At 40.1% G+C, this 72,089-nt stretch overlaps 1 protein-coding gene and 1 pseudogene across 1 annotated transcript; one reads left to right on the top strand and one right to left on the bottom strand.

Annotated features, from left to right (window-relative positions):
* Nucleotides 1-5,405: 5,405 nt before the first annotated feature.
* LOC130863387 (forkhead box protein M1-like) lies at nt 5,406-8,084 on the bottom strand (annotated as a pseudogene).
* Nucleotides 8,085-33,945: 25,861 nt separating this feature from the next.
* Nucleotides 33,946-70,223, top strand: Smarca5 (SWI/SNF related, matrix associated, actin dependent regulator of chromatin, subfamily a, member 5). Its single transcript, XM_057753755.1, has 24 exons — nt 33,946-34,552; nt 36,929-37,003; nt 38,393-38,559; nt 41,137-41,237; nt 43,070-43,170; nt 44,212-44,391; nt 45,772-45,927; nt 46,010-46,141; nt 47,807-47,875; nt 49,428-49,537; nt 52,765-52,991; nt 55,069-55,190; nt 55,842-55,994; nt 56,620-56,752; nt 58,153-58,301; nt 59,239-59,358; nt 60,250-60,360; nt 60,840-60,953; nt 61,272-61,394; nt 64,641-64,773; nt 64,907-65,025; nt 65,573-65,785; nt 68,003-68,110; nt 69,058-70,223. The coding sequence occupies exons 1-24, from the start codon at nt 34,376-34,378 to the stop codon at nt 69,121-69,123; spliced, it is 3,159 nt and encodes a 1,052-aa protein (XP_057609738.1). The 5' UTR covers nt 33,946-34,375; the 3' UTR covers nt 69,124-70,223.
* The last annotated feature ends 1,866 nt before the right edge of the window (nt 70,224-72,089 follow it).

The following is a 72,089-nucleotide window of genomic DNA, read 5'->3' as shown; positions in this document are numbered from 1 at the left end:
AGAGAAAGAGAGAGAGAGAGAGAGAGAATTACAGAAAGGAGGAGAGAAGGGGTGGGCAGAGCTTGTCTCTTATAGGGACAGGGTACTGTCTGCTATGCAGGCAGGTGTGATGCGGGGTGCAGGGTGTGTCTGGATACTAACAGTGACAATCTGGTTGAGTCATCTAAAGCCCAACATTGAGACCATTTATTCCATGCCCAGAACTACTTGGTAACTTTCATCATGGAGTACTGGACAGCTGTAAAAACAGTAAGCAGCGGGTGTGAATGAACCATCCTTGACCGAGTAAACATTTAATAGAGGGAATTTTCCTGAATTTGATTCATGCACTGCAGTTATGTAAATGACCACCCTTTCCCTGGAAGACACGTACTTTACAGCTGTATGCAAAAGACACCTAATGTTAGTCAAACACACAAATAAAAGGTTGCAATGGAGATTTACTAGACTGAGTTTTCTGGATGACTGGACTCTCTTATTTTGGGAAAAGAAAGTAAAAAAAAATTATTTTATTGTAGAATATACTCTTAATTTCAGACAAAAAAATAATCCATGTAATTGGTTCTCAGGCATATGTCATGTTAGCATCCATGTCCACCAAGGATACAAGAATTTAAATGCACCTGAGCTGGCCATCAAATTTGTTAGAAAAAATTACCATTTGGATATTTCTTCCTTTGAATTTAAAGCTCAATATTTGCTCCAGGGCACCCTTCTTTCTTCTTCAAGCTCCCTTTCCATGGCCGAGTCTGAATCCGTGCTCTGGGTGCTCACAGACAGGGCAGCTACATTGCACTGCAACCCCATACAGCACAAAGTCCCAGGCAGTCCAGAGAAGCCAGAACTGCTTCTGTGTAGCGCGTCTGCAGCAGACACTGGGGATGGTACTCCAGGCCTCCTCAGCAGCCAGCTGCAATCTGCCTTGCCTGCAGGGATTGCAATGTCACCCTTTCTTTACAAACTTCTTTCTGGAAGCACTGGGGTTTAAACATCTAAAGTGCTGTCCCAGACCTGCAGGGTGGCTAAGCGGCTGGAGATGTCATTTTCCTCACCAGCTATGTAGTCAGGGACAAACACATTGGTCTCCTGCCTGGCCTTGTGGGAGAGTCACAGCTGGAGGAAGTGCTGATTGATCCTCGGTCAGATGGGGGTTGTCTTTTGGGAGCACACAGCGAGTACTGCAGTAAGAGAAAATGCTGTCAGGACAGGGACCCTGCTTCACAGCTCCATTGCTTCTACTGAAGTGTTCCTCAGATCCTCATCCTGGCAGACAACTGTCTTGCCCAACAAGACATGTGTTTGCCACATCAAGCTTGCCTCAACTGAAGATGAAAATGTGAAGGAGCATCTTAACTCCACACTCTCAGCTAAAGACAAATGGACAGAGAGCTTCATGGAGCTGCTGCCAATCACACAGAAGTGTGTATTAGCTGCTCTGAAATGGCCAGAAGGGTTCTAGGCCAAACAAAAGCAAAATGAAAAAGAGCATTATGTGGATTTTATGAATGGGGATGAGGTGGCCTTGAATGCAGTCTATGGTGCTAGGTTCATATCCTGGGCTGCACTCTTTGCTACTGAAAACCATTCTTGACTGGGCATGGTGGTGCACACCCAAAATCTAGGTACAAGATAGAGGTTGGAAGATCAGGAGTTCAAGGTCATCCTTGGTTATATGGGCAAATTCAAGGTCAGCAAAAACCATTTTCCCTAAAACAAGTGCTTAAACTCCTGAGAAAGGGGCTGGGGGATTTGCAGTTCACTTGGTTGAATGTCTTCCTAGCACGCACAGATTACAGTGCACATAAACCAGGACTAACCAATAATCCCAGCATTTAGGAGGTAAAAGCAGGAGGAAACAAGATATTGTCTCAAACCAAACCAAAACACACACCCATACACCTTGCACACACTCATGCACCATCATCATATACACACCTCACAGTATACGCACACACACACACCCAGTCATGACAAGCTCAATAGAGGCCTGATTCTCAATAGTTTATCCTAAGACAATACCTGGTTCCAAGAAAGACCACAAACTGAGACCACCCAGGCACCATTCAGGAACAGGCCATCCAAAGGATATTCCTAAAGTTCCAACTGTTGTAGACAGGATCACCCATTGCTTTCCACCAAGACACCCTAGACAAATGTTAGCCAGTCAGGAGTCCTGAACCTTATTAGGAAACCCTCACCTGGGCTGGAGAGATGGCTCAGTGGTTAAGAGCATTGCCTCCTCTTCCAAAGGTCCTGAGTTCAATTCCTGGCAACCAGATGGTGGCTCACAACCATCTATAATGAGGTCTGGTGCCCTCTTTTGGTCTGCAGACAGAATATTGTATACATAATAAGTAAGTAAATAAATAAATATTTTTTTAAAAAAAGAAAAGAAAACCCTCACCCCTACCTTTGCTATTTAAAAAACCCAACCCCAACTGAGCTTGAGGCTCTCTGACATTGCCAATACGTTGGACACACAGAGAGTTTGTGAACCTGTGTAAGAATAAAGGCTCTTTGCTTTTACATACAGGACTTAGTTGTAATCTTGGCAAAGCAACCATAAGAGAAAGAGCTAGTCTAGGGCAGGGCAAGAGAGTTCGAAGGTCTGGAAACAACCTACTGTGTCAGAAGAGTAAGAATGAACACGAAGAGCCAGGCAGAGGTGGTGGTGCACGTCTTTAATCCCAGCACTTGGGAGGCAGAGGCAGGTGGATCTCTGAGTTTAAGGCCAGCCTGGTCTACAGGGCAAGTTCTAGGACAGTCAGGGATACACAGAGAAACCCTGTCTTGAAAAACCAAAAGATGGAGAAGAAGAAGAAGAAGAAGAAGAAGAAGAAGAAGAAGAAGAAGAAGAAGAAGAAGAAGAAGAAGAAGAAGAAGAAGAAGAAGAAGAAGAAGAAGAAGAAGAAGAGCTGAGATACACTGGAAGGAAGAGGCTTGTAAGGGCTCTCACTGGTCAAGCATAAAAATGCATGATAGTGAAACAGAGCATAGCTTATAACAGAAAATGAAAACACTTAAGAGCAACCAGGAGATGTAATGTAGGAGGGTTTTCTATCTGTTAATTTCATTGGTTAATAAAGAAACTGCCTTGGCCTTTTGATAGAACAGAAAATTAGGTAGGTGGAGTAAACAGAACAGGATGCCGGGTAGAAGGCATTGAGTCTGTTGCCATGACTCTCCTCTCTGAGATGGACGCCCATTAGACTCGTCCTGGTAAGCCACAGTCAAGTGGCAATACAGATATTAGAAACGGGTTAGATAATATGTAAGAGCTAGCCAATAAGAGGTGATAACTAATGGGCCAGGCAGTGTTTAAATGAATACAATTTGTGTGTTGTTATTTCGGGTGTAAAGCTAGGCGTGTGGGAGCTGGATGGGATGAAAAGCAGGCCTGCTTGCCTCCCCACTACAAAATGGAAAAGCAGGCCTTCTCACTCTCACTACTACAGAGGTGGTGGCACACACCTTTGATCCCAGCACTCAGGAGGCAGAGACAGACAAATCTCTTGAGTTCTGCACTAGCTTGATCTACAGAGAGAGTTCCAAGACAACCAGGGCCACACAGGGAGAGTCTGTTTATAAATAAATAAAAGAGAGCACTAGAGGAAGACACCCAATATCTGCGTCTGGTCCCTGCCTGGGTGTGTGCAACCACCTGCACAGCAAGCCCCTTCTGCTACATAACACATGTCCTGGTCTCCATTCTGAGGGCATACATTTTTAGAGTATACCAACTGATTTTTTCTACTATCCAATGTCTCTCCACAGCTGTTGTTCCTTTCTCATTAGTATTTAGAAAATTCAAAGTTAATAAAACATTATGCAATCTATTTCTGTGGGTCTTTATCATCTCTTTCTGTTTATTTAGCTTATCTTTTAGAGTTTGATATGATCTTCTTTAACTGCCTGCCCTATAGGATTGTAGGGTATGCCTGTAATATGCTTTATGTTATAATAAGCAAAAAGCTGTTTCATTTTATTAGAGACATATGCTGGAGCATTGCCTGTTTTTATTTGTACACGTATACCCATTGATGGCCATAACTTCTAGTAAGTGTGTAATTACTGAATCAGCCTGTTAAGTATTTTCCGCTGACTAAAAATCCAAATCAAATCAGATCAGATCAAATTAGAAAAGGCTCAGGTTTAATGGATACCAGCACTCCCTGGTGGCTCCCAGGAAAACATAAAGAGGGGGAAAGGAGAACTGGAAGGACCACTGGACAGGAAAAAGGGGAGACCATGTGTTTGTTCTCTGGGGGTCAGTTTAAATAGCCTGTGGGAGGGGTCACTGTTTGGCGGGCTTTCTTAGAGGTGGAGTTTGGACTGAGGCAACTCCCAGGGAGTTGGACATGGAACTTTCCACCCTACATTCCAAAATGGATGCCAGGGGGCTGGGTTGAAGCCCCTGACTAAGCATTCCAGACTCTTTGTATAAAGGAGTGTCAGGAAGCTAAGGTGACGCTTCCAACCAAATAGCCTTTTCCAAACTCAAAGCAGTCGCCCATTAAAAATCTGAATAGGTGTCCATGTTGTATTGTACATATTTTAGTTACCAAACTCTACAAAATGGAACACATCCATCTGCCAGATTCCATTCCTTTGAGTATCCTTTGGGTTACTTCCTGCAGGAAGTGGTGTTTGGTTGAATAAAGAACAAGTAGGAGATTTTGTTATAATTTTTTTTAGCAGTGCCTCCCTGGGTTTTATTCAGTAGGCAGATACAGTAGTGTTCTTCTGCTAGCTGGTGTATTGGAGCCTAGGGTGACTCTTCGCAAAGCTCAGGTGCAAGATAAGGAAGCCAGGCAGTTCAGGGGTCACATCCTCCTTCTCAGGCCTCGGTCTGAGCTTTCAGTGCTGGCTTCCTGGCATGATCAGGAACACTATCAGAGAACCACCTAACAGGACTCATGTGAGCACCCATCCCCCACACCCAAACCCAACAGGCTTTTATACCAGGACCACTGGTTTGGAAACATGGGGATGTCAGGAAAGGGCAGTAAGCGGGATCCTGGCAAGCCAACCTGCATGTCTAGATGCCTAGAGAACCCACAATTGTGGAAGAAACTGCACCGCAGGTCCTTCCCCCAAAGGCTGCAAGCAGAAGCCAAGTACAGCCCTTGTCACCCCACCGACTCTTGGCAGTCTCTAGATAATGATCTAAGGAATAATTAGAGGACAATTTGGGGGACTTACACCATTTACAAGGGTTATCCTCCCAGGAGCAGCAGGTGACTATGGGGCACTTCCTGATCGGCACTGCTTGTCACGCCCACCCTTCAGATACTAGCAGAGAGAGTTGAGGACTCAGACTCTCCAGAGACCCTACTGCATGCACAGGTCCCAGCAGTGGCTTCGATGTGACTATCATCTTGGCATAATTAGGTAAAGGGCACAGCTCAGCCCTTGCCTGCAAGGCTTGGGGTACACTGAGCCTTGTACCTCCCAGTCACACAAGTGCCAGGACAGTGAGCAGCTTGAGTAGCAAGGAAAAGGCTTTGGCTCCATCGCAGCTCCGGGATGAACTGAGACCAGTTGATGTCAGGGCCCAGAGGGTCCTCTTTCAGGCCAGGGAAGCTGACGTCTAGAAGAATCTTGCTGAGGCTCTCGTTCATTGTGTCCAAGACCAAGCCTTCTGTGAAAGAACGATTGGCTGAAAAGCTGGGGACCTGTGGCTCGGGGACCTCGAGATGTGAAAGCGGAGAGCTGCTGAAGGGGTCAGAGGCAAGGTCAAAGGGTTCTGAGTTGAGGAGCTCCCAGGGTGAGTTAAAAAGGGGAATACTTTTCAGAGGTGTGGTATTCAGCTCCATCAGCCCCAGGGAGTCAGGCAAGGGGCCAAAGGCGCCCTGGGGGGGGGGTTCATACTTGACTGAAATCTAACCCCCCAACTTTGGCTGGAGCTGTAAGCCTCCAGGACTCAGGGGTTCTGGAGAGCACAGACTTGCTAAGAGAGGAAGACATGGGCAATGTCTCCTTGACCGGGGTCTTGAAAGGTCCTCCCTCCTCCTGAGAGCAGTGGAGCTGGGATGCAGGCTCTGACGACTCTGCCAGGAGTAGGGGCTCCATGGCCGGCTGTAATGTGCTGGGGTCCTCTGAGAAGTAGTTCAGGCTCATCCAGACAGGGTGGCTGAAGGTGGTGTTTCCTCCAAGACCGGCTTGCCTCCCTCTTCTCTCTTCGCTTAGCCACCAGCATTTCTTTCTTTCTTTCTTTCTTTCTTTCTTTCTTTCTTTCTTTCTTTCTTTCTTTCTTTCTTTCTTTCTTTCTTTCTCTCTCTCTCTCTCTCTCTCTCTTTCTTTTTTTTTTTTTGTGTGTTTTTTGTTTTTTTGGATTTTCGAGACAGGGTTTCTCCGTAGCTTTTTGGTTCCTGTCCTGGAACTAGCTCTTTTTGTTTGTTTGTTTGTTTGTTTGCTTTTTGAGACAGGGTTTCTCTGTGGTTTTGGAGCCTGTCCTGGAACTAGCTCTTGTAGACCAGGCTGGCTTCGAACTCACAGAGATCCGCCTGCCTCTGCCTCCCAAGTGCTGGGATTAAAGGCGTGCGCCACCACCATCCGGCCACCAGCATTTCTGAGACACACCGGGCTGAGACTTGAGCCCACGATAGGACTTCTTGGGCTCTGGGGTGGGAGACCAGGAAGAATCTTCTCAGGAATTAGACAGTTCCTCTTTCAGTGACGCACACGGAGATGGACACTCTTCCAAGGGAGGGCTCTCCACTTTGACAGGCCTCTCTAAGTGGGTCAAGTCCTCCCCAGGCTGGATTTCTTCCTCCTTAATGGACTGAATAGGAAGCAAAGACAATACCCCTTCAAGCAGGGGTTTCTCCTCCTCCTCTGGTCCGGCAGCAGAAGTGGGCCTATCCCTTCATTGGCTAGCAGTTCCTTGGGTGCAATTCGAACTCGCTTGCTATGATGGGCAAGTTCTGAGCTCTTAAGTGAAGTTGCCAGAGGCAATGGCATCTTCACCAAGGGCTGTAACAGCAGAGACTGGTTCACTGGGAACTGTATGTGCACCAGGTATGAGCTGACCTGTGGGAGGAGTGACTTCATCTTCTGTCGTGCGCCCAACTGGAGTTCAGTTTTGAAGGTCACATTTCTACGGAGCTCAGGATTGAGTCGTTTCTGCTGCTGTGATTCCAAGTCCTCAGGCGATTGTGGAGTCCCTGGTTCCAGTTGCTTTAACACTTGGAACAACATCAAGTAGCTATTGAATGGTCCAGAAAGAGACCTTGTCATTGGTAGACCTCTCCCCCATAAGCATGTCATATAGAGAATAGTTCTTCCAGCCTGGCTTGGTGATGTGCTTAAAATAGGGTAAGTGGTCCTCAATCCAAGTATAGACATCCTTCAAGGTCACACGCTTTCTCTCAGTGCTGTTGATGGCAAATTGTATTATGGTCATGGAAGAGTAGGGTGGCCTCTCAGACAGAGTCCTGCCAAGATGTGGATGCTCCCAAGGGCTCCTCAACCTTAACCTGATTCTGCTCCAGGTGACAATTCTCCTTCTCTTCCATCTCCTGCTTGATGCTGCAGGAGCCCAGCCTGTCAGAACCCACCTTCCCAAGCCTGCAGTCGGCCACTTGTCTACTAGCACACTTTCCTGTCTTCGCCTTGGAAGGGCCCCAGGTGGCTTGGGAACAGGCACACCCTTAGCTGCTGGCTTTGGTCCCAGCATCTCAGTGATCACTTCTCCCCTTAAAATCACTGCTGGTTTGGGCTTGAGGCTAGGGACCAGGAGGGTGAGATGAGGTCCCCCCAGAGCTGATGAGGATGAACCTGTTGGGTCCACTGTTGCTTCTCTCTTTCCCTTTGGCAGTTAGTGCTATGATGATGCTGGAGGCTGGCATTGTTGGGGATGGCCACCACCTGTGTGTTGGGTGCGGTGGGGTGCTTGATAATCTTGATTCCAGCTGGAAACTTACAGGAACTAGACTCTGCCACCTCTTGGGAGGCCTGTGCTTGAGTAGGCTCCTGCTGGGCAGGGGGTCTCTTTGCTTCTTCCTCTGATATTTCTCATCTTGAACAGGAAGGGGCAGCTTCCAACTTTTGAGAATCAGTGGCCACCGGGGGCTGGTTCTCATCGTGAAGCTCTCACTCTCCATTAAGAATCACAAGCACTGACCCTCACATACCGTGGCTGCTCCATGTGGGGATGAGGCAGGCCCAGGCAGCAGGTCCAGAGGGACTGCCAGGGTGGGAGCTCCCGGGGCAGGGTCGGGGAGGGGGGGAGCCTGGGGCCTGTTACAGTTTTCTTGGCTTGTTACCAAGTGATGCAAAAGTCTCTTCTTAAACCTTTGCTATTGACATATTTTTTTTTATAAACTTCCAAGGTCTTCAGCACATTTCCAATCGATAATTGATCGCTTTCTGCATTATCTTGTGCTAGAGGCCCTGGCAGACCCATATGGGATCAGATGTGAGGATAGCGTATAATTCTAACTATTGGACAGAATCAAAAGGGCTTTGATTCACTTTCCTTAAATTTTCTAAATTATAACCTGTCTTTCCTAATTTATTTGCATCAGTATAGAATGTAGGGACTCCAGTTAATTGGTGTGTCCTGTACACTGCAAGGAAGGATCCAGTTAGTTCTCTTTATAAGTTGAATTCTCTTGTTTTTAGGATAGTTGTCAATCTCTCCCAAAAAATTATCGCAAGCTCTTTGTCAGGGTTCACTTTCTTCCCATAATTTTTCAATTTTAACATTATTAAAAGGTAATACAATTTCTGCTCTGTATAATTTTTTAAAATATTTATTTATTTATTATGTATACAATATTCTGTCTGTGTGTATGCCTGCAGGCCAGAAGAAGGCAACAGATCTCATTACAGATGGTTGTGAGCCACCATGTGGTTGCTGGGAATTGAACTCAGGACCTTTGGAAGAGCAGGCAATGCTCTTAACCTCTGAGCCATCTCTCCAGCCCTGCTCTGTATAATTTTGCTAGTTGACGAAGTCTCAGTTTTCCTTTTAGAATTAACTAAGACCTTTTCCATACGTTTTTAATTTTTTTTTACTCAGTTTATGTAGTAAAATGATCCATTCTAAACTAATATCTTCCCTCTGCATTATAATTTGTGTAAGGGAATGTTTGGAGGGTAATATGACTAGAACACAGTTAGGCTCTGGATCCACACGATCCACCTGTGCCTCCTGTAATTTCTCTCTACCAAAGCCAATTCTCTTTCAGATTTGGCTGAAAGTTCCCTGGAACTATTTAAGTCCTTGTCACAACCCAAGGTTTTGTTTAAATTAATCAGTGTATCAGGCTTTATCCCAATAGTGTATAGATGGGAGATGTCTCCTAGCAATCTTTGAAATCATCAATGGTCTGTATTGATCCACTCTGATTTGCACCTTTTGGGGTCTAGTTTGTTTTCTTTTTTTTAAAAAAGATCTATTTATTTATTATGTATACAGTGTTCTGCCTGCATGTACATATGCAAGTCAGAAGAGGGCACCAGATCTCATTACAGATGGCTGTGAGTCACCATGTGGTTGCTAGGAATTGAACACAGGACCTCTGGAAGAACAGCCAGTGCTCTTAACTGCTGAGCCATCTCTCCAGCCCTGGGGTCTAGTTTTCTGTAAACTAGCCTAAATAATTATTTATAGCCTAAATAATTAATAGAATCTCTGCTGTATTTTTTTTTCAAGAGAAATTTGTAATCCCCAACAAAGCAAAATATTCTTTACTTCTTCAAACATTTTTTTCTAAAACATCTACATTTGAATCAGATAGCAAAATGTCATCCATGTACTGATAAACTATAGATTTAGGATATTGTTTATGTATCATTCATTTCCAATGGCTGCGATACAAGATATTGGCACAGGTTGGAGCTATTTAACATTCCCTGTAGGAGAATCTCCCATTGATATCTCTTAGCAGGCTGAGAATTATTATAAGTAGGCAGTGTGAAGGCAAACTTTTTCTCTGTCTTTTTCTTGTAAAATTATAGTGAAGAAACAGTATTTTAAATCAATAACTATAAGGGGCCATCCTTTAGGCAAGAGGGAAGGCAAAGGATTTCCAGATTGTAGAGAGCCCATTGGCTGAATCACCTTATTAACAGTTCTTAGATCTGTTACCATTCTCCATTTTCCACATTTTTTTCAATAACAAATACAGGAGAATTCCAAGGGCTGGTTAATTCTTAAATACACTGAGCATTTAGTTGCTCCTGTACCAGATGCTCTAAAGCCTGCAGTTTCTCTGCTGTTAAAAGCCATCATGCAACCCATACAGGTTTGTCTGTAAACCATTTTGAAGGTAGGGCTGTTGGTGCCTTTGGAAAATCAGCAACTATTGTGCCTTGTTCTTGTACAACCTGAATGGTCCATGCCTGTTCTTTATAACAATATTTTTTTCAGAAACATACATTAGTTTATGGTTTGTTTTAAGACTAGGGGAATGTTAATCTGGGTATTCCATTGCTGTAATAAATCTTGTCTATTCATTGTCTATTCTATATCTTTGTCTATTCACAAATTCATTGCTATGTTGGCCACGTATGGTTTTAATATCCTTCTTTGTCCTTCTAGTCCTGTACATTCAACCCATCTCATGCTCTCTTTTACCTGAGATAAAGTTCTCATCCTAAAAGCTGAATATTTACCTTCTGAAGAGGCCAAATTTGGATGCCAAGATTTTGGTGAGATTACTGTTACATCTTACTTATGTCTACTGGACCTTCAGTGACAATGTCATTTAATCATATTTTTAATTTTGGTCTTTGTTCACTTATAGTTTGCCAAAATACTTGCTTTATGATTTCTCCTGAATTTTTTGCTCTCTTTTTTAAATAAATGTTCTATTATTCAGAGTAATATGATTTTTTGGGTTTTTTTTTTTTTTTTTGAGACAGGGTTTCTCTGTGGTTTTGGAGCCTGTCCTGGAACTAGCTCTTGTAGACCAGGCTGGCCTCAAACTCATAGAGATCTGCCTGCCTCTGCCTCCCAAGTGCTGGGATTAAAGGCGTGCGCCACCACCACCCGGCCATGATTTCTTATAATAATTGTAAAGCTTTAATTGTTCTGGGAAGGAGTTTCCTCTACAATGACAAGAAATGACTTTACCAGATTTGGCTTAGGAGCCTGCGAATGGCACCTCAAGGAGTTTCTCAATGGCACAGGGTTACCTTAAATATCACCTGTTGACCTGCATTCATTAGTCCAATGCCTGCCTTTGCTGCAACTTCTGCAAAATCCATAAGGGAAGGATGTTCTGAATGGATTATTCTTAGACAAAACATTGTTTCTAGGAATTCCCTGCTTACAAGCCCCTTTAAACTGACCTTGTTTGCCATAATTATAACACTTAACATTTCAATTTTTCCTAAACCTTTGGAAATCACCTCTCCTATCCAAGCAACATCATGGTCATGAGATTCAATGTAGACAGTATCTTGGATCCATTCCTTCAAGGGTGCTGGCCTTGCCTTTAAAGACTTAATTATCCTTTTGTGTTTAAAATTAACATTTTCAAAATCCAGAGATTCAATTATTATTTGCCTAGTTTCTGAATGTGGTATCCTATTATTTACTGGTGAAGTCAATCTTTGTAAGAAATCCGTGAAGGCTTCCTTTGGGCCCTGATTAACTTTATTAAATGACTCAATTTTCTTTTCTACTTCTCCAATTCTGTTCCGAGCATTCAAAGTTGCTGCATGGCATAAATTTGGGGTGTGGCCATCATATACAGATTGTCTTTCTATAGTAGCATAATCCCCTTCTCTAAGAAGTTGATCTTGGGAGATTTCCACACCTTTACCTTTATTCCATTGTTCAATAGTCTTAGCCTCTTCTCTGAACCTCATATTCCATTGTAATTGTGGACCAGGCTCTAAACAGCTTTAACCAAGTCTATCCAGCCTTTAGAGATAATTCTATTACAAACTGACCATGACTTTAACATCTACTTCACAAAAGGTGAGTGCATGCCATATGTGACTATCACTTCTTCAAATCTCCCCAAATCTAACATTTGTACCCAAGTCCAATGATCTCTTTCAGAGCATCTGTCATTTGGCAATTCCTGTAAGGTTACTGGATATACTAAGGTTAGTTGTTTGAAAACCTTAGGCTGTTCCTCACTAATCCTATAATACAATGCTGAAATTGGTTCTCCTTTAAATTCCTCTTCTAAATTTGAATATCTCTATGACATGTTATTAAAACATCTTAAATGTCATATACTGTACATCTCTGAAGTGTTTGAAGACAACATGTCTACTTAAAATAATTCTGTTTGACCTTGAAAACATAGCAAATATGACTACAAGTTTAATTCTAACAGGTGATTAATTACTAATCTGTATTTCTTTTTTTTCCTAAACAGTTGGTAATAATAACTTTCACAAACTAGAAATTTGCATTACATTGTTAAATGGACCTGAATAGGTAAAATACCTTGAACAGATTAGAAATGTAAGTGCAATTTGTTTTAACAAAATTAATCTTTTTTTTTTGGATTTTTCGAGACAGGGTTTTTCCGTAGATTTTGGTTCCTGTCCTGGAAGACCAGGCTGGCCTCGAACTCACAGAGATCAGCCTGCCTCTGCCTTCCGAGTGCTGGGATTAAAGGCGTGCGCCACCACCGCCCAGCAAAATTAATCTTAGATGTGTATCGATATTCAAAATTTATATACACTATACAAAATTCCAACCCAATGTTAAATACTTAAAACTAGTATTTGCTTTTTAAAAGCAGAACCAATCTACTTCAAAGAAGATGATGGACATTGAAGAAACTCCACATGAAGTTTACTTTCTTTGCAACAAAAGTAAGCCACTGGGCAAGAAAATGCCATTGCCTCAACTGCTGACAGCATGCTGTCCTAACTGGACAAGCAGGACACAAAAGAGAGTGATTGCCAAATGTTATCAAGACAAGGCAGGACAGTCCTTTAAATATCCTGCTTCATAAAAAAAGTCTGTCAAATATTCTAGGCCTTTAAGCTGAAGATGGATGCCCCAACATTGCAGAGAAACTTTTGGTGACTGTCTAGGCAGATAACTGTTTCTGTTATTTCTCACATTTTTTAGAAGTCGCTTGCTTGCACTTCCTGCTTACTCAGTTAATATTATTTCTTTCTCAGGTCTCTGAGGTAGTTGAAGACTAAATAGCTATAGTTTTCTGAGTTACAAGACTCAGAAAAGAAATTCACTAAAGAAGGGCAAAGTGTATAAGGTTGAGAGATATTAAAAGATAGTTTAGATGGTAATGCAAGTTATGATAGAAATTATACACACAAGACTTTTGACTCACCAAGGTAGGATAGATAATGGAGTATTTTCTCCGAATTTGTCAAATGCAAGTGGATGAGACATTGTTGATGTACATTGACTGTATATATTGTATATAGTTACTGTACTTATTGTATATCTTTTTAATATTAGTTATAACCTTCTTTATATATTAGACAAAAAGAGAAATGTAGTGATATTTTATTTATATTTTAATAAATAAAACTTGCCTGAAGATCAGATTGCAGAGCTAAGCCAGTAGAGGCCAAGAAGTGGTGGCATACACCTTTAATTCCAGGACTCAAAGCGACCCTGAGCTACATGAAATTGAATCTGTCTTAAAAGAGAAATAGAACTCGCAGAAAGGTGATCCCTGCACTCGGGAGTCACATGCCCTTAATCCAACACTAGGGAGATGGAGATAGGAGTGATATGGCTGGGCAGAGAGAGGATTATAAGGCAGGAGGAGACAGGAGCTCATTGCAGTCTGAGGTTTGGTAGAGAACTTTGCAGTCTTCAGTCACATGGAGGACAGGCTCACCCCATTGTTTGTCTGAGCCCTGGTAGAGGTAAGAGCTCTCTAGTGGCTTGGTTGCTTTGCTTTTCTGATCTTCAGCTTGAACCCCAATATCTGTCTGGATTTTTATTAGCTGTGCTACAGGGAGTGGTCAGTCAGCTGACTGTTCATCAGAGGGAACATCTCCTATGTTGCAAATATCCCCATGACTTATGCTCTTAGTTCCTTACAACAAATCTTTCAACTTAAAGACATTTTTAAAGAACTAAGAAGGCAACTAACTGTTAATACCTGCAGATCACAGAGAGAAGGCATCTAGATGTGAACCCATGCACTCTGGGTTCAGACATAAAGCAGCCGTGACAAACAGTGAATCTCCATGACTCCATCACCCAGCTTGACTCTCAGCTCACAGCCACTGTGTTTCATCTCTACCTATGACACTTGGGAGCAAATCCCAGACCTCTCTCCTTCTACACAGTCCAGTGTGTGTCATTGGAGACAAGTGACCTCTGTTCCAGAATCCACATCCTTAACTCTAGGCTCCTCGGAAATGTGTGTGCAAAGACAGGTCACTGGTAACCTGTGCCAGGGATTTCAGTGTGGTGGAGACACAGGTAGACCACAGGGAACACCGAGATGGAAGGGAAGGGTTCTCTTCTGAGGAGCCATCAGCAGGGACAGGAACAGGAAGACCCTGGGTCCAGACCCTCAGTCACGTACTTGAAGCAGCCATGAGAGCGTAAGATGTATCTCTGGGCCTCTCAGATCAGCATGCCGTTCACTGCCAGCATGGCAGCCCCATCTGAAGAAGAGCATTCTGCAATCTACAAGTTAATGAAGGACAGAAACCAACTTCCTTAACATTAACTTGTCAATAATTTTGTACACAGTTATGGAAATCTCACTTTCTCATTTAGTTTATAATCCTTGACTATGTTTGAGAACCCCTGAGAGGCCTGGCTGGGAAGATGGTGATCTGGTTACCAGGCAACTGCAAGAACAGAGCCTGGTCTCACTGGCAAATTCTCTAAACAGAGATTTTTTTTTTCCTGTTGGGGAAAATATTTTCCTTTTTGGGCCATTAAGTCCTGCTTACTTTCTCCAGAGTCCCAACCATTCCAAAGATAAATAAAAAAAATATTAACACTTAAAAAACAAAGCTGGTATGGTGTGCACCTTTGATGCCAGCACTCAGGAGGCAGAGGCAGGAGAACCTCTGAGTTCAAAGCCAGTCTGGTCTTTAGAACAAGTTCCAGGACAGCCAGGGCTACACAGAGAAACCCTGTCTCAACCTCCCCCTATGACACCGTGTATGTGCGTGTGTGTGTGTGTGTGTGTGTGTGTGTGTGTAAAACAAATATCCAGGGCCATCGAGATGACTGGTTGGGTAAGGATGCTTGCCACTAAACCTGACAACTTGAGTTTGATCCCTGGCATCCACAAGGTGAACAGAAAGAGGTGGACTCCTGCAAGTTAGCCTGACCTTCACACACACTGTGGCACATGAACATTAACACACTAAATAAGTAAATGTAATTTAAATATTTTTTTTAATTTTTAAATGTTTAGATTTTGTCTGCATGTATGCCTGCAGACCAGAAGAAGGCATCAATCAGATTGTGAACTGCCATGTGGGTGCTGAGAATTGAATTCAGGTACTCTGGAAGAGCTTCCATTGCTCTTAAAACACTGAGCCATATCTTCAGACCCTAAATAGTCTTTGTTGTTGTTGTTGTTTGAGACAGGAATTCTCTGTGTAGCTTTGGAACCTGTCCTGGAACTTGCTTTGTAGACCAGGCTGGCTTGAACTCACAGAGATCTGCCTGCCTCTGCCTCCTGAGTACCAGGATTAAAGGTGTGCGCCATTATCAACTGGCAGGGTTAGGAGTCCTTGGCATCAAAATTCTTAACAGTTGAACCCAGAGATCCCTATATGCCATTGTTATATCAGGCACCTTATTTTGCCATTTAATACGTGTGTGTGTGTGTGTGTGTGTGTGTGTGTGTGTGTACATGTGTGTTGTGAGGCTGGGTCTCTCTATGTCACCTTGGTTATTCTAGAACTCACTAGGTAGACCAGACTTGCCTTGAAGTCACAGACAACTGCCTGTCTTTGCCTCCTGAGTGGGCATTAAAGTTGTGCTTCACCACAGTCAGCACAATTCTTATGACAGACATCATTATAAGAACATTATCTCAGTGCAAAGCTGGGATAGTATGATAAGATAATGATACAGGTGAGCAAGCTGATTCAGAAAATATGAACTAACACCACCCCTATGTTCCAGAGCCTGCACTGAAAGATCTAGTTGTGTCTAATTCCTCCGTCTGTCCTATTGCCTTCACACTAACTCCTTGTTGTGAGATCAGCTCCAGAGCTAGCCGTTAGTGTAAGCCTTGGGAACAAAATACATCTAGGTGACTTAGTGACCAGGTGCTGCCTGCCTGAGAAACAGCAGAGACTGCCAGAGTTCAGGCTTTGATGGAGGAGTTAATTTCATTGGTTAAATAAAGAAACTGCCTTGGCCCCTTTAATAGGACAGAAAATTAGGTAGGCGGAGTAAACAGAACAGAATGCTGGGAGAAAGGAGCCGAGTCAGTGAGTCGCCATGATTCTCCCACTCCAGACAGACGTAGGTTAAGATCTTTCCTGGTAAGCCAGCTCATGGTGCGACACAGAATATTAGAAATGGGTTAGATCAATATGTAAGAACTAGCCAATAAGAGGCTAGAACTAATGGGCCAGGCAGTGTTTAAAAGAATACAGTTTCCGTGTAATTATTCTGATTAAAGCTAGCTGGGTGGCGGGACGCAGCCCTGCAGCCGCTCCTATTACAACAGAGTGGCACCCAGTGTGCTAATGAACTCCACGTAAAACCTGAGAGGGCTTAAAAAGGACACAGAGAGAATTTAAGACAGCTTTTTGCTGTTTGTGGGTTGCGTGCGGCAAAGAAATTGTCCTGACTCAGCAACAGGAAAAAAACTGGCTGTTTTAAAATGCCAGCTTTCTGGGCTGTGCCGCCATTGCGATCTCTGTTTGGCTCCTGCTGGAGACAGAGCTTTTGAATGGAGCATTTGGAATAAAGTGCTACGGCTTGCTTGATGGCAATGTGGACTGCTGTGTGCCTGGAACTGTATGTGGCTCAGGGGCACCAAATGGCTCTGAGGCAGGAGCTGCTCAGCTCCACCATGCTGAACTGTGCTGGTCTCAGGCAGGAACTACCGTAATTACCATAATAACAGCGCAGTTAAGGTTTAGACTGGACAGGACACAGGCAGTACCGTATTACCTGTACATGGTGCAACTTAAGTTTTTAAGAAGTGCTTAACATTTTAAGAAATGCTCCTGAATAGTAAAAAAATTACAGATTCACAATAGAACAGATTCAGACACTGTTGGATGAATGTACATAGGCTTGAGAGAGATAAAAAAAATATATAAAGAATAAAGTTAATGTCTTAAAAAAAGGGTAAAGTCTTTAAAGAGACAGAATACAGATAGTTATAGATTAAAGAAAATAAAGAAAATAAGCCACGTAAAAATGGAAAATTCACAGAGAGTCTGTATTCTTTGTATTATTGTGTTTTCTTTAAAATTTTTGACTGTAAAGGAGCTAAGTGCAGAGAGACATTTCATTATATGGGCTGCCAAGCTAAACCAAAATGGATATAAGGGTATTATGATTTCAGAATATGGGTCTAAGGATATGATGCTTTGGAGATGGTCTTCTTTTGTTTTCACAGAGAATAAGACTCTGTGGATTGCGTCTATCCCAATATGGTATGATAGGCCATGCCCTCCTGAAAGGTTGCTGTGAACACCTTCAGAAAATTACTTCACTCAACTGCCGACTGAGATGACCCTGACACACAGGTTACACCATGAAAGATCTGAATACAGCGCCCCCATTCAGCAGGAAGCAGTTTGGAGAGAAAAAACTGCGCCCATGTTCCCAAATATTATTTATAAATGTTCTTTTACATTTAAAGGGGGATATGATATAGATATGAATAATTTGCATTGGTATGGATTTTAAGGTCAATTTTGTTATATGCATATGTATTTCTGATCTTGATTAAGGTATTGTGATTGTGTAGTTCATTTAAAAAGTAATGTATAATTAGGAAATATAGGTTGCTAATGGATAATCATCAATAATAGTAAAGCTTGTAGTTATGTTAGATTTTCTAGATATATAGAGATATATTTCAATTAGATAGGTATTCTTCATATCTTTCAAAGACTGCAGAATATGACATTTAATGTTTTAATAACTTAGGGCTTTTCATGACAATGAGACATGTCTGCTCCTGGCAGCACCAATCTACTTTGAAGATGGGCATCAAAGAGGATCCTTATGGAGTTTGATAGCCATTTGAGCAAGAAACTGCTCTTGCCTGGACTGTTGCATAAACTGGACACAGAAAACCCTCAGAGAGAGGACTGCTACACTTGCCTAAAAGTGAGATGATCTTTCGGGGTTCCTGACTCATGAAAGAGTCTAAGAGACATTCTGCAGGACACAGCAGATAGTGACTGAACTGTATTTGAAATTTCCTGCTTCATGAAAATGTCTGCTGAACACTATGGGCCTGAAGGCCGAAGATGGATGCCCCAATGGTACAGAGGAACTTTGGGTGACTGTCCAGGCAATGAGATGTCTCTGTCATTTCTAGAGTTTTGGATCTCTTGTTTACTTAGGTAATATTATATCCTTCTGGAGTCTTTGATGGAGTTGAAGAATGGTTAGTTATAGTTATAGTTTTCCTTAGTTATAATAAAAGATAAAATAGATATAAATATTGTAACTGTAATTCTTGCTTGATAACTGTTTTGCTATATGTAATCTTACTATGTTAAAGTGAAAGCCTTTCTTTTTTGTTTAAACAGGAAAAGGGGAAATGATGGAGGAGTTAATTTCATTGGTTAAATAAAGAAACTGCCTTGGCCCCTTTAATAAGACAGAAAATTAGGTAGGTGGAGTAAACAGAACAGAATGCTGGGAGAAAGGAGCCGAATCAGTGAGTCGCCATGATTCTCCCACTCCAGACAGACGCAGGTTAAGATCTTCCCTGGTAAGCCAGCTCATGGTGCGACACAGAATATTAAAAATGGGTTAGGTCAATATGTAAGAGCTAGCCAATAAAAGGCTAGAACGAATGGGCCAGGCAGTGTTCAAAAGAATACAGTTTCCGTGTAATTATTTCCGGTAAAGCCATGAGGGCGGCTGGGTGCCGGGAACTTAGCCTGCCGCTCATCACTACAAGGCTTTGCTTTTTCTGTAGTTGTTTGATGTGGGATTCCCCTCTGTATGCTGTGAATACCATTAGTTAATATAGAAACTGTCTTAGGCCTGCACAAGGCAGAACTTAGGTAGGCATGGGAAAACCATTTTCTCTGCTTCTGATGGTTAATTAGTGACCTTATACATACTTTCTTTCTGGTTTATGTATCATTTTTCTGTACTTTTTTTCTATCAAGAGTCTAGTGTATCTTTCAAATGCTAATAGATTTGGGGAACTCACATATATAATGCACATGCTAAAGGAACAGTGGTTAGCTTGGAGGTAGCATTCACTTACTTGTACTTTTCCTTGCTATTTGTTATTTAACTTAGCTGTCAAACTCATGATTCTCCTTTTGCACAATTATGTATAATTCTATGGTTTCTAGACCCTAGACATCTACCTCAAACTAAAAAAAAAATGAATACCATGAATACTGAATAAATGTGCTGCCTGCCTGCTTGCCATCCCTATCTCTATGTATTTGAGAGAGGAGGGAAATTGAGACAGTTTACTAGATAACCTCAGTCTGGACTGGAATCCAAGATCTTATTGCTCAGTCTTCCAAGTGGTGAGTATGCAGTCATACAACACCATATTGGACTATGTACTTTCTAATTAACAACATGAATATTATACCACACACACACACACCACACAGATAGCTCATCAGTTAAGAGCACTGGATGCTCCTTCAGAAGGCCTGTATTTGATTGGATGTTAGCTCACAACTGTCTGTAACTCTAGCTGTAGGAGATACAACTCCCTCTTCTGGCTCTGAAGAAATCGTATGCACCTGGGACAGGCATACATGAAGGCAAAACATTCACATTCATAAAAATGAAAATAAATCTAGGAAGCTGGAAATGGCTCAATGGTTAAGAGCACTGGCTCCTCTTCCAGAGGTCATGCACTCAATTCCCAGCACCTGCATGGTAACTCACGACCATGGAATCTGATTGCCTCTTCTGGTGTGCAGAAATACATGTTGTCTTAGGGTTTCAATTGCTGTGAAGAGACATCATGAGCACAGCAGCGCTTATATTTTTATTTTTGATTTTCGAGACAGGGTTTCTCCGTAGCTTTTGGTTCCTGTCCTGGAACTAGCTTTTATAGACCAGGCTGGCCTTGAACTCACAGAGATCCGCCTGCCTCTGCCTCCTGAGTGGTGGGATTAAAGGCTTGCGCCACGCCCAGCAACAGCAGGGCTTATAAAGGAAAACATTTAACTGGGGCTGGCTTATGGTTCAGAGGTCTAGTCTATTGTCATCGTGGAAGCACAGCAGTGTGCAAGCATACATGGTGCTAGAGAAAGAGCCAAGAGTCCTACATACGGACTGGCAGGCAGTAGGAAGAGAGAGTGACACTGGACCTGGCTTGAGATTCTGAAACATTAAAGCCCACCCCTGTGACACACTTCCTAATGTCATAAACCTCCTAATAGTATCATTTCCTATAAGTCTATGGGGGCCACTTCCATTTAAACTACCACACACATAGACACAACACCTATGTACATAAATACATGAATAAATAAATCTATAAAAAAGTAACACTAAAAAAATCTAAACAAAATTTAAGACAAAATCTCACTATGCAACATTAAAAAATCTAAACAAAATTTAAGACAGGGTCTCACTGTGTAGCCCTGTTTGGTCTGGAACTTGATATGTCAACCAGGTTGGCATTGAACTCACAGAGATCTGCCTGCCTCTGCCTCATAAGTGCTAGGGTTAAAGTTATTTGTCACCAAGCCCAGGTAAATACAAGCTAGATGTATATACATATAATAGCATGTAAACACTATTCAGCAAGAGAATATGTGTCAGATATGACTCTAGACATTATCTTTTTATCCTTCCATATAAATACTTTTGGCAAAGAAATGTTTAAGATTGAAAATTATTTCTTAAAATGAAGAGATGTTGGTTAAAGCGTGTGTGATGGTTTGAATAGGAACGGCCCCCAAGGGCTCACATGTTTGTATACTTGGTCATTCGGGAGCGGCACTACACGAGAGAAATTAGAAAGTGTGGCCTTTTTGGAGGTTGTGTGCCACTCAGGAGACGGGGGTCATTGGGGTTTCAGAAGCCCACACCAGGTCAGTGACATTCTCTCTTGCAGATGCCTGTGGATCTGGGGGTAGAACTCCCAACTTTTCTAGTGCGAGTCCACCATGACGGCAATGGACTACACCTCTGAAACTGCTCGCAAGCCCCAATTAAATGCTGTCCTTTAAGCATTGGAGGTAAGCAATGAGAATTGCTGTGGACATGGTGTCTCTTCACAACAATAGAACACTGACTAAAACGGTTCAAAAGTTCAGTTATTTGGGAAGAATAAATTTTAGAAGTCTAATGTATATCATTGTTACTGTAGTTAAAAGTACTCAACTGTATATGTGAAATTTTATTATAGATTTCATTTTATTTTATTTATATTTGAGTGCTTTAGAAACCTCTCTCTATTATACAACTCTGGCTGTCCTGAAACTCATTAAGTAGACCAGGCTGACCTAGAACTCACAAAGAGCCAACTGCTCTGTCTCCTGAGTGCTGGGGATTAAAGGCTTGTGCCACTATGCCTAGCACACTTTTTAACAATCTATAACTAATTGCTTATCTTCAGTTTAAACATACCCACAGTTCTTAATGAAATAGAAGCAGCAATTAAAATTCTCCCAAGCCCCCCCCAATCAGGACGGTTAGTACAGATTTTTACTAGACTTTAAAAGAGGTAATGCCAATACTCCTCTAATTTTCTTACAAAATAGAAACAGAGGCGATGCTGCCCAACTCTTTGCCTAGGTCACAGTTACCCTGATACCTAAACCACACAAAGATCCAAAAAAGAGAGTTTACAAACAAATTTCCCTTATGAACATAGACACAAACATACTTAATAAAATACTTGTAAACCTAATCCAAGAACACTTCAAATATTCCACTATAATCAAGTAGGCTTCATCCCAGAGATACAGAAATGGTTCAACATAGGTAAATAAATAAATGTGATCCATCAGATAAACAAACTAAAAGACAAAAACCACGTGGTCATCTCATTAGATGCAGAAAAGGCCTTGGACAAAATCTGGCAAAAATATCTCCATAATAAAAGTAATGGAGAGATTAGGTGTATAGGAGACATACCTCAACACAATAAAGGAAGTTTATAGCAAGCCCATAGCCAACATCTACTTACGTAGAGATAAACTCAAAGCAATTCCACCAAAATCAGGAACAAGACCATGTTGTTCACTCTCTCCAAACCTATTCAATACAGTACTTGTCTCTCCAAACCTATTCAATACAGTACTTGAAGTCTTAGCTAAGATAACTGAAGGAAATCAAGGGGGTACAAATTGGGAAAAAAGGCAAAGTATTTTTATTTGCAGATGATATGATAGTATATTTAAGTGACTCTAAAAATTCCACCAGGAAACTCCTACAGTTGATAAACACGTTTATCAAAGTGTCTGGATACAAAGTTAACTCACAGAAATCAGTAGCCCCCTTATATGCAAATGACAAATAGACTGAGAAAGAAATCAGCAAAATAACATTTTCATCATAGCCTCAAGTAATATAAAATAGCTTGTGATTACCCTAAACAAGTACATGGGAGACCTGTATAATTAGTATAATTACAAACTTTAGGACATTGAAAAAAGAAATTGAAGAAGATATCACAAGACAGGAAGATCCTCCATGTTCATGGATCAATAGGCTTAATATAGTAAAAATGGCCATCTCACCAAAAGAAGCCTACAGATTCATGCAATCCCCATCAAAGCTCCAACACAACTTTTCACATTCTTGAAAGGACAATTTTCAGCTTCATTTAGAAACATGAAAATCCCAGAATAGTTCAAGCAATCCTGAACACTGAAAAAACTACAGGAGGCCTCACCATTCCTGATCTCAAGTTGTCCTAAAAGCAATGGTAATAAAGACCACACAGTATTGGCATAAAAACAATTTGATCAATGGAATCAATCAAAGACCAAGACATAAATGCACACACATGTGAACACCTGATTTTTACTAAAGAAGTTGGAAACACACACTGGAAAACAGACAGCATCTGTAACAAATTGTGCTGGTCAAACCAGACAGCTGCATATAGAAGAATGCAAATAGATCCACACTTACCACCCTGCACAAAACTCAATTCCAGATGGATCAAAGACTTACACATAGGACCAAATACACTGTATATGAGAGTAGAGAAAGTGGAGAGTAGTCTTGAACTTATTGGCACAGGAGACGACTTTCTGAACAGAACACCAATAGCATAGGCACTAAGATAAAATTCAAAAATGGGGCCTCATGAAACTGAAAATATCAGCCAGGTGGTGGTGGTGCACAACTTTAATCCCAGCACCAATTAGGGAGCTGACAGAGAAACCCTGTCTCAAAAAACAAAACAAAACAAAATCCTATGCAGCAAAGAACACCATCATTCAAAATGGCAACCTATATTATGGGAAAAGATTTTTTACCCACTACACATCTGCTAGATGGCTAATATCCAAAATATATAAAGAATTCGAAAACCTGGACATCAAGAAAACAAGTTTACCACTTAAAAAATGGAGTAAAGATCTAAAGAGAGAATTCTCAAGAGGAAACTCAAATGGTTGAGAAAAACTGAAAAGGAATGTTTAAGATCTTTAGTCATCAGGGAAATGTAAATCAAAATACTTGGAGATTTTATCATACATCAGTCAGAGTAGCCAAGATCAATAAAACAAATGACAGCTCATACTGGCGAGGCTGCGGAGTAAGAGGAACACTCCTCCGTTGGTGGAGGAGTACAAACATACACAGCCACTATGGAAATCAGTGTAGTGGTTCCTCAGGAAGCTGGGAACAGATCTACTTCAAGATTCAGCTATGCTATTCTTGGGCATATAAACCAAAGAACTCTTCACTCTACTACACAGACACATGTTCAGCCATGCTCATTGCTGCTCTATTCACGATGGCCAGAAATTGGAAGCAACCTATATGTTCATCAATAGGTGGATGGATAAAGAAAATGTGGTACAATTACATAATTGAATATTGCTCAGCAATTAAAAAATGAAATAATGAAATTTGCGGATAAATGGATGGAGCTAGAAAAAATGGGTCTTCAGTGAGGTAACTCAGACCCAGAAACACAAATGTGGTATGTATTCACTTATATGTGGATGTTAGCTGTTAAGTTATTGATAAGGAAGCTATACTGTAAATAATCACAGCAGTTATATATATATATATTATGTATATGCACATGTACATATACCTACATATACACATATGTATATAATCTGTATGTGTCTATCTATATATGAGTATATATAGATATACATAGATATGTGCACATATATAGGTATATATAGATTACACTATATATGTATAGAATAAGGTACTATGGGACTAGGGATGGATCCCCCCAGGAAGAGGAAATAGAATATACATTCATGAATGCATGGGGTGTGGGGAGACTGGAATGGGAGGGTAAAACAGGGAGCAGGTGGGATAAGGGGCGAGTGAGGGAACATGGGGAGGGACATCTAAAACTAAGGGCCATTGGAGAGGTTGTATAAAAACTTAATACATGGGGCTGGAGAGATGGCTCAGTGGTTGGGAGCTCTGACTGTTCTTCCAGAGGACCAGGGTTCGATTCCCAGCACCCACATGGCGGCTCACAGCTGTCTGTGACTCCAGTTCCATGGGATCCAACACCCTCACACAGACATATATGAAAGCAAAAACACCAATGCACATGAAATTAAAAAAAAAAAACTTAATACAGTAGATGCTTCCTATAATATATACATATATGTAATCAATTCCAATGAAATTGTCACGTAAGAAGGGAGACAGAGTCCCAACTGGACATCTCTCATCACCAAATGAAGTTTTCAGTACTGGGAATCAGTTACATTTAATTGAGCTGTTGGCCAAAGGGGTTGCACGGGAACTCCCAAACAACACTGGCCATTGCCAAGGCTATTGGCTGCTCTCCAAAAGGCCTTATTGTTGAAGACAACACTTACACAAGCTCACTGAACATGGAGAAGTCATGTGCCTCCCTAGTGCCTTGACTCCTGCTCACTAATGGTCATGATATGCCAGTGACCATTGTCAAAGGAGCAGCAGATAATAACTAATATTCAAGATGTCAACCTACCAGAATGAAATTCACTGATGGGAAACCTCGTCAGGCAAAGCCATAGAGCAAAGACTCCAGAATATCTTATGCTTCTGTCTCTAACTCCACATGTGTTATTTCAAACTGTATCATACATAGGTGCTTATCTCATGATTGCATTCCAATCTACCAGACATTTTTACCTGTGGGTTGTCAAGAAGATGACTCCTCCTGAATTGTATTATCTAACTGATATCAATAATGTTATCTCTTTTTTTTGCTGTTTTTTTTGTTTGTTTTTTGTTTTTTTTGTTTTGTTTTGTTTTGAGACAAGGTTTCTCTGTAGCTTTGGTGCCTGTCCTGGAATTAGCTCTTGAAGACCAGGCTGGCCTCAAACTCACAGAGATCTACCTGCCTCTAAGGCATGACCACCGCCGCCCAGCTTAATAATGTTATCTTATATAAAATTTTGATGAATAAAAATGAATACAAGGAAGTACTACATATGTCAGAGGTTATAAGTTCCCCCAAAGACCTGTTTTAGATCACAGCTCAGGCTGACGCCAAGGAAATAGTGAAATTTTCCACAGCGGTCAGGACAGCTGTGCACGATCAACTGATATAAAACTACTTCAAAGTAGCTTTAGATCAGACCAGGTACATTACTAATGGTTTTTAAGATGAACTATAGTCAGAAAAGGCAACCCAATTCACAAGGACACATAACTAGCTGTCTGATCTGTTGGACTAAGGTGAAAAGTACAAAGCAGCATAATTGTTGTGCAGTCTCTTTTGCTAGGTCTGGCTGAGAACCTAGGACCGTGATCAACTCTGCACGAATTCCTAACCTCAGTTTTATGATCTGGGTCTGTAACCTGAAGACCCAAGGTTCAGCCGACTATCTATTTTTTCATGTTGGGTCCTGAAATTTGTGCACGTGACAGGGAGCAAGCAACCAAAGTCTAGAAACAAAAACGCTTTGGTTTAGATACACTACAGGAAAAGATTTTCTATCTGGCCAGGGCCACAGAACGTAATATGACTTCATAGACCCCAGGAAGCGTTAAAAGTTTTCTCTTTTATGCTCAAGCGTTACACACAGGGCAGAAAAGCACATTTTAAGATTTAAAGCACTGTGTCTTGGGAAGTGCCGATTGAGCGGATACAAAGAAATTTATAGTACTCAGAGTTCAAGCTAAAGAATTTACAACACACCAAACAGGGTGCTCGGGAAGAAGAAAAAGACAAGGTCTCTTGAGTAAATTGGGAGCATGGGTACCTTGGGTGAGGATGAAAGGGGAGGGGAGCAGAGAAAAATGTAGAGCTCAATATATATATAAATATATCTAAAATAGCTGGGCGGTGGTGGCGCACACCTTTAATCCCAGCACTCGGGAGGCAGAGGCAGGCGGATCTCTGTGAGTTCGAGGCCAGCCTGGTCTAGAAGAGCTAGTTCCAGGACAGGAACCAAAAAAAGCTACAGAGAAACCCTTTGTCTCGAAAAAAAAAATATATATATATAAAATAAATCAATCACTTCAAAAAAAACAAACATACCAGGGTACTCATGGAGTCCCAGTAAGCCCAGCTTTTATGACTGTTAATCACAAAATGTTAGTTTAATATGTTTATTCTCTCAGAAATATAAAGTACACAATTTCCTTATTTTTATTATACCCTTTAATAGTTTAATTTTATATGTAACTTCTTTAAAATCCTTTATAAGTCTACCACTCGGGGAGCCGGAGAGATGACTCAGAAATTAAGTGTATTGGCTGCTCTCCCAGAGGTCAGTCAGTGACAACCACATGGTGTCTCACAGCCATCTCTAATAAAATCTAGTGTCCTCTTCTGGTAAAGAGGGATACATACATGCAGAACACCATATACATAATAAATAAATCTTTTTGTTGTTGATTTGTTTTTAGAGACAGGGTTTTTCTGTAGCTTTGGATCCTGTCTTAGAACTAGCTCTCTAGTAGACCAGGCTGACCTTGAATTCACAAAGATCCACCTGCCTCTGCCTCCCTAATGCTGGGATTAAAGGCGTGTGCCACCACTGCCCAGCTAATAAATAAATAAATCTTTTTTTTTAAAGAAGGACCACCTCTCTAGATAGTTAACAAAATGATTCTTTGCAGCTGCAAGTTACAAACCACCAATTAGGGAGCTGACTGAGAAAAAAAATGTTCCTTTCTTGCTATGTGACAAGTTATTTAGATTTATAGCATGTGAGCTGTCTGTTTTTAATCATTTACTTAAGAAATGAAATGCACTTTTTGTGTGACTCCTGTATTGTCTGAAAGATTTTGTGGATATTCACACTGTGAAGAACAAAGAAAGATGAGAATACCCGAGAGAAGGAGTTACAATGGCCTAGAAGGAGAACACCATGCATGAGAGAACTCAAAGGGAAACCTAAGAGGAAAGGTAGAATCAGAATGAGGGAATAGAGAACATCACGAGAAAAACATGAGAGAATCAAGAAGGAATCCCTCAGGAAAGTGTACAAGTGGTTTTTTCCCCTTAACCCCTTCAGATAAAATGTCTTAGTTTGCACCACACTGTGGACTTTCCCTTTGAGCCCTTTCTGCAGTCTGAAAGCTGGTTCTCCCAGGCAGCATTAACGGTACTCTGCAAGCTAATAGAAGAGAAAGGTAAATACCAACCCACCTATTATACCCTTTGACATATAATGTTGTCCCGCCTTCAAGATATGCTGGTACAATAGTGGTCCAAAGCTTGTGGGAGTAACCAATCAAGATCTGATTTAAGGTGCACTCCACTGGCACTCCTTGGGTGGCCAAGAACCTGAGACTAGATAGTCCATGGACCTATGGGAAAAGCAAATGCTACTGTCTGCTAAAGGAACGTAGCAATAAAATGACTCCTATTCTGCTATACATAGATCAGTGCCTTGCTCTGTCATTGTCAGAGAAGTCTCCTCTTGCAGCAGATAGGAACAAATATAGAGACTGCAATTGGACAAGTGCAAAGCATGAGAGACTTTGGAAAACTCCCTAAATACACCATAAAAGGGACGTCTCCATCAAATCTCTCCTCTCGGGGCTCAGGGAACTCCAAAGAGGAGGTGGAAAGTGTGTAAGATCCAAAGGGGATAGAGGACACCAAGAGACAAGGCCTTCTAAACCAGCAGTTTTCAGCCTGTGTATTGAGACCCCTTTAGGGCGGGGGGCCATTGGAAAACATAGATAATTATATTATGATTCATTTTGTCTTTTCCAAGAGCTGAAAACTGAACCCAGGGCCTTGTGCTTGCTAGGCCGGTGTGTTTTCTAATGAGAGACAGAAAGGATGTGGATCAGATGGGATAGGAGAAGGGGAAGAATTGCTAAAAGTCGGGGGGAGAGGAAACAATAATCAAAATATATTGTATGAAAAAAATCTATTTTCAATAAAAGAAAACATTTCCTACTATTTCATTTGAGGCATGGTCTTATGTAGCCTAGGCTGCTCTTGAATGAGATATGTAATTAAGAATGTCCTTGAACTTCTGATTGTCCCAGTTATACCTCCCAAGTACTGGCATTATAGGTGTGTGCCATCATGCGCAGTTATGTGTAGTTCTAGGAACTTAACCCAAGGCCTCTTCACACCAAACACTCCTGCCAACTGAGATGTATCCTTAGCCCCTCTATTTTTGCATTGGTGTATTATCTCACCCAGGGCCTTCTGCAGGCCAGAAGTTATGCACCACTGAACTACATCCTCACTAGACCTTAAATCTCTCTCACACACAGTAAATATAAGAGATGATGGTGAAAGGTTTGTAGTAATCATTTCACAATATTTCTGTATTTCTAAACAGCACATTATACACCTTGAATAAAAACATTTTCCTTCTTTCTGTTTCAGGGATTGAATGTGCTCAGCAAAAGAGCTTTACCACTGAGCTAAACCCCTAGTTCATCTGTCAATCATACCTCCATAAAAGTAGAAAAAGTAGATTTTTCACTACTACAACACATTTATTTTTTAAAAATGCAGGATTAGGGTCCAGTGAATGAAGGACACTCACATGCCTGCCCAGGGTCACTTGCTTGCCCTAAGTAGGGAGGAGGAACCATTGGCAGTTGGGCACCATTATGGTGGGCCAATATATATATATATTGGTGTATGAAAGAGAGAGAGGGAGAGAGAGAGGGAGGGAGGGAGGGAGAGAGAGAGAGAGAGAGAGAGAGAGAAGCAGAATGGCTCATGTCCTGTGAAGAGAGGCAGATCTGAAGAGGCAAAGGCAGTAAGGAACAAGTTGATATGGGTAACCTGCTTGCCCCTTGGACCATGTTGACGTCTGGGTCCGGGCTTCTGCCAAGGACCATGTCTTGGTCAATGGCCCTGCTACAGCTGTGGTCTGTGTTGATGTCTGTGGTTCCTGTTATAACCAAAGGAAGTGAGGATACCCTGAGTCTGGAGTGTCACACTGATGCCCAAGAGCCATGCCTCTGCAGGGGCCACCCTGAACTACCAGAGGCCATGGAGGCTTCTAGGCCTGAGCTGCAGCTGAGGGTCATGTCTAGGTTCACAGTCTTACCGCAGCCAGGGTACGTGTTGATATCCACTGTGCCTGTTGCCATTGAGGGTCTGGGCCACCACCTGGGGCCATGTTGGTGTTCAAGGGCCACCCTGCCACTGGAGCAATGCTGATCTGAGAGACCTGCACTACCATCTAGGGCCATGGTGACATCCTGGCCCAGGCTGCTGCCAGGAACCATGTTTGGGTCCATGGTCCCTGCTCCGTTGGGGTCTGTGTTGATGTCCATGACCCATGTTGCCACCAAAGGCCACAAGGATGCCTTAAGGAGCAAAACAAACTCCATTTTGAGAAAGAACTCCATTTTAGACAGGGCCTAACCAGGGGACTGAATGCAGCCCAAGAAAGCCATAAACATTCCCTAAAACTGTGTCTGCCCTGGTGAATGTGACCCACCAGGGTACATCTGTTTACATCTGCTTCCTTCAAATGTCCTTGTAGGTACCTAATTAGCCACTGTTTGCCCCTGTAGTTAGCACAGGGTCAGCAGATGTCTGGAGGACGTAACCAGGGGGCTGTTGCTATCCCCCTTAGATACTAATAGCCTATCAGTGTAGTAGAAGGGGAGTGGGCCTGCTTTTTGTCCCACCCGGCTCCCGCACGGCTCGCTTTACACCTGAAATAACAACACACAAACTATTCATTTAAACACTGCCTGGCCCATTATATCTAGCCTCTTCTTGGCTAACTCTCACATCTTGTTTTAACCCATATCTAGTAATCTGTATAGCACCATGAGGTGGTGGCTTACCGGGAAAGATTCTAGCCTAAGTCCATCTCGGGTTGGAGCTTCATGGCGACTGCCTCACGGCCTTCTTCCTCCCAGAATTTTGTTCTATCTGCTCCACCTATCTAAATCCTACCCTATCAAAAAGCCAATGCAGTTTCTTTATTAGCCAATGAAAGTAACACATAGATAGATGACCCACCTACATCATATCAGGAGCTAACAGCTCAGCTTTACCTCACCTTTAGCCAACTGTGATATAGGATAAGGAATTTTGTATTTTGCGGTTTTTGTCAATAGCAGACGGGGTGCTTCTCCCTCCATCTGCTGTGTCAGACTGTGAGGCAGAGGACTTGCGCTAGCTCGCATTTAATAAACGAAACCTTGCTTTTACATTTGGAAGTGTGGCTCCATGGTGGTCTTCTCGGGGTTCTTGGACTCAGGCACAACAATGCCAGATTTTGGGCTGCCAGCTGTGGCCATGTTGGGTTCCCAAGAATATGTAGCTGCTGGGGTCATGCCGATCTGAGTGGCCTGTGTTGCTGGGCCTGTGGTATCATCTGGGTCCCTAGCTACTGCTGAAGACCATGACTGGGTCCACGGCCCTATTGCAGCCAGGGCTTACATTGATGTCCATGGCTTCTCTTACCACTGAGAGCAGTGCAAATGCCCGGGGTCTAGGCAGACACCTGAGGCCATGGTGGTGACCAAAGGTCATGCTGCAACCAGGGCCATACAGGATGTGGGTGGCCCGAGTTTCCTACCTGATGTCATCAGGTCCTGAGTTGCTGCGGATGGCTATGTCTGTGGCTCTACCGTATCCAGGGTCTGAGATGATTTCTCCAACTTGTTGCCACCAAAGACTGTGAAGATGCCAGGGGTCTGGGTCAACACTTTGGGCCACATTGGTACCGGAGGGTCAGGCTGCCACAGGGGCCCTACAGATGGTGGGGCTGCACTGCCACTCAGGACCATAGGGCTGTCTGGGCCCATGCTGTGGCCAGGGTTCACGTCTTGGTTCGTGGCCCTACTGTGGCTCCTGTTACCATTGAAGGCTGTGTGGCTACCTGGGATCTGGGCTACTACCTGGGGCCATGTTGGAGTCCTACATTATGGGGACCCTCAAAAGACCACCACAGAGACTGAATCCTATATGTAAAAGCAAAGAGCTTTTATTCAAGTTTGAACTTGAACTCTCTGTGTGTTCAATGCATTGGTGTGATCAGAGAGCCTCGAGCTCAGTTGGGGTGTTTTTTTTTTAATAGCAGAGGTTGGGGTGAGGGATTTCAAGGATTCAGTACCCCTGATTGGCTGACATTTGTCTAGGGGTGCCCTGGTGAAAGGGGATGGGTGTGTGTTAGCCTAAGGGACTTCAGGTGATCCTATCTGTAATGGGTGAAATGTTAGGATTTCCTTTAATTAGGTACTTTTCCCTTGGATGGTCCGTTCCTGGGTGGTGCCAGGGTAGTCTCAGTTTCTGGTCTTTCCTGGAACAAGGTAATCTGAAACTCAGGTCTCTCTGGAGTTTGTTGTGGCGGGGCTCATTCTGATAAGAGGCCCGCAATACCAACCTAGGCCACGGTGACAACTGGACCCAAGCTGCTGCTACTGGCCATGTCTGGCTTTGTGGCTCAGATGCAGCTGGGGTCTGTGTTGATGTCTGTTGCCTGTGTTACCACAATGGCCCATGTAAGCCATGTGTTTAACCATGTGTTGAACTGTGTGTTAAAGTACAAGGACTGTAGGCCTGGTGGTGGTGGTTTTAATCCCAGCACCAGGGAGGCAGAAGCAGGTGGATCTCTGTGAGTTCAAGGCCGGCTAGCTTGGTCTACAGAGTGAGTTCCAGGACAGGCTTCAAAGCTTCAGAGAAACCCTGTCTCAAAAAAGAAAACAAAAAAAGTCAATGGCTGTGCTGAGCTGCTTCCAGCCCCTCACTGGCAGGGGGAGAGCTGTTTCCAAGGGAGAGCTAACCCTGCCTCCTCCCCCACCCCTCAAAGGAGATGGTTGTGTCCCCCTACTTGAGTAAGCTGCCCCCCAAAGGACATGGGAGAGCTGGCTCCGCTCCCCACCGAGGGTGACAGCCCCAGCAGCCCAGACTGATCAACTCAGCTACCACCCAGGCACACATCCAGGGCTTTGACTTGGCACTCCCCAACATCCACCCCATGGTCCTGGGGAACCATAGGCACAGGATCTCCATGATCCCGCAGCAACAGCAAGATATAGGAGAGGAGTATCCATGAGGGCCCAGTAATGACGGTGTACCAAAGCCAGAGGCCTTGAACCTGACCAACAACACACCACACAATGAACATTTGCAAGTAAAGCTGTTGGACAAACGGGCCTACTGCATGACACACAGCAGCTCCCAGTGCCACCAAGACGGGTAAGAGGTGACGGAGAGGTGGGAGAGATGGAGGATGACTCACCACTGGTAAATCAGTTTGGGCTAGGGTTCAAACCCAGGGCTCACGTATGCTCAAGCACTTCACTAACCGACCTACAACTCCAGCTTTCCGAAGTCTTTCAACGCGAGTTTTCCAGAGCGTTTTGATTGGAGAATTACTATAGTACAAACATTTGAACTTACTATATAGCTCTTCCAAGAGATTTGAAATTCGACATAATTTAGTTAACTCTTGAAGAGACTTCCGTTTTCCGATGTCGGAGGCCACTAAATCACGAACAGATTAAGATAACAAAGACCTTGTACGCCTGGGAGGAGAAGGTGAGGTGATGCAGGAGCAGAAGCAAGGCCTTACTTAGAGCCTCCATGTGTCCTAAGGCCAGATATAGAAGCAACACCAATAATTTTTCAAGAAGCGATTTATCTGCTAGCAATGCCCAACTAAGAATTTTTCTTTTTTAATTTTTGAGACAGGGTCTCACTGTGTAGCTCGAGGGCTTTCCTGGAACTCACTCTGTAGACCAGGCTGGCCTCGAACTCTCAGAGATCCGCCTCTGCCTCCCGACAAGCAGTTCTTCTTAAGGCGACAAGAATGCGCATTTTGTTTTGATGCACGCGGAAAAAACAAGTCATCATCTGTCTCCGTCGGCGGCCATTCGTACTCTCGAGGGTGGCGTGTCTACCCGCCGGCCACAAAAGCCGAACTCTGGAAGGGGCTGCGCGGAGCTGCAACCCGAGGTCACTGTTTTCCTGGACGTCCGACGTCACTTAGCGTCACGCTCCCCTTACCCCCGCCCCCCCAGCAGAGGTCAGCCCCGGCCGGGAGCCACCGGGCGGGCTGGCGGGCGGGCGCGCCGAGAGCCGCGGAGCCGTTACGGAGCCGCCCGCTCGCGTCACGCCGACGAGCCGAGACGCAAACCTACGCCGCCGCGCTGCCTCGAGGCCCCGCCCACCCTCCCTCGGCAGCTTGCCGGAGGCCTGGAGGAGGCGGGGACAAGGAGGAGCCGGCGCATGCGCCGTCGCGGGCCGGCCTGTGAGGGGAACTAGCGATCTCGCGAGGGTTGGGAGCGGCGGCGTAGGCGGCCGTCCCGGTGGTTGGAGAAGAGTCGGCTCCGGAGCGGAGAAGGCGCGGGAGGCCTCCGAGGATCTTTCGCTTTCCTTTCCCCTTCCCTCACTCAGCCCTCCGCCTCCTCAGTCAGCCCGCCCTCCCTGACCTCCGTGACCCCGCTGGCCCCGCCCACCCTGGTCGACGTGATTCCCGCCGTGAAGTAAACGCCGGGGAGCGGAGCGGAGCCGAGTGCGGCGGAAGAGGACTCCGGGACGAGCGCCGCGGCAGGGCCGGCTCGGGTCGGTGGCGGAGCCGCCGCGCGTGAGAGCTTGCGGGCGGGTCTCGCTCCTCGGGGGGCCCGGACGCCAGAGCCGCGCAGGCCCAGGCCGCTTCCCTCGGCGCCGCGCCTGCCCGTGGCCGCGGCGGGTGACGCAGCCGGAACATGTCGTCGGCGGCCGAGCCTCCGCCGCCCCCGCCTCCCGAGAGCGCGCCTTCCAAGGCCGCGCCGGCGGGCGCCGGCGGGTGCGGCAGCGGCAACAAAGGCGGCCCCGAGGGCGGCGCGGCGCCGGCGGCCCCGTCGTGTGCGGCGGGCGCGGGCCCCGCGGACGCCGAGATGGAGGTGAGCGCGGCGGGCGCGCGGGGAGGGAGATGGATGCTCGGCTGGCGCCAGGTCTCCTTCACCTCGGCGTTTTCCCTTCGTGTAGCCAGCCTCGGCGGGCCGCGGGCGCTCCTAGGAAACACATGCGCCTGATTACCGTGGCCGAGGGGACCGCTGCTCCCCAGCGCTAGACGCCCCCCTAGACTCGCTCGGTTCCTCCCGGATCTGGGTTTTAGTTTGCACGAAACTTTGGTGAAGGGCGAGGGAACTGCCCCTCCGAGTGGGATTCCCGGGGCGAGCGCGACGTCTCGTAGCGTCGCGCGCAGCTGGGGACTTGCGCCTAGAGTGCCCCATCCCGGTGCTGGCGGGGGCGGCCTCTGCCTGTTGTGGGCAGAGACAATGGCGAGAGCCGGAGGGCCGAGGGCGCAGCTGCTTCTGTGCAGCCAGGGGGAGGCCCCTCCCGGGCCCTGCTCCACCGGGAGGGGAGCGAGCGTGACAGCCGCAGCACCTGTCCTGGATCCCCATCTAATTAGGGGTTTGTGGATGGAGAGATGAATGAATGGGAACGTCGGGGGAGGGCGCTGGGCTGCTGGCCCAGCGCATTATCTCCTGCTAAGGTCCATTCAGACCTTCTGGGGTTCGAGTGGGCCAGATGATGACAATACGAAGGGGGGGGGGGTGGAAAAATGGTGGCGCTGCCAGGCAGGTCTCTTGGATATGCTCCCAGGCTTTGAGTTGCCTGGGAACAAAGTTATTGCTTCCAATTTTTATTCTTGGCCTTGGATTTGTTTTGAGGTATTCTGTAGTTCCAGGCTCAAGGCTTCTGAGAGTTTCAGTCCTTGGATTGGAAATAACACTGTAAAGATGAACCCTAGTGCAACATTTCCACCGTAAGGAAATGACGGTGCAGTCTGATTCGCTTGGGTGAAATAACGTTGTTAGTCCTGGAAGTAACTTTTAGTGGAGCGGGGGGAGGTGTTAGTGTAATGCCCCAATTTGAAGTGAATGAAGTTTCATTTTAAAGTGGATTTTATTCTGGGCGTTGGTGGCATAAGCCTTTTACCCCACCACTTCAGAGGCACTTGGTCTACACCGTGGGTTCCAGGACAGCCAGGGATATACAGAGAAACCCTGTCTCCACAAAAGCAAGCAAAATTTTGTATTTGATGTCCCTTAAGATTTTAAACGGTCTTTTGAATTTCTGGAACTGTTTAACTGGATTCTTGGGTTTTTACTCAGAGTCTGGGCACCAATGACACTGAAGGAAATTATATTTACATGTGCAGTTCTTCCAGGGAGATGCACTTAGTTTACCATAGCTTTGTAGATTCTGTTCTTATAACTTGGAGTCACATTTCCCCTATAGGTGTTATTTCTATTTATGGGTCCTAAAGATGAGAATTTAAATCCCAGATGAAATTAATTTTTGAGTCGCTAAGCGTGAATGTGATAACACCTGTGGTATAAAATAAGTGGTATTTTTGTCAGATGAGAAAACTGAGTCTTCTAGAGATAGAACCTGGGGTAGAACTGTGATCTGGTTCCAGAAAGAGCCTTTTCTATACACCTTGCTCTGTCAGGTGTTGTTTTTTTAAGTTTGACAATTTTACATATTGTAAAATATCAATAATTTCAGTTTTATTCTTCACTCATTTTCTTTTCTGTTCATGTTGTTTTTATTGTCTTTTAAGAATATTACCTTCAGTCTGCTTTTCATTGTCTTAACTGAAGTTAGAATCAGAATTACATCTGTGTCGAGTACGCTTGCCTGATGTATCTGATGACCTGAACTGTTTTGTAGTTAGAAAAAGAAGGCATTGAATTATAGAATTAATGTCTGCAGTTGGAAAGCGCATACAATTGTAGGATGTACTTTACCTCTAATATGCAACGCAGTGTAGGTTGGAGGTTTTGTCATTTGCTTGTGGCATTTGACTGTCATTATGACTGTTTTGAGTGTATTTATTACTAACTAGGAGTCAGACTAAGAATATTCAGTTGAGCTCCTTTTTTTGGTAATAATGTTCTTGATAGGGGAAATCAGTGACTAATGCTGCCTTCCATGTGTACATTTGTGTAATAGCACAGTAGATAGATGGAAGTTTATCATAAAAAGGGAACATTAATGTTATCTTTATAATTTTTTCCCCAAAAGATACAGATTTGCCCTTATGGCTTGTATAGTAAGTAATTTTGCTTTAGGGTGTTGTTGATAATATTTTAATCATGGCAGCAGTTTATAATTGGGGTAAATGATTTCCCTATAGTATTTTATTTCATCCTTATCAAGTTTCATGTCAGGTTATGTGATAGCCATTAAATACCTAGGGAATTTGGAATAAGAATATATTATTTAGTTGGCGGTTCTTAAACAACTGTATTTTTCCTTCCTACCAGGAAGTGTTTGATGATTCATCACCTGGAAAGCAAAAAGAAATTCAAGAACCAGATCCTACATATGAAGAAAAAATGGTATGTTCTAGATATGTGAATAGCATTTATGATGAACCTTTGTAAAAAAGATTTTAAGTGTATTCATTAGTTTACATATACAGGTGTCTCTAATTGTGCTGTAAAACATAACAAATTGTGGCTCTTTTTAGATGAACATAACTCTAAGGTGATAGTACAGAGCACTTTTACCCACTGTAGTTTAGATTGTGATACTAATTTATAGCTTTAGTCCTCTGACTAAAGTTTATTTCATTTCTGCTGATCTCACGTGTATGTATGAGAGACCTTTTTTAAAAAAAAATTAATGATCATAATTGATTTTCTTAAAGGTGTGTGCTACCATACCTAACTTGTTTCTCCTCATGTAAATAGATTATCATGTCTTTAAAACATCACTTAAGGACTTGAGAGTTCATTATTAGTAAACTTTGTTTTCTTTTTTTAAAAATATTTATTTATTATGGATACAATATTCTGTTTACATATATGCCTGCAGGCTAGAAGAGGACACCAGACCTCATAACAGATGGTTGTGAGCCACCACGTGGTTGCTGGGAATCGAACTCGGGTCCTTTAGAAGAGCACACAATGCTCTTAACTGCTGAGCCATCTCTCCAGCCCCCTAAACTTTGTTTTCAAATATATTCACTCTTTTGATATGACAACAGGAAATATTCAAAGGGATAGCTAACAATCCTGAGACTGAGGAGATCCATCCAGAGGGATCATTGTCAACAACTTTACAAACTGGTCTCCCTGCTGGCACATACTGTGATGTCATTTCTGGAGATAAAATTTATGGCAATTGTACCGGAATTAAAGTCTATGTTTCTCTGGTGATGGCACTGCGCAATTTTCTGTTAGTAACAGGGCTGGAGACCCATTTATTGCAATTCATGTTGAATCAAAACTATAACATTTAAAATAAATTCATACTGAGAGCATAAAAAAAAAGTATTTGATAAGTGAATTTCAGACCTGGTACCCTTTTAAAATTTGGCATTAGTTTGAGTAACCAGTATGTTTTCTTTTGAATACATTCCCTTGTACAATGTTTTTCTTGTTTATTTTATTTTTATGTTGTATTTAAAAATCTTGTTACTGTTATCTTATTAAAGGATAATGAACATAAAATGTTAGTTTTGGAAATACATGAATTCATTTAGGCGTGTCTGTGGGCATAATGTATTTTCTGTCATGCCCTTAATCCCACTCTCATCTTTAAGTCACTAACTGCACTTGATAGGTTCGTATATTCAGCCTGTGCTTATCGGTTACTTGTCTTTGGGAGTCACAGTCACCTTGTTGCGTATTTCAGTAGTTTGTTCATTTTGATTCTTCGGTTCTTCATGCAGGCATATGTAAATTATTTCTAAAGTTTAATAAAGTGTGTCTTAAATTTTGCAGCAAACTGACCGAGCAAATAGATTTGAGTATTTACTAAAGCAGACAGAGCTGTTTGCACATTTCATTCAGCCTGCTGCTCAGAAGACTCCAACCTCACCCTTAAAGATGAAACCAGGGCGCCCACGGGTAAAAAAGGATGAAAAACAGAATTTGCTCTCAGTTGGCGAGTGAGTAGTAGTTTATATTCCATAGTTTAAACAAAATTTTCTTTTTAAATTATACTTTTTAAGGTTTTTATTTTATCTTCTGTGGCTTCATGGTTGTGGCCATCAGTGTCTCAGTATCTAAAAATATATACAATGACTTACTTTTAAACCATTAAATGCTTTCTTTGCTTTTATACCATTAAATGCTTTGTGAATTGTAACAGCCATGTTGTACATGGAATTAAGATGTTAAACATTCCTTAGAGGGGTTAAAAATGCAGAGGTTAAGTGTGTTAGTCAGCGTTACATAGAAGTGCATGGTCTAGGCTTGAACGTGAAGCTGTTGTATATTTTTGTCTTCCAAAAACCATAACTACATTTGAGGGTATGTTTGTATTTTGTGTTGGTACTAGAGATTGAACGTAGGGCCTCATGCTTACTGGATAAGCATCCTACCACCAGCTTATAGAATCCACCCAATTTTTTCACTTTTTAATTTTTTTTTTTTTTTTTTTTTTGATTTTTCGAGACAGGGTTTCTCCGTAGCTTTTGGTTCCTGTCCTGGGACTAGCTCTTGTAGACCAGGCTGGCCTCGAACTCACAGAGATCTGCCTGCCTCTGCCTCCCGAGTGCTGGGATTAAAGGCGTGCGCCACCACCGCCCGGCCACTTTTTAAAATTTTGAGACAGGGTTTTTCACTGAGTTGTCAGAGTTGGCCTCAAATAGGCCTTAGGGACTGAAGGTCTTTCTCTGTCAGCTCACTAAGTAGCTGGCCTTGCAAGTGCATATTCCCAGCCTTGTTAATAAGGGCATTTGAGTTGATGTGTACACTATTTGTTTAAAATGTTTGCTGCATACTTAGCTGGCTGCTTATATGTTGAAGTGTCACATATGCCATCCTTCAGTGTTTTTTTTTGGTAATTCATTGTACGTACTGAATATACAGATTTTTCAAGACTTTTGTGCTAGTATCTTAATATTTTAAGGGTGGTCTCTACTATAATACCTGATGTGATAAATGAAGTGTGTAAATTAATTATCATATGTAAGATTATTTTAAAGAGATTATATGTTTATCAATGTGAAAATTCCTAAGTGATTAGTTTAAACAGAAAAGTATGATGTTCATCTGGAGGGAATAAGCATCATATTAGTTTCATTTGGAGTATTGTGTTGTTCCGGTGTATCTTATTATTTCCAATTATGTATGTTCAAAGTACTATTTTTATATTTAAACAAAACCTTTTCAAGCCAGGTGGCAGTGGTACAAGGCTTTAATCCCAGCACTACGGAGGCAAATCTCTGAGTTCTACAAAAGCCAGGGCTACACAGAAACTCTAAAACCAGAAAAACAAAGAAAACTTTTTAAGAGACAACTTTGTACTTTAGATATATTTAAATTGTTCCAGATGTGAAATCTTGTTAGTTATTTAAGTGTATCAATGTCCTGCAATTACTGTAATAAGCATTATTGTGTTGTGGGATAATCAATGTATGGTATGAAAAGAAATGCTTCTGCTCTTTCTGTTATTCTGTAAAATAGAGATGGTTCGCAGGAAATACGTAGTAGGTTACTGAGTTTTGTTTGTTTACTGAATTGTGTCATTGGAAAATAAGATTGAGATCTCTCTCTCTCTCTCTCTCTCTCTCTCTCTTGTAAGCATCAAACCCCAGGCCTTGGCTACGCTAGGCAGGCACTCTATCACAAACATATATATTTTAGTCCCCTTTCTCTTTTTGGAGATGGGTTTGGGTGTGTATTCCTTGAGATGTCTCAGTGCATAGTCCAGACTGGCCTCAAACTGAGTCTTTTTCTCCCTGGAATGTAGGAATTATAGCTGTGGCCAGCTAACACCAGGCATTTGCTTATCTCTGCCTCCTCAGTGCCTGGATTGCAAGCCCCAGCTGCATTTTGCTTTTATTTTGATGGGGAGATGGGTTTGAATTCATATCTTGTAAGGCAAGCTCTTTGCTGACTAGTCTCCAAAGAAATCTTTGGTCCTTATTTCTTAGCTTTTAGTCATACTTATGATTTTAAAAGTGTCATTTCTAGAATTTTCCTCTTGGCAAAAAGACATGAAAAGGAAGTTACAAAATTTTTGGCTATGTGTGTATATATATTCTTGAAATTATTATCCTGTTTATTAAATTCTTCTGTGTATGTATTTAAAATTTTTTGTTTGATTCCTTCCTCCCTTTCCCCTTGAGACAAAGTTTCTCTGTGGCCCTGGCTGTCCTGGAACTCACTATATAGACCAGGCTGGTCCCAGATTTAGAGATTAGCCTGCCTCTTAATGTATATTTTATTCATAGTTTAGCTAGCCACGTGAATATTTAAAGTTTAAATTTACTAGTAAATTTTCTACTGTTCACTTTATGGGCTCACTCTGCTTTTCAGCTTTATTTTCTTAAAATGTTTTGAGGTACACAGTCTCTAACCTAGGACTTTACTCATGCTAGACAAGCGCTCTATCGCTGTGCCACATCTGTGGCTTTGGCTTAACTTAGATGCCTGTTAAGATTGTTGTGATATCATTATTTGTCTGCTGTATTGAAATAAAACTCATTATTAGTTGATTTTTGTTTTCATTTTGACAGCTACCGACACCGTAGAACAGAGCAAGAGGAGGATGAAGAACTATTAACAGAAAGCTCTAAAGCAACTAATGTCTGTACTCGATTTGAAGATTCTCCATCATGTATGTTAAATTCATTGAATCATTTGATCCTCCCACCCCACCCCACCCCCATCCCCCACCCAGATAGTGTTTCTCTGTCAGCTCTGACTGTCCTGGAACAGTCAAATAACAACAGGCTGTCCTCCAACTCACAGAGATATACCTGCCTCTGCTTCCCAAGTGCTGGGATTAAAGGTGTGCACCACTACTGCCTGGCTGAATCATTTGATTTTTTTTTTCAAAGGGATTGATGTTTGAATTTGCTTTACCGATAATTTATAAATTCTTAGTAATCTTGGGTAGCTATAGGCTGTGAATAATTTAGAGTTGTGTGATCTGAGGTGTTAACATGTCGACAGGGCTTAGAGCTATAGAGTGCTTCGAGTGCTAATAGCGTTTGCAAAGCCTTGGCTTTGATCCCTAGCACTGAGAGAGGATAGTGTGTGCTATATTTCAGAAGTATATGAAAATGCTGTTTATTTACATGTTCTAAGGTACATATAAAATGGAATGATTTTGCCTCATATTTTTCCCAAATATGAAAACTACTTTGTATGTGGAGGATCAAGAAAAAATTTATTTGCTGATGTTTTCATATAAATTAATCATTTTTGAAATGTATTGATCTTTTTCCATAAGAAAACATTTAGCCAGGTTAGTTTTACTTGTACACATCTTGATTTCTGATAGGATTAGAGGCTTTTGCAATCTTCACTGCAGCCTAGCTTTCCTGTGGCTCCTGTTCAGATGAGTATTCAGTGTGAACAATAGCAGAATTTTGTTTGGACTCTTGCTTAGTTAGAATGTTAAGGAGTTTACTCACTCTCTTTGCTTTTCCCCTTTGTCTTATGAAGCATCCAGTTTCTTGTTTCTTTTCTTTTTTTCTTTTGAGGCAGGGTTTCTCTGTGTAGCACTGGCTACCCTGGAACTCACTGAGTAGACCAGGCTGGCCTTGAACTCACAAAGATCTGCCTTTCCAGTCCTGGGATTAAAGGCGTTACCACCACCACCTGACTTCTACTTTTCAAATCAAGCTAGAGGCTAGAGACTCTGTCTGACAAGGTGGAAAGGAAATTACAGATAACTTTTTTCACATTCATTCATTGTAACTAGTGTATCCAGTCCTGGTTGATTAGCTTTTCTTTTCTTTTTTTTAAGATTTATTTATTATGTATACAACATTCTGCCACACAATATGGCACCTCTGTGGTGCCAGAAGAGGGCACCAGATCTCAGTATAGCCGGCTGTGAGCCACCATGTGGTTGTTGGGAATTGAAATCAGGACCTCTGAAAGAGCAGCCAGTGCTCTTAACCTGAGCCTTCGCTCCAGTCCCAGCTTTTCATTCTTAAGCAGTGATTTATCCAGGGAAATAAAACAAATAATATATACTAAAAGACATAAGATCTCTCAGAAAAAGAACTTAAGAAATTAGGGAGGGTGGACTTGGAGAAAGAATTCTCTGTTTTTATTCCACCATGAGAACCTCTGTCTGATCTTTAAGAAGGACAAAAACATTTGGTTATAAACATTGCGCTAGCATTAAAAAGAGAGGTACAGAGGCCAGAGATGATCTGAAGGCCAGTGTGTTTTAACATTGGTTGAGTGATTTTGATGAGGATTCTGATACCAACAGTCATAATTCATTATTAGTTATTTGTATCCAACTACTCCTGCTTCAGTTCAGATTTAGTAGGCTACTTTTAATGATTTTAACCTTTCAGAATCCCCATAATACACGTGTCTTGAAAAAAATAAAGGTCCTAGGTAAATCTCTAGAATCAGATAAAAGGGGCCTGACCTGTTTTGTATTTTTTTGTGTTTCAATTGAACTTGTTTTGTTGTTGTTCTTAGATGTAAAATGGGGTAAACTGAGAGATTACCAGGTCCGAGGATTGAATTGGCTCATCTCTCTGTATGAAAATGGCATCAATGGTATCCTTGCAGATGAAATGGTATGCGTTTGGCTATTTTGAAGCTTGAAGGTTTTTTTGGTTGTTGTTTTGCTTTTGTAACTTAAAATAGGTTGACATTAAATTTATAGCGGTCAAGAGAATAGTTTTGTTGATTACAACTAAATTTTTTCTCGAAGTGTTATAAGCAACTTGCCTTAGCTGTATAAGTGATGTCTTCACGTGTGAAGAAATATCTTGCTGGGTGGTGGTGGTGCATGCCTTTAATCTCAGCACTCGGGAGGCAGAGGCAGGAGGGATGTTTGTGGATTCGGGGCCAGCCAGGTCTACAAGAGCTAGTTCTAGGACAGGCTTCAAAGATACCGAGAAACCCTGTCATGAACTCCTCCCCCCAAAAAAAATTACAAAAAGGATTTTAAACTCTGTAGAGTACGTTTTTAAATAATATGTTTGGAGAAGTTTTTTTTTTGCTATTTATTTATTTGTTTGTTTGCTTATTATTTATTTTGAGGCAGGGTTTCTCTGTAAAGCCTTGACTATCTGGGAACTCAGTGTGTAGACCATACTGGCCTGGAACTCACAGAGATCCACCTGCCTCTGCCTCCTGAGTGCTGGGTATAAGCTGTGCACCACCACTTGCAGCTTCTTTAGTTTTGTAGTGAAGCAATTTGACTGTTTCTCTTGAGTTTTATGAACAGTTAACAGAGCTCTATTTCATAAAACATATCTTCTGTTCACTACTTACTAGTTATGTTGTGAATATTTTTACTGTTCTCAATTGTTTAAACAATTGGTGGAGAAAGTAAGGAGTCAAAAGAGATACTCAGTTCTGCCTCTGATAGTTTGGGAATATCCCATGTTCTGAGCCTTGGAGGGGTGATGCTGATCCCTTTTACCGACTTATGTGACCTAACTCTGTTAACTGCCGTGCACATTAAGCTCTTGTCATGTTGTCCCAGATGTAGCATTTCTTTTAAATGTTCTGTGCATGATGGGGGTGGCTGTAATATGGAAAGCATTGTTTAATGGTTAATTTAATTGATGTGATTCATTGATTTAATGTTTAATTATGAATTTTCTCAGGGTTTGGGAAAGACACTTCAAACAATTTCTCTCCTTGGGTACATGAAACACTATAGAAATATTCCTGGTCCTCATATGGTTTTGGTCCCCAAGTCTACATTGCACAACTGGATGAGTGAATTCAAGAGATGGGTGCCAACACTTAGATCTGTTTGCTTGATAGGAGATAAAGAGCAACGAGTAAGTTTTTATACCATAAAGATGAAATAGCCAGAGAAGGGATAATAAAGAAAGGGAAAGGGTCTTCACAAACTATTAGTGATTTCTAACTGTAATACTGCTTTTGTGGTTAAGAATTTTATGGGAAGGCTTTAAAGACTATAGAAAGCTCTAAGAATTTATTTTCAGCTTGTTTCTCCCTTTGGAAGTGATTTTATAAAGTCAAGGGGTGTCTATTTGGAAGTATTAGTATGTTTAAAAAGATTTTGAATGTGTCAAGATTAAAAATTTGAGGAACCAGATTTCTAGATTAGGGTACAGTGGTAATAGTTATAGAATAGTAATTGTTAAATTCAAGTGGAATCAATTCTAGTAGTATGAGATGTTATGATACAAATATGAGTTAAAATATTTGGTTTCTTAGCCATACCTTTTTGGGACAAAGTCATGTGGAAATAAGGACACTATTAAGAATAAAGAACTTTGCTGGGTGGTGCGGTGCACACCTTTAATCCCAACACGTGGGGGGCAAGGCAGGTAGATCTCTATGTTTGAGGTCAGCCTGGATTACAGAGTGAGTTCTAGGACAGCTAGGGCTACACAGAGAAACCCTATCTCATAAAACAAGCAAAAAAATAAATAAATAAATAAAAGAGGGAGAGAACATAAATTTGGAAGTTAGATAATGGATTGCATTCATTGATTAAATAATTGTATTAAATGATTTTGTGCTTCACTAGATAGGTTAATTTTTTAAGATTATATTTACGAGTGCTTTGCCTGGGTATATATCTCTATACCAGGTGCATGCTTCTGAGGCCAGAAATGGGAATCACGTCCCTGAAACTAGAGATATGGATGGTTCTGAGCAACCATGTGGGTGCTGGGTTGTGAACCTGGGTCCTCTCTAAGAACAGCAAGTGCTCTTAACCACTTAACTACTGAGCTGTCTCTTCTTACTAAGTTGCTTTTTGTTTGGGGGACTCAATTACTTCTTTGATTTTTTTTTTTTTTTTTTTACTTTCATATCTATATAAAATGAGAATAATGTGTTAATACATATACAAATCAAAGGAATGAAACATTACTAACAACTGTCAGTCTTTTTGTTACAAATCCTGTTTCCTAAGAATATAGAGACCTAGCGAATTGTGGAAAGACATTTTAAAGAGTTAGGCTTCTGAGTTTTGTGATTCACTTCAGCTTTGTGAAATTAAGTTAAAACTGACGTTAAAGTGATTAATGAAGTAATTCTAGTGGTAGGAAAGCTGGCTTTAAGTGCTTATTTAATAATAGGTATATTGCTTAATAGTCTCACTCCTTTTTCTGTATTAAATTACTTGTTGGTAAGTTTAATGTATAATTGCGTTGAGTGATGTAAGTTTTTCTGTTGCTTTACAGGCTGCATTTGTCAGGGATGTTTTATTACCAGGAGAGTGGGATGTGTGTGTCACATCTTATGAAATGCTCATTAAAGAGAAGTCTGTGTTCAAAAAGTTTAACTGGAGATACTTAGTTATAGACGAAGCTCACAGGATAAAAAATGAAAAATCTAAGGTAATTTGATAGTTAATCTGAACATTTTTGTGTCTAAGGGTTTCATTCAGAATGTTCTAACAATGGGCTTTGATTCTTTCAGTTGTCAGAAATAGTGAGGGAATTCAAGACTACAAATCGACTGTTGCTAACTGGGACGCCTCTTCAGAACAACCTGCACGAGCTCTGGTCACTTCTAAATTTTCTCTTACCAGACGTGTTTAATTCAGCTGATGTAAGCATCTCTTTGTGGTTAATGATATTTTGGTTAATGCCTTATAATTTAATAATAGCACTGTTTGAGGTGGTCATTAATTTTTTTACACTGGCCTGTTACTAACCTACTAAGTTGGTCATGTATTGAGAATTGACTTTTGAGCCTTGACTTTAATCTCACTTCCCATCAGTTTCTACAATTGGAATGGCATATTCTTACTCCTGTTTGGCAATCAGGGCTGCTTAATTTTACCTCAGTTTTTAGGTTAACTGCTGTCTTAAAGGCATTCCCAAGGAGCTTTGTCTGTCCCACACATTGTGTTTCGTCTTCCAGAAATGTCCTTCGTATGTGAAGGGGTCGTTTAACCTTCTGTCCTAGTTTCTCTTCCAGTTGCTGTGATAAAATACTCTGACAGACGAGGGAGGAAGGGTTTATTCTGGCCCACAGTTCAGGGTACATACTGTTAAGGTTGAGGGTGCTGGCAGTAGCTGATCAGACATCATTCACATTCAGAAAACAGAGTGATAAATGTATCCTAGTGTTCTGCTCTCTTCTCCATTCGGAACAGTCCAGGATCCCCAGCCCAGGAATAGTCACATGGTTGGATAGAGCTTCCTGCACTAATTGACGTACTCAAGATAGTCCCCTGTAGTCATCTGGGAGGCCCATTGCTGGGCTAGTTCTGGACTGTCAAGTTGACAATGGAGAGTAAGCATCACTCATGCTTTTCGTTATGGTATAATAACTTAGTCTTTTATGTCTATCAGTTATTTACATAATGAAATGATGGTAGAAGTGGCTAACTGCTCATTGTACTAGGGAAAATAATTTATGTATCAGTCTGTGCTGTTAGTAATTACAGTTGTTAAACCAGTGTTCAATTCTGAACGATTGTTCCTATATCTGGAATGGGTGGGGAGAGCCTTTTAGACATCCATGTTAATACATTTATATAAATTATAAGCCGGGCGGTGGTGGCGCATACCTTTAATCCCAGCACTCGGGAGGCAGAGGCAGGCGGATTTCTGTGAGTTCGAGACCAGCCTGGTCTACAAGAGCTAGTTCCAGAACAGGCTCCAAAACCACAGAGAAACCCTGTCTCAAAAAACAAACAAACAAATAAATAAATAAATAAGTTATATAAAGGTTTTAATTTTGATTTATATTAAGGGTTATTTTAAAAACAAAAATTTGGATTTTTGTTTGTTTTTTGGTTTTTCGAGACAGGGTTTCTCTGTGTAGCTTTGAAGCATGTCCTGGAACTTTCTCTATAGACCAGGCTGGCCTCAGACTCACAGAGATCATCCTGCCTCTGCCTTCCAAAAGCTCTGACTAAAGGCATGTGCCACCACTGCCCGGCTCAGATTTAAAAGTTTTATTTACAAATATTTTGATGTTTCTGAGACAATATTTCTGTAAACTAGCTTTCAGACTCTTCATTGTTAGTCCGTCTGTATTTGCGGAAAAATGCTTAGGAAATAATATGACTCAGCCCCTTGTCCTGGTGCTAGTAGTAAACATGATACTTGGACAACAGTGGCTTGAACTAAATTATTAGTGTGTGTGTGGCTCAAAACTCACATACCATACTAATTCTAGAAATCATTTTACATCTCTTGCTATTGGGCATTTGGTGGTTAATACTGTTTTTGACCTTAAGATGTTTTTTGTTTGTTGATCTAGGACTTTGATTCCTGGTTTGATACAAATAATTGCCTTGGGGATCAAAAGCTTGTTGAGAGGCTTCATATGGTATGTATGGTTAGAGCATATTTCCATTGGTGAAAAAAATATGTAAATCACTTATTTTACTGCTTACAGGAGTATAATACAGAATTATTTGAATTTAAAATTTATTGTTTGAAATGACATTACGGAGATGACCTGTGATGGTTTTAGTGTTAGAGTCTACTTTTAATGTAATGTAGAAGAAAGAAATCTCTTAATCCACAGGTAAGGGCACTTTTGGCTATCAGGACCAAACAAGACATTGTGACCATAACCTACAAGTCCCTTCATGACATAATATTAGGGCTTTTCAACATCTGTTGACATTTTGGTTTGGATAATATATAAGGGATAGGAAAAGAGAAGGCTGTACTGTGTGCTGTATATCATTTAACAACATCCCTAACATTTTGTCCTTGCTGCCATTTGTGACAAGCATACCTATAAATATGAAAAAAGTTCCCCAGCAGATAAACTTACACCCTGCTCACCTCTCCCTACATCCTAATCTTTCAGAACATTCCAGCTTTAATTTTACATAAATTTTCTGGAAACATTTGACTAATTCTACTTATTCTTTCATTATTGTTTTTATTGTATTTAGAATTTCTGATATTTTTTTTTACGTGGCCTAAGACTTGTATCTACCACCTACTTTATTGACCATCTAGACTGAGGCTGAACTGGGTCCTTTGTGTGTTCATTCCATCTTTAGTCATTTGAGCATTCTAGCGTTGTAAGTGTTTACCCTGGTGGAGCGTAAGCACAAAGGCAGGAAACATGATTATATACTTTGTACAGTACCTGGTTTCAGTGGCTGTTTTTCTTCTTTCTATCTTCTTTTTCTCCTGTTCTCCTTCCCTTTTCCCTGTTCTATTGTGTCGAGACATGATTTTGTTATGCAGCCATGGCTGACTTTAAACTAGGTAATCTTCCTGCCACAGCCTCCCAAGTGTTGGGATTATAGGTGTGAGCCCTTATGCTAGGTTGACCTTTTTTTCCTTTATACATTAATTATACTTTTAAATTCTTGTGTACTGAGATTTTTTTGTTAAGTATATCTGAAAGTAGTGATAGTGTCCTTGTCACTTTTAATTCAGATAGTCCAGGAAAGGACTAGGGGAGACTTAAGGATTTGTTAACTTGCTAGAGACTGAATTGAACTGGGTATTTTATACTTGCCACATTTACTGCATCTGTAACAGTTAATTATTTAAAGCTAGCCGTATAGCTCTTAATCAGTGTCGGACAGTGTGTGCGCAAGTATCTTGTTTTTAAACTAGCATGAATTAGCAATGTTGAAAATAGTTTTAAAACCTACCATTTTCCTAGTGTTTAATGAGAATATAGCAAGTATTATATAAATGCTTACATAAAGGATAAATAATGAAATTGTATTGTTACCCTTCAAGAATGTAATAGTAATAAATTATGTAATTGGAACAGGGAAATCTTAAAAATTACTTGCTATTCAAACAAGTTTCTTTTCCATATATTTGGTACATAATTATAAGATTTTGAAGTAATACCAGTATTGCAGATAAGATTACCTTTTTCTTTTTGCCCTTTCTCTAAGGTTTTGCGTCCATTCCTCCTTCGTCGAATTAAAGCTGATGTTGAGAAGAGTTTGCCTCCAAAGAAAGAAGTAAAAATTTATGTAGGTCTTAGCAAAATGCAAAGGGAATGGTATGTATTCTGAGACACTTGGCAATACTGTGTTTCCTAGATTTTCATTTTACAGTCTTTTGTGTCTTTATGGAATTTCTGTTTGCTGGATTAAGTTTAACCTGTTGATGTAGTGCTCGTTAAAAGGTGGCAGGAGGTGGATCAGCACAGCAGCCTGGCTTGCAGGGTGGTTTCTGCTCCCCAGGGATATTCTGGTGGTGGTTATTCCTTCTCTGTTTTATTTCACACAAGTGATTAAAAACTAGAAATTTAATTTAGTTATCCTAACACTGAGCAGAATGTTTCTATAAATTTCACCCAAAGTTCACTTAAAAACTGAGTCATGGGGCTAGAGAAATATTTCAGTGATAAGAGCACTGGCTTTTCTTCTAGAGGACCCAAATTCAGTTCCCAGCACCCACGTCATGGCTCACAACTGTCTTTGACTCCAGTTCCAGAGACTTCAACACCCTCACCCAGACATACGTGAAAGCAAAACACCAATGCATGTAAAATAAAAATAAATGAAAGAAATCAAGAAACTGAGTCATAGTTTCTATACTTAAAAAGTACATTTTTCTGTCTGTTCAGAGCTAATAAACAAAATTAAGCAAGATCCATGATGTGAACAGAACAAAAAATGGCTCAGAATGTAGTTCAGATGGGAGTGTTTATCTAACATGCACAAAGTCTTGGGTTCATTCCTCATCACCACATAAACTAGATGTGATGATGAACAGCACTGGAAAGGCAGAAGTACAATGTCAGGAGTGCAGTGTCATCTGTGGCTTATGTGAGTTTGAGACTAGCCTGAGATACCCTTTCAGATATGCACATACAAAATTGTATGTATGTATACATACATATACTTAAGAATATGTAAAATTTATATTGATTGTATGAATGTTTTGCCTTGCATGTATATCTGTTTGCCATTTTTGTGCCCTATCCCTGTGGAGATAGGAAGAGAGTGTCAGATCTCCTGAAACAGGAGTTACAGATAGCTGTGAGCCTCTGTGGGTGCTGGGAATTGAATGTGGATCCTCTGTGAAAGTAACCAGTGGACTTAACGTCTGAACCACCTCTCTAGTCCCTGTAGTTGTAAACCTTAATATTTTTAGTACATAAAACTACATTTATTTAGTCTAAAATACTTTTTTCTCCTAAAATTTTAAGAAATATGAAATATTTTTATGAAATGATTGTAATGATACCTGGTAGTTTCAATGTTTTCATAGGACAAAATTAAAAAGCTCAAAATATATTAGTCTTTAGGGATTTTTTGCATTTAATTATTTGTGTGCATGTACACGAGTATGTATGTTTTCATGTTAATGGTTTGTATGTGGAGGTCAGAGGACTTGTACAATTTGGCTCCCCTTACCACGTAGGTTCTGTGGGTCTGCTCAGGTTGCTTACAAGCTTTGGTGGCAAGTGTCTTGACATTACTGAACCATCTTGCTGTCTTCACATTTTAGAAATAAGTTTTCTTTTTTAAAGCTTTACAGACAGGTGCAGTGTAAACAGCTAGAAACTTCCGACTGACTGTTAAATGCATTTATTATCATCTCACATGTATGGATGTACTTTGATCATATTCACAGCCCATTACCCTCTCACCCCAATTCCTCTCCCACTGAGCCCGTTTCCAACATGACTTTCCCTTTGGTAGAGAACATACCATGAACTCAGTGCAAGGACACTGTAGGGAAAGATGATGTAACTTTAGAATATGTACTATAAGCATAGTGCTCAAGGGGTGACATAAGTAACCTGCTATTTTACCGTTCTTACCATGTTTTAAAATTGTATTTGTGAGGAGCTAGAGTTAGAAAAGGATGGAAAGGATATAATTACAGATCTAGGCAAGTTACCTGAAAGAACTCCACTGTAGAAGATGAGCTATTTTCTATGTCCTTAGGAATTTAGAAAGGAGCATACTAGGTTTGCCGAGTGTGTGTGTGTGTGTGTGTGTGTGTGTGTGTAATAGAACTAAGTGAGTTGATGTCAGAGGTGAACAGATGCTGATAAATGTGTGGACTTCTCATCAGTCAGAATTGTTTTTTGGTTTTCTTTTTTTGTTTGTTTTTTTGAGACAGGGTTTCTCTGTAGCTTTGGAGCCTGTCCTGGAACTCCCTTTGTAGACCAGGCTGGCCTCGAACTCATAGAGATCCGCCTGCCTCTGCCTCCCGAGTGCTGGGATTAAAGGCGTGCGCCACCAAAGCCCGGCAACTCATCAGTCAGAATTGTAATAAAGTCTGCTGTCAGTGACACTTTACTAAACATTGCTTTAGGTTCATTCTAGTTTCTTTGTTTAGAACATTCGGTTTGACTACAACTTTATTTTGTTAGACATGATTGCTTATTGCTGCTATGTAATTTCTAAATTCTTATAAATCATTAATGGCTTGTTATGGTTTGACCTTAAACTATAGCTATAGTTCACGAACATTCCTTTCTCTGTGTATGTATATATGTATATGTGTAAATGATAGCAAATCATTTTAATCTCATCATCATGCCTTAACCTCAGGATCCTTTCTCCTTTCTTAGATCTTAATTTTCTTAAATACTGCATTAGCTACCCATTATATGGCACAGTCAAGTATCATTTAATGGTAGAATAAGTTCTGAGAAATGCATTGTTAGGCATTTTCCCCCCATTGTTAAATGCCTTAGAGTGTTTTTACTCTGGCATCTGTAAGTGAATAATTTCATACGACAACTGTTGTATATGCAGTCTGTTCACTGGACTATTTCATGTCAATAATTCCTGTAATTGAGTAAAATGAGTAAAGTTTTTGTTGAGAAAATACTGTATACTAAAATTATGTTTAGCACATAATGTTTTCTTTTTTTAAAGCTCAATTACATGAAAATTATCACACTAACTTTATTAAAGGGCCTGAATGTGAACATATGCTATAGGCAATAAAAACAAAAACAAAAAATTAGAGATGATAATAGGTAACCATACATTAGGAATTGATGTTGTACAACAGCTGCATAGTTTAAGTTTATCCATAGCATAATGATCCATGACATTCTGAGGGATACATTGTTCTTTGTCTCGGTACAAACATGCGAAACTTTGTAGGTCTGTGTTGTACCTATTTATTTCCTAGATCATTGGAAGCAAGTTTCATACAATTATTTTTCAAATTATACTTAAGTATTTTGTTTTGGGGCTGGCTAAGGGGATTAAGTATGCAAAGGGCTAGGCATTAAACTATTTTTCTTTTTAATAGGTATACTCGGATTTTAATGAAGGATATAGACATATTAAACTCAGCAGGGAAGATGGACAAAATGAGGTTATTGAACATTTTGATGCAGTTGAGGAAATGCTGCAATCATCCGTATCTCTTTGATGGAGCCGAACCTGGTCCACCTTACACAACAGATATGCATCTAGTTACCAACAGTGGCAAAATGGTGGTGTTAGACAAGCTGCTCCCTAAATTAAAAGAACAAGGTATCTATGTTAACTGGCATTAAATTGAAATGAAACAAAATCTTTAAAAAAATCTAATATTAAGAGGACAAAAACACAACACTTTGAAATGTCTGTTATGACAGTTTTTAAAGTTGAAGTATTGGACACCAAATCCCTTTACCCTATTTTTAGTTCTTAACTCCCATTGGTAAATACTCAAAGTAGCTACCATCCAATTTATGTAGCTTTCCTAGAAATTTAATCTTTTTATCATGAGATACCAGGAATGCTTTTCCTGCATACACATTTCCCAGATCCTTTTTTAGAAAGTTACATTGTATACTTTTTTGGGCATACATGGGGTTTTTGGACCCTTCTTTCCTCTTGCCCCATGTTGAGTGCCAGACGTCAGGGTGCTCTGTGTAGCATGGATTGGTTGAAGAAAGAAGGCACTCCAAGATGAAATTTTTTATTTTCATTTTTCGAGACAGGGTTTCTCAGTGTAGCCCTGGCTGTCCTGAAACTCTCATTATAGACCAGGCTGGCCTTGAACTCACAAAGATCTGCCTGCCTCTGCCAATGAGTGCTAGGATTAAAGGCGTATGCTACCATTGTCCTGCCCAAGATGAAATTTTAAGGCCTGTGTGGCATTAGGAAGGACCAACCTCTCTGATGTACTAAACCCGGAACAGCCATGCACAGGTGTATTTATTGATTGTTACACAAATATTTCTTCATACCAAGGTCTCTAATTTACATGTCTTACTGAAGGAGAGCATCACATGCCCCCATGTCTCTAGTCCCTTGTTATGTATTGTTTGCAATACACAATTAATATAAGAGTCTCAGATGTGCCTGAAGCATTTTGTGATCAAAGTCATGGGATGGCTACAATGCCTCTTGAGCAAAGCAATTCTCCAGATCATGGGAAACAATCGTTGTTTACCACAGGGATTCTTTAAGGTCAAAGTACTTCTAAAAAATGAGGGTTTACCTACCCTATCTATCTGTTAGGGTAGATATTAGGCTCTGCTAAATTCCTATAACATTTTCATTGTATTTTTTATGGAGTTTAGAGTATGGACTCAAAGTGTTTCTATTTACAGTATTCTGAATTTTCTAAATATGAGAATGGCTATGTCTGATATATTTCTGGATAAATTGAAACATCTCATTATAGCATTTTGTATATCAGCTTTATAAGATAATTATTACTAAATGAAATAGATTTTTGTAGTATCAAGAGTATAGTGAGCTTTCAGTTCCTTCAACTGTGCTTACAGGTATAACATTTGAAGGAAATATGGTTGTACAAATAGATGGACATTGATAATGATAGCCAAAAACATTGTGGTTGTTAGTGAACTGGTTTGCGTTTTTGTTTTTTTTTTTTTTTTTTTTTTGTAACTTTTTTATGGAAATAGCTGAGTAATTAAAGACTCACATGGTAGGTAAAAGTGGCAGGAACTTGTCAGGCTATTAAATGTTGATGAGAGTTACATTGAACTCTAAGGATGTAGAGACTGAAACGTTCTTTCGCATTAGGCTGTCAGCCTCATTTTTGAGTTAGGCTCCTATCATAATCAATTGTTCTCAAAACAACTCCTTTGTCATATATTTTGCTGAAGATGTTTTGTATCTGACTTGTGAGGAAACCAGTAGAATAATTTGAGTTGTGGCAGATAAGTGAAGGACTTGTGATACAAATGTCAGGCTCACATTTGTGTTCTATTGAGTTAAAATGTTTTCATAATTAGAAATGTATTAGGGACTTCAGGGGTGTGGGCAACTTAAGAGATCATGTTTAAAGAAAGGTTGTGGAGTGCTGTAAGACTGCTTTTAAATATATATGAGGTAATAGACTAATGATTCAGTTTCCTAAATCAGTTTACCTTAGTTTTCTGTACATGTCACTTTTTTTCTGTGCCTTGATGGAGGACAGGTGGAGAATGGCTGACCTAGGTATTTACCAGTGCCATTTTTATCTTTTTAACCAAAGGAAGTGATTTGGAATTGATTGATAATTTGTTAGTCCTACTTTCTTTAGTTTAACAAAAGTTTTTATTTTAAAAAAAATTAAGAAATCTTTTGACAATGGGCTATTTATGTCTGTCAGGTTCAAGAGTACTAATATTCAGTCAGATGACAAGGGTATTAGACATTTTGGAAGATTATTGCATGTGGAGAAATTATGAATACTGCAGATTGGATGGGCAGACACCCCATGATGAGAGACAAGTAAGTAAAGAAGTCTGGGGAGATAAAAAAAATTACAATGATTTCATGTTCTATTAGCATGTGCCAAGTCATTATATGTTTGCATTGTATTATATTACAATATGTGATTTTTTTTTTTTTAAGAATACATCTTTTTTTTAAAATTTTATTTTGTGTGTATCATTGTTTTGTCTGCATGTATCTCTGCACCTTGTGTGTGCCTGGTCCCCAAGGAGGCATGATTAGTCATTGGAGCCCTGGTACTGGAGTTACAGAAGGTTGTGAGCTGTCATGGATGCTGGAGATCAAACAAGGATCCTCTGGAAGAGCAGTCAGTGCCATCACTTCAGTCAGGGACTTACATATGCCAGGCTGGTGTAGAATTCACTGTGTAGATGTGTATGATCTTGAGCTTCTGATCTTTGTGCCTCTTCTTGAGTGCTGGTGTTATAGGTATGTGCTGCGATGCCCTGTATAAAATAATTTTCTAAGCCAATCATAATGGCATGCTGTAGGAGCAGGTGGTAGACTGTGCCTTTAATCCCAGCACCCAAGAGGTAGTCAACACAGTCTCAGACTAGCTGGGGCTACATAGTGAGATTACAAAAAGAATGTCCCATCCCACAACAATTATAATGAAAATTTCTAATGCTTGTTATTTTATTCCCATAGGACTCCATCAATGCATACAATGAACCAAATAGCACAAAGTTTGTTTTTATGCTAAGCACACGTGCTGGTGGTCTGGGTATCAATCTTGCAACTGCTGATGTAGTAATTTTATATGATTCGGATTGGAATCCCCAAGTAGATCTTCAGGCTATGGTAAGAAATAACAAGTAAATACTTGTGTGCTTAGTAGATGTCTTAGGTAGTGTCTGTTCATTCTATAAACATCCCTGGTTTAACCTAGTAGAATTCTTTCTTGCTTTCTTTTTCTTTGAGACAGGATTTCTCTGTGTAGTCCTGACTGTCCTGGAACTTTATAGTCCTGGCTGTCCTGAAACACGCTTTGTAGACCAGGCTGGCCTCGAACTCACTGAGATCCACCTACCAGGGTTACACAGTGAAATCCTGTTTCGAAACACAAAAACAAACCAAAACAGATTTCATTAACTTCGTGAAGGAAAAAGTTTTGAGATTAAGTTCAAGGAAAAATCATCATCAAACTGAAATATTAATTACAATTTTGCCTATTAGCTAGTTATTGTATTTGTGTTATTCATGTGATTAGCCTTGTCTCTTTAAACAGCTATTATTTCTTTTAGTCTTAGGAAGCTTTCCTTGTATTTGCTGGGATTAAAGATATGCTACCACTGCCTGGCGAATCCATATTATTTTATAAGTGTTATAATTTTATACATCATAAATAATTTTGCTTCTCATACATTTCTATATTATTTCACTTTTTAACTAAATTCAAAATGATATGATAATTCAATTCTCATAGGACCGAGCACATAGAATTGGACAAACGAAGACGGTCCGAGTGTTTCGCTTTATAACTGATAACACTGTAGAAGAAAGAATAGTAGAACGCGCTGAGATGAAACTCAGACTGGATTCGATAGTCATTCAACAAGGTGAGGCCTAGAACTTTCAGATAATTCCCTACGTTGCATTGACAGCAACATGTTTCTGTCTGATGGTTTCTTAGAGTCCAGCTAACAGCCAAGATGGCTTATATTCCAGATATTTTAAGCTTTAATTTTGTTATTTAAGTAGATTTTAAACTTGGGTAAGTTGATTTTAGTATTTACTAGCTAACAGTTTCTTTCTGCCTGAGCCTCAGATTTCACTTAAGTGGAAATAAAAGTAATGTTTAGAATTTTTTAAGCATTAAATAGGGTAATATATAAAGTGTATGACATTTAGCAGATTGACAAGCACCGGGTTATACTGAAGAAATGAAAGGCACAAAGTGTTTCACTTTTTTTCTTATCTAGAACGATGCCAGACATTGTCCTTACTGCTAAGACTAAAGCAACAAGTGGACCAGGCATGCTTATTTTCAAGAAACTTTAAAATTTAGTAGGAGAGACACTTTTGACTAGACACAGGACTAGAGGGAGCTGCTCGATTGAGAGGAACTTCAAGTTTTGGTATCAGATCAGCCTTTTGGATTACATACTTTGCGTGTATTTGTGAAAACACAAATTAAGGTTGACTAAATTCCTATCCCTTGAAGATCTTTATTTAATTTATTAATGTTGTATTCTTTTCTGTGATCAAACAAAATTTTCAAAAGCTTTGGGTTCATCATATCTAGATATTTTTTGGAGGTGGGGTGGAGTAGGGAGACAGAGCTTTCTGTATAGGCTTGACTAGTCTAGACTTTGCCAAATAGACTAGACTGGCCTTGAACTCATAGTTTTCCTACCTCTGCTTTCCCAGTATTGAGATTAAAGGCACCTGTTCTTATATAAAGTCAAAACACAGTGAAGATATGTATTTCTGTTTCTAAGAAAAAGCTGACTTGGAAAGATGAGCAATACTATCTTTCTGATGAGTTATTTCTTGTTTATAATGTTTACAAATACTAAAATTTGTAAGACTCCCTCTTTGATTTTCTGTTTGTTTGTTTGTCCGGGAACTCACTAGTGAACCAGGCTGGCCTTGAACTCATAGCCACGCCTGCCTCTGCCTCCCAAGTGCTAGGATTAAATACATGCTCCACTTTGCTCAGCAACTTGATTTTCAAATATCTCAAATACTATCAAAAAAACATTTTATTGAACCAATATATAGTAGATAACGTTATATAATATGTAACTTAACCAGCTTAAAAATGTGGCATTAAGTTTAACGTACTAGTGAGTTTGATCACTTGTAAATCACTAGTAAACAGAAATGGGATAAAACTGTGAGAGTGGTATTGCCTCTGACATTTAAAAATTTAACTTTATAGTAAAAAATTATCACACAATTTTTAATTAAAACTTAAAATTAATATAATACAACACAATCTCTCCCCACCCCCCAGGGAGGCTTGTAGATCAGAACCTGAACAAAATTGGGAAAGATGAAATGCTTCAAATGATTCGACATGGGGCCACACATGTGTTTGCATCAAAAGAAAGTGAAATCACTGATGAAGATATTGATGGTATTTTGGAAAGGGGTGCAAAGAAGGTAAAATGATAAATGGTAAATGTTAATGGCTTGTAACAGAAAGAGTTTACAAATAAACTGACAGCGTGCCTGTCCGTTTAACTCATTTAAGGGGAAATTTTTTGGTTGTAGATAAAGGAAGAGAACAGCCAGGGGTATCTGGAGGAATCCAGAGCAGAGAAAGTAGACTGAACATGGCCAGGGCTGGAGAAGTAGCAGAGTAGAGAACGCATAGTGAAAAATAGCAGGAACTGAAGAGGAGAGTGGTGAAAATAGCTAGGCTGTAAGAAGGGTGAGTAACTGGTAGGAAGGAAGCTGAGAAACTGGAGTTAACATAGGGGAGGGAGTGAGAAAGGCTAGGATGCTAGCAAGGTAGCATGGACTTTGAAATGTTTAATAGGTACTTGTGATACTGAGGGAACCTGGAGGCCAGCATGGACTTTGATATGCTGAAAGGTGCACAGGTAGGGAGGCTGCCAGAGGTAAGGGAAATCTCCCTTTGGTAGCTGGAACTGGCTTGACAAGTTCCTGAGGAATGCTGGCTTTTATGTCTGTAGTTCAGATTGGTCTCATTTCTGGATATTTGGATTTCTTTTGAAGTTTGGAAAATTCAAGCTTTCTTTGGACCCGAAGAGTTTAGATTAAAACTACTTGAGAAAATACTTCCTCAGTTATGATCTTTTGTTAAAAAAATATTTTATGTGCATGGGTGTGTGTGCATCACAGTGTACTTGTTACCCAAGGAGGCAAGAGGAAGCCATTGGGTCCCCTGGAACTGGAGTTAAATATAGTTGTGGGCTGTCTTGTGAATTGAACCAGGTTATCTGGAAGAGCAACAAGTGCTCTTAACTGCTTAGCCATCTCTAGCCCCCAAAGGCTAATCTGTTTTGATTAAAGGTCTTGAAATTATTTTCCTTTCAATATAATGAGTTTTTTGTTTTTATTTTTTTGTGTGTAGACTGCAGAGATGAATGAAAAGCTCTCCAAGATGGGTGAGAGCTCGCTTAGAAATTTTACAATGGATACGGAGTCTAGTGTTTATAACTTTGAAGGAGAAGACTACAGAGAAAAACAGAAGGTATTTATTTCAGAATGGAGTTTTACTGAAACCTTGGAGGCTTGTGTTAGTTGTGAAACTTTGTGAGTATTGTTTACTCACAGTGTAGGTGTTTCACTGTGTAAGTGGTGTTTAGCATGTAAACTCTGGTTTGTTTGATTGCTTGCTTGCTTATTTGGGGTCTTACCACTACCCTGAGTGCCCATCCGTGCTTTATACTTGAAGGTAGCCTTGAATTCTAATTCTCCTAATGCTGGCTTTACACGTGTATACCACTGTACTAGTTCGGAGTGTTTTTAATGTATCTGATAAGTTCGTTACATACTGTTACTGAAAGTGTTATTGTATGGGGTTAGTATAATTGGGGATAATTGAAAGTTAACTAAGTGCCAATAAAAAGGCCACAGCCTGCCGGGCGGTGGTGGTGCACGCCTTTAATCCCAGCACTTGGGAGGCAGAGGCAGGCGGATCTCTGTGAGTTCGAGGCCAGCATGGTCTACAAGAGCTAGTTCTGGGACAGGCACCAAAGCTACAGAGAAACTCTGTCTCGAAAAACCAAAAAAAAAAAAAAAGGCCACAGCCTATTTTTCGTGGAATTTGAATTGATTGGTAATTAAAATGATTTCATTTTATTAGTAATATTTGCTACTTCAGAGAAAAATTGAAAATTCGATATAGAAGAAATATTTTACTTTGTTAGCATAATCTCAAGTTTTCTAAGAAAATTTTTATTTTTTCCTACTTATTTGTGCTATAGCATATATTCTATAGTATTACAGATTTTGTTATGTGTTTTAATTATATAGTGTAAGAAATACGGTAGTCCTCACCTCTATAGAATTTATAGTCTGGCATATAAATCACTGCTGTGTATAGTGAAATGAGTGATTTGAATTATTTCCCACTTCTTAGATTGCATTCACAGAGTGGATTGAACCACCTAAACGAGAAAGGAAAGCCAATTATGCTGTTGACGCGTATTTCAGGGAGGCTCTTCGTGTTAGTGAACCTAAAGCACCCAAGGTAGAGTGACAACTTGGAAATAATGAAATATCTTATAAATTTAGTTGTTTTCTCAAATTCTTACAACAAAATGAAATAGAGAATTATGTTTTGTATGATTTTTGAATTTGTTTAAATTTTGATTAATTTTTATTAAAAGGTGAATTCTGTTCCTTGGAGAATTAGTTGTCATGGTTTAGGAAATGACTTAATATGAATGCATGTGAGTTTGTATCTGTCTATCTATCTATCTATCTATCTATCTATCTATCTATTTTTAAAGATTAATTTATTTTTATTATGTGTACAGCATTCCTTCCATGTGTTCCCACATGCCAGAAGGGGGCACCAGGTCTCATAGATGGCTATGAGCCATCATGTGGTTGCTGGGAATTGAACTCAGGACCTCTGGAAGAGCAGTCAGTGCTCTTAACCACTGAGCTATATCTCCAGCCCTGTATTTATTTTTTAATGGACAATACTGTTTTTATTTTTCTTAGGCACCCCGACCTCCAAAACAACCAAATGTTCAGGATTTCCAGTTCTTTCCTCCACGTTTATTTGAATTACTGGAAAAAGAAATTCTGTATTACAGGAAAACCATCGGGTACAAGGTGATTGAAATTCTTCTCTACATATTTTCTACTCAGAAACTCTTAAGAGCACACTACTTACTGACATTTGCTTAACTGAGTGAGCCTAGTAGGAAATACTGATATTTGCTGTGCTCCAGTTTTATGTGTTTAGTATTGCACTTCTGAGTTTTCATTGAAAAAAATTTCATGTGTAATAATTTTTAAATAGAATATTGGAAATCAGTATATGTTTAGTTTCATGGCTATGCTGAAAATATGAAGTGTTAATTTGTCAAGAATTTAGTCTGTTAAGCCCTTTAAATACACCAATTGATGACATTGGGAAACATCTGTTAGGTGCCTCGGAGTCCTGACCTACCTAACGCAGCACAGGCACAGAAAGAAGAACAACTTAAAATTGATGAAGCAGAGCCCCTTAATGATGAGGAGCTAGAGGAAAAAGAGAAGCTTCTGACACAGGTATGACCTTGGATTAACACAAAGTTATGTTGTAAAGTACTGTCTTAGGTATGTTGAGACAAGTTTCTGCTTTCAAGACAATAATTGAGACAGCACTGGACTGCTTCCCTAGCATATGTTGTATTCTGGGTCTAATCCCCAGCACTATGAAGTAAGAGGGAGGGTAATTAAACATGGGGAAAATGAACACATGCTGCATTTTGATTTTCATTACTAGTTGAGGTTAAAACTATGTACAGTAGAGTTGGTATTCTTTAGAACTTATTTTTAGTATTGCTAGCTTTCTGTGAGTTCTAAGTTTTCTCAGTTACAAATTTCTATTTGGTACTTGATTTAAAACACTTCTAAATTTTAATATTCACTGTACCTAGTACTGTGCTACATAAGGATACTTTTATACCAACTATATGTCATACGTTGAGCACGTTCTTCCCCTCTCTTCTGCATTTGTGTCAGTATACATGAATAATTTTAGGTGTCTATAAAATCTAGATGCAACAAATGAGAATATATGTATACACACACACACATACACACATTTTTTGGTGTTGGCTTCATTCACTTAGAAGATTATCTCCACCTGCATCCATGTTTTTGTAAACAGTGTAACTTCTTCATGGCTGAAAAAATTTCCACACACTGCTTGTTCTACATTGTCATTATTTCTGTAGTTGGATAGCTATGTTGGTCCTATAACTTAGCTCTTGAGAATGATTGCTGAATAAAATAAACATTGATTTACAAGTATCTCAGACATAATGACTTGGAGTCTTGGGTAAAAGAACTGCCATACAGAAGGTTGGAGAGATGACTCAGGTTACAACATTTGTTCTTGCAGAGGACCAGGGTTTGATTCATAACCCCCACATGGCAATTCACATGTCCACAACTCCAGTTCCAGGATATATACAATATAGACATACCTTTGTGCGAAAACTTAGACATACAAAATTAAGTTTTAAAAATCTGCTGTATTGGCTTCTATATTAGCAGAACTAGTTTAAAGTCCTACCAGCAGCATAGGATGGTTTCTTTTTGTTCACATCCTTGGCGGTATTGATATTTTCTTCATGATTGCCATTCTGATGTGAGACAAAATTACAATGGCATTTTAATTTTTATTTCTCTGATGACTAGCAAAGTTGGATAGTTTATATATGTTCATAATATATTTGTATTGATATATATGTTATGTTCATTAATCATTTATATTTCATTTTCTTAAGGCAGTTTATTTCCTTAGCCTTTTACATAATAGGGTTCTTTAATTTTGGGGGTTTAAGTATTTTAAATTCTTTGTATAATCGAGATATTAATCCTCTGTCACATGTATGCTACTTAACATTATTAAAGCATTCTTTGGGATTCAAACCTTTGAAAATTCAGTCTTCTAATTTTGGTTGTGAACCTAGCCTTAATGGTTGAACCATCTCTCCAGCCTGAGAATCTTGACTTTAACCTACCCATTTTTAAAAATTAAATTTATTGTTTGGCAATCATACACACACAATGCATTCCGACAGCTGTTGCCTCCAACATTTCTCTCTGATCCTTTGTGCCGCTGTCAGACCCCACCCCAGTCCCATAGTTGTCACCCGCTGACCCGTCTGTATGGGTGTGGTGGGGAACTACCCATCGGAGCATGGTGGCTTTACTGTGACTGCACAATTGGACACTTCCCCTCCGCTTGTCTTAGCATCCGTAGATAGCCAGTACCCCAAAGATGATAGAGCCCTGTGGTCTCCTCCATTACTGAATACCGACAGGGCCAGTCTTGTGCAGGTTTAGCGCAAACAGCTGCAACTGCTGTTAGTTCATGATTATAATGGCCATTTTATGCACAGAAGGTAACATTTCGCAGCTCTCCTCCTTGTCATCTGACTTTTACATCCTCGTTGTCCCCTTTTCTGTGATATTCCCTGTAGTATGATAGTACTTCTGGCACTGTGTAAGCCAGCCAGCAGGAAGGAAGCTTCCAGTTGAGTTCCAACTTGAGTTCTCTACCTTGTAACCAAATGGTGTGCTGTCTTCAGTAATCAGTTCTCATATTCTAGTTGTGGTGGGCAACCAGGAACAGTGGCAGTAGCCTGTGTTGTTCGGGATTTCTCTACCTTCTTGACCAACAGTTTATAAGGAGGTATCACACATCTGGTAATAGGAGTTTTGTTTGATCTCCATGACTTCTGGGATCAGCCACCCATGTAGAATACCTTTGTATAAATATATATTTGTATGTATATATATGTATGTATGTATTATATATGTATGTATATATATGTATGTACTCGTTTTCATGTATGTGGACAATTTGAGGGAGTCAATTCTTTTTACCATGTAGATTCTGGGGATTGAAGATTGAATTCAAGTCATCAGGCTTAGCTGCAGGGACCTTTGCATGCTATATGACCTCATTGGCTCTTTATTAAATAGAGTTTCATAGGGTGTAGCATGTAGAGTAGTAGGTTCCATTTTGTAGAAGGAGCCACCCAGCTCCCGGCCACCTGACTAGCTTATGCCCCAAAATAACGACACACAAATTGTATTCTTTTAAACACTGCTTGGCCCATTTCTATTAATGTGTGTAGCTTACCAGGAAGATTTTAGCCTACGTCCATCCTGGGTCGGAGCTTCACCCGTCTGCCTTAGAGAGCAGCGGCATGGCGTCTTCCTCTTCCTCCCAGCATTCTGTTCTGTTTACTCCACCCACCTATGTTCTAACATATCAGGGCCAAGCAGTTTCTTTATTAATTAACAATGACCTTCCTCCGTCACCATTTGACTTCTTATATCCTAGTTTTGGTTGACCCTTTCCCTCCTGTTTCTACTTTCTCCTGACCCTCTTTTTCCATTTAATCCTTGCCCCAATGTCTCCTCTCCACTTTCACTTCATGTGCTCTATCTTTTAAGCTTTATTTTTCTTGCATTTTTCTGCTTATTCATTTTTACTATCTGTTACTTACTTTTCCTCCCAAACTCCTAATAGTATTTGAAAGCTAAAAAAAAGTGTCATTGGACCTTTTCATGCAGCATTCCTTACAGTTTCCATTTAGGGTTAGTTACTCAGGCTTCCAAATAATCCATAATGTACGGGTAAAAGAGCATACATGAAAAGTAATGACTCCAAAACTCTTTGTCAAGATAAAGTAAAAGTTGTTTTCTATAATACCAAATGCATTTGTAACTATAGTAGCATTATTTTCTAAATTTAATGTGCCATGATTAAATATTTTGTTTATTGCTTTTTAGGGGTTTACTAATTGGAATAAGAGAGATTTTAACCAGTTTATCAAAGCTAATGAGAAATGGGGTCGTGATGATATTGAAAATATAGCCAGAGAAGTAGAAGGAAAAACTCCAGAAGAAGTCATTGAATACTCAGGTAATATTTTCCTATTTTAATATAGGAATGTTATCGCTTTTTGAGAGTTGAATAGAGGTTTTTTTGGAAGCTTCCTGTTTTCTTTTTTATATTTTCTCCTTTCCTCCATTTATTCTTGTTTATCTACTTACAGCTGTGTTCTGGGAAAGATGTAATGAACTTCAGGACATAGAGAAGATTATGGCTCAGATTGAGAGGGGAGAGGCAAGAATTCAAAGAAGAATAAGTATCAAGAAAGCACTAGATACAAAGGTACTTTGTATATTCAAGTATAGGAGCTAGTATAACTATTCTGAATATGATGAGATAACTATGTTAAAGAAAAAAATTACTGTAAATTTTTATAAAAAACAACAAAAACTTAACTTTTGTTAAAACATAGTTTACCCGAATATTATATTGATAACCTAGTTTAAAAGTGCTGGACTCAGCTTCTGCCTAAGTGATGTCAGAAAGCTTAGGCCTACATCATTTCTGTAAAGTACCACAGGACAAGGGGCAGAAGAGGCTTGCTACCCCCAGATGGAAAAACATTTATGGATAATAATAGTAAGGCTAGCTGGGTGGTGATGGCGGTGCCTTTAATCCCAGCACTTGGGAGGCTGAGGCAGTTGGATCTCTGAATTTGAGGTCAGCCTGGTCTACAAAGCGAGTTCCAGGACAGCCAGGGCTACACAGAGAAACCCTGTTTGGTAAAAACAAAACAAACAAAAATTATAGTAAGGATGAAGTAAGTCTGCAGAATGGGTTGCATAGGACTTGTGTTTTATATAATATCTATAAAATATAACTTTCATAGATTGGACGGTACAAAGCACCCTTTCATCAGCTAAGAATATCATATGGTACTAACAAAGGAAAAAACTATACTGAAGAAGAGGATCGTTTTCTTATTTGTATGCTGCACAAGCTTGGATTTGACAAGGAAAATGTTTATGATGAGTTACGCCAATGTATTCGAAACTCCCCTCAGTTCAGATTTGATTGGTTTCTCAAGTCCAGAACTGCAATGGTAAGTGTCCAAGGTTTATTTTTAAAATGCAGCAGAGTTCAGAATAAGTATATTCAGTGTTTTGACTTTTTAAAAATATCCTTGAAGTAGATTTTTACTTAGTTTCAGAAATTAAATAATTTCCTCTATTTTTCTCTGTCACAGTTGGAACATTTAGAGGTAATTTGAAAACATTGTTTTCTCCTCCTTTAATGTTGTATGTTTTAATGTTGCCTTATACAATAATAGGACTAGTTTCTGGTACTAGTTCTAGTGAGGTTCTAAGTGAGGAGAAATGCTGCCATCAAGTTCACCTGAACATGACGACTTCTGGACATTTCTGTAGAAAAAAGTGTTCTTCAGGCTTCCGTCTGTCCCTCAGGATGCTGACTTTGGGCTCTTAAAACAGCGGATTGGGGCCGGGCGGTGGTGGCGCACGCCTTTAATCCCAGCACTCGGGAGGCAGAGGCAGGTGGATCTCTGTGAGTTCGAGACCAGCCTGGTCTACAGAGTTAGTTCCAGGACAGGCTCCAAAAAACCACAGAGAAACCCTGTCTCGAAAAACCAAAAAAACAAAACAAAACAAACAAACAAAAAAAACCAGCGGATTGGCACAGAACAATACTCCTTATACTGATTTAAGGCAGGGTTTAGTTTGTTCTGTCTGTGTACTTCTAACATCTTCAAATTAGATTTCAAGAAGGTTTAGTTTTGGATTACTTTTCTATATTTCATCTTTGATTTGTGTTAGAGTAATGAACGTACAAAGATTGAGTATTCTTAAGTTTAGAACATACAGGAATAGGCAAAGTATGTGTATTTGAAATATCTTCCTAGTATACGTAGCCATGGATAGTTTGTGGTATTTTCACAATTGACTACTGAAAATACATTTTTTTCACTAGATATAAAGAACTGCAGTTTATATAGATATATTATTTAAATATATAGTTGGTTGAAAGATTCTGCTGATAATAAAATCTCCTATGTTTTTTATGTAAGGTACAGCTTTTACATATATAGTTATAAGGAATAATTTTATTATAACAGTAATGAGGTAGTGCCACATAACACGTTAACCAGTTCTGAAGCTGCCTTCCTAATACGCTGTTAAGGCACACAGAATAATCAGATATATATAGACTTTTGTGATAAATGGTTGAGGCATAATTCTTGTCCAGGAGTTCACAGGATTCAGTGTGAAGCAGTATGTGTGCTGTGTGCACCTGTTAAAGACATGGTACAGCGCATCAGTGGTCTGTGTGCTGCACTGTACTTTTTAAAGGGAACACAACTTTGTTTATTGTTTTTTACCTCTGTTATTAAAAATATTACTAAGTCATGCATGGAGTTTCTACTAAGTAGTTCAAAATTATTGTTTTGTTTTTTGAGATAAGGTTTCTTTGTGTAGCTTGGCTATCCTGGTTGACTGAACTGCCCTCAAACTCACAGGGATCCACCTGCCTCTGCCTCCAGAATGCTGGGATTAAATGTGTGCCATACTACCTGGCATTCAGACTCATTTTTACTGTAGTTGTCTGTGTAGAAGTTTTACTTTTAATATAAGAGATTAAATAAACAAAACACTTTTGGTTTGTAAGGAAATGTACTACTAGCAATTAGTGATGCAGATGGATTTTGCCTCACAAAGTATTACATATTGGTAGAGAAAGGAGGTAGACAAAACTCATCATGGACTTTGTAGCTCTATATATTACTGCCATAAAATACGATGATAATGCTTTTAAAGAAAAGATTATTTTTATATCTTAAGTTCTAGGTGATTTTGTTTTTGAATTCTGTATGTTAACCTTTAAATATAAGTAGTCCAGCGTTCCTAGGCAATTTATTGCATATGTTAGATGTTCATTTTCGCAGCATTAGTACCTAAATGATCAATGGAGGAATGATTTATAAAGAGTATACACTAGTATGGAGCTTTACTGTTTATCAGTATTTATCTGTCTATTGGCACACTACTACTGAGCTATTTTCTCCCAGCTATGTTTGTGCAGCTTTAAAGAATGAAGTAAGCAAATACTTAATGTTTTTTACTTTTTATATCCTCATAGTATGGTCTATAAGTAAAAATTAACTTCTTTTTGTTTGTTTTTATTAATCTTTTGGGAATATATGGGTGATTTTTCTATTTGTTAAAACATACCTTTATTTAGATATTGAAGTTCTGACAATATGTAGTTAGAAATAACAAGATTCCCATGTATATTTACAATGCAGGAGCTCCAGAGGAGATGTAATACTTTAATTACTTTGATTGAGAGAGAAAATATGGAACTAGAAGAAAAGGAGAAGGCAGAGAAAAAGAAAAGAGGACCAAAGCCTTCGGTGAGTATTTACAAATATGTAAAATATATAGATGTATGTGAGTGATGTAGTTTTGGGGGGGGGGGTGTATCTCTGTGTATTATGCATATACATGTGTGTTGAAGTACTTTGTGAGGCAGAAGTTGACAATCAGTTAAACCACCTTAATTTTTGAGAAAAAAAGTCTCAACTGAATTTGTAGCTCGCCATTCTGTCTAGACTGGTTGTCCTATGCACCTCTTCTCCCCTAGCCCCCATACCCTAATTGTTGGGGTTGTCTGGGTTTTAATGAGTTTTGTGGCTCTGAGCTCAGGTCCACGTGCTTTCATGAGAAGCAGTTTACCCACTCGCCATCTCCAGAAAACCCACCACTACTACTTACCCTTCAAAGTATGTGAACACTGCTCCATTATGTTTGGTTTTGTCTTTTTTCTTTGTAAATAATACATTTCAGTTACCTGAAAATATAAACTGATTTTGATACACTCCATATGGAAAAGCATGTCTTCTGATTACCAAGAGTGCACACTTGTTATTTTTGTTTGCTTACTTTGAGACAGAGTTTCTCTGGTAGGTCTGCCTATCCTAGAACTCGCTCAGTAGACCGTGCTGGCCTCTAACGTATAGAGACCCACCTGTCTCTACCTCCCAAATACTGGGATTAAAGGTGTGCACCATCAACTGCCAGGCTTTACTTGTTCTTATTTTTGAAATTTTAGGAGACTTCAAGGAATATTAGGAAAACAATAGCTTTACTACCTGTCTTAGAAATATGTTAGCAATTTGAATGTTATTAGTAATGGTAAATTATTTGGAGATTTGATAGTGCTTTTGAAAGATTTGTGTGTAGCCCTGGAGAAAAGTCCCGTCATGTTAGTCAACTACTAATGTGATACAGCATGTGTGAGAATATATTTAATGTTTATAGTTAGTCTTGTCATGAGAACTAATTGTTGTGTTGTTTATAGACACAGAAGCGTAAAATGGATGGCGCCCCTGATGGTCGAGGAAGAAAAAAGAAGCTGAAGCTATGAACGCATTTGTCTTCTATCACTAAACTAGTAGTTCTTTAATTTACGGGTCTTCATAAGATGTGCTGTACAGTGCTCAAAGACATCAGCTCCATCTGCTAACTGAGCTAGAAGCATAGGAAGTAGTCTCACTTTTTTAAATGCAACAGCTGTGCTAAAAATTTTTTATTAACATTTGAAGTAATAAAACAGGCTTCATTTATTAATAAATGTTTCATTTGGTTTATTTTTCTATTATTTTCATTTGTAAGGATTGTGGCTTTTTATTGGCTACAACTCTAACACTTGTATGGCTTAAAACACGCAAACAAGGAAAAATACGACAAAGAACATTTGTCCCTTCAAGACTCCACTTAGTGTGTAATTATTTTACTTTACATTCTTTGCCTTTGATTTTTTTTTTTTTTTTGTAGTACTATTGAGTCTTATCTGGAAAGATTGTGTAAATTGCATTCTTGCTTATTATAGAATGGGGGAAGGCAAGACAAGTTATAATTTCTATGTGTATTTCTGTTACACTTTCTGGTTCTGTGGTTCTGAGATGAGTGTGCCCTGTTCCATTGGATGAATGCCTTTTTAGTTGTATAGCCAAAGACATTTAGTATTTCCTGGTTCTTGAAGGTGGTGTATAATTTTGTAGCAGGAATTTTTTTTTTTTTTTTTGGTAAATATTTTGACAGACGGGCTGCAACAGCCACAACGTAGATAATGTCAGAAGTAAGGTGATTTTTTTTTTTTAATTTGAATGACCCAGCCAAAATGAGGTGTGAATCTGTCTTATTGTTACAATACTAATAGAATATACCCTCTCAGTTTATATAGTATTTTTGAGTTTTTAGAGTAAATGAAAATTTTATTTTATAATATTTTAAAATAACTTCTAAAGTCTTAGTAGCAAGATGGAGTGTAATTCCAATTTTTATTTTGTATGAAATAGACTTGCTAACTGGAGACCCTGAAGCAGGAATACCCAGAGGCCTTTATGTGCTACACATCATTTGTATAAAGTTTTATATGTGCAAATTGGGTACATAAGCAGTTCTCCATTTTTCTAAGGGAATGCAATAAATGTAGCATCGTGAATAAATATAACTTTTATAATCCTTAAAGTGGTCTTTTCTTTCCATCTCTTTGAAATTTTTTCCTTATTATTTAACTTCAACCTTTTCCCCTTAAGAGAAAGTCTGTTTTTCTGAGAGCTCTTCCTCGAAATTTAGTTTTCCTCTGCACTCGAGTCCCTGAAAAGTCTACTGTCCATGCTGCGATCACCTGGTTTCTAAATGTAAGGTTGCTGGTGTGAATATCATGCGTTGGTCTGTGGGATATTGTAGAGTAATGTGAATTCTTTTCATCTTCCCCTAAGTTGGGTAATAACATTAGATGTAGCCTCATTTTGGAAGAAATCATTGAAAAAAATTTAAGATTGAAGAAAACTCTAAAGGTCACAAAGTGAAGTTTGAAAACGAAGAGAAATTGGGAAATGTTCTGCAGTAGAAGGAGCTGAATTGAGCGTGATGTGCTTGTTGACCTGGATATTTAAATATAGAAGAACAACAAAGGGAAATCTTAAGTTAAAAAAAAATTGTGGAAGATACTAGCCAAGTTTAGCATTGTGATTTAGCCAGTGCTGGGGATTTGCTTTAGGGCCCATTTGGATAGCATGTCATGCTCCTCTGGAAGGAAGAGAGTTCTCTGATCCTGAACTATCTCTGTCTTAAAAGTGGAACTGATGAAGATAGAACGGGAAGCCACACTGCAGTGGTGGTGGTGACTGAAGCAAAACCAGAGCCCCAGCGGTCTGTTCCCCACAGTGTAAAGAGCATATGTGTCGTTGGGAAGACAACTGTGCTAACAAGATGCAATCAATATAAATGTTAATTTCAAAACGATAGTGTAAAAATTATTACTGTCCTTTTACTCGAGAGTACTTCGTAATAGATTTTAACTTTGCTTAATTTATGGTTGTCATAGTGCATACTTTTGATGTCAGCACTCAAGAATCTGGTGAATTTGAGGCCATTATGGGCTACAAAGACCCTGCTCCAAAAACAACAGTGTTTAGTTTTTATACAAAATCGGTTATTAATTTGTTAGCATATTTTAAATAACTGTTCTTTCAAATAGAACCCAATGCAGTTTCACATTCTGTGTTGACAGTATTTTAAAGTTAGTTGTATGTCAACTACTTTTCCTTTAGAGATCTGCTCATCAGCAATAAAGAGGTTTAGATACAGTAACAGTTGCGGAAACATTTGTAATTCCCATTTCTGAGAAGCCTCTAACCCTTAACAGTTTGGTGCTCAATTTTTCTCTACAACAGTAAGTTCTGTAAGTAGAACAAGGTTTAGAAAATTGAAAAAGCGTGATGTTCACAAGTAAAATAACGTACTTTCTTCAGGAATACAGTTTACTCTGACTTGAAGGAAAGAACTTGCAGCATGAATGCTGCTGTGTGTGTGGACCTACAATAGTGGTGCTGGGCAGCCAGTAGTATGGAAGAATGGTAGGCAGTCACTGAGACTTGACAGCTAAAGTGGTTGAGCCCTGCTCTCTTCATGCTTGCTTGTCTTTTCTGAAGCCACCTTTCTGGTATGGAGCCAGGCATCACTCAGCACTACAAGTTGAGTCAAAAGAAGTGTCACCCAAAGTCTGATATTTTGACAAGTCCCTTCTGGACCTAGACTGACACACTCCGAGACCTCCATCTGGGTGCTGGTAAGAAAGGCAGACTTGGAACTTGTGCTCAACAGGATCAATATTGCACCAAGATCTTCAGAGGTGTTTTGTATACAAAATTGAAAAAGCAATGCTTCAAAGTATCTTTCAAAAGGAAAATGAAACTTTAGTGGCTATGTAGCAGTAACTATTATCAATAGTAGGCATTATCAATAAAGCTTTACTTTGTTTTTTCTTCCCCTATACTGAACCACTGAGCTGTAATATTTTTTAGGAGGCCTACCAGTATTTCC

The sequence above is a fragment of the Chionomys nivalis genome, chromosome 21 (assembly GCF_950005125.1).
Source record: "Chionomys nivalis chromosome 21, mChiNiv1.1, whole genome shotgun sequence".
In the NCBI taxonomy this organism is placed as follows: Eukaryota; Metazoa; Chordata; class Mammalia; order Rodentia; family Cricetidae; genus Chionomys; species Chionomys nivalis.
This window is presented reverse-complemented; position numbering and strand designations above follow the sequence as displayed.

Coding starts and splice junctions, on each gene's coding strand:
- Smarca5 (XM_057753755.1), top strand. CDS start 34,376: ATGTCGTCGGCGGCCGAGCCTCCGCCGCCCCCGCCTCCCGAGAGCGCG. Junction 55,191..55,841: donor CACCCCATGATGAGAGACAA/GTAAGTAAAGAA, acceptor TTATTCCCATAG/GACTCCATCAATGCATACAA. Junction 65,026..65,572: donor AGAAAGCACTAGATACAAAG/GTACTTTGTATA, acceptor TAACTTTCATAG/ATTGGACGGTACAAAGCACC.